General features: G+C 37.9%; 2 protein-coding genes and 1 long non-coding RNA gene across 6 annotated transcripts in view; 1 reads left to right on the top strand and 2 right to left on the bottom strand.

Moving 5' to 3' along the window:
- LOC127529811 (uncharacterized) overlaps nucleotides 1-4,266 on the top strand; it is a 15,487-nt gene extending 11,221 nt beyond the window's left edge. The window contains exon 5 of the long non-coding RNA XR_007936434.1: nucleotides 3,984-4,266. This is a non-coding gene — a long non-coding RNA (uncharacterized LOC127529811). The remainder of the gene's footprint in view (nucleotides 1-3,983) is intronic.
- Nucleotides 4,267-19,094: 14,828 nt separating this feature from the next.
- LOC114662221 (zinc finger protein 485-like) lies at nucleotides 19,095-41,948 on the bottom strand. 3 transcript variants are annotated; one of them, XM_051934688.1, is made up of 3 exons: nucleotides 41,333-41,948; nucleotides 30,400-30,954; nucleotides 19,095-20,943 (listed from the first exon to the last, which is right to left on the bottom strand). In XM_051934688.1, the coding sequence occupies exons 1-3, from the start codon at nucleotides 41,844-41,846 to the stop codon at nucleotides 19,982-19,984; spliced, it is 2,031 nt and encodes a 676-aa protein (XP_051790648.1). In that variant the 5' UTR covers nucleotides 41,847-41,948; the 3' UTR covers nucleotides 19,095-19,981. The 3 variants fall into 3 exon arrangements, with proteins under 3 accessions (XP_051790648.1, XP_028671444.2, XP_028671446.2); XM_028815611.2 differs by having other exon boundaries at nucleotides 41,345-41,948; XM_028815613.2 differs by having other exon boundaries at nucleotides 41,696-41,948.
- A 19,992-nt stretch (nucleotides 41,949-61,940) lies between these two features.
- The window catches only part of LOC114662219 (chondroitin proteoglycan 2-like), a 10,794-nt gene continuing 645 nt past the window's right edge, over nucleotides 61,941-72,089 (bottom strand). Inside the window, exons 3-12 of one of the 2 annotated variants that reach the window (XM_051934690.1) lie at nucleotides 70,584-70,745; nucleotides 70,161-70,313; nucleotides 69,538-69,693; nucleotides 67,874-68,035; nucleotides 67,454-67,624; nucleotides 65,378-65,548; nucleotides 65,083-65,259; nucleotides 62,943-63,107; nucleotides 62,621-62,825; nucleotides 61,941-62,473 (exon numbers count right to left, since the gene is read on the bottom strand). In XM_051934690.1, the coding sequence (XP_051790650.1) occupies nucleotides 62,623-62,825; nucleotides 62,943-63,107; nucleotides 65,083-65,259; nucleotides 65,378-65,548; nucleotides 67,454-67,624; nucleotides 67,874-68,035; nucleotides 69,538-69,693; nucleotides 70,161-70,313; nucleotides 70,584-70,745 (1,520 nt within the window). In that variant the 3' untranslated portion in view covers nucleotides 61,941-62,473; nucleotides 62,621-62,622. The remainder of the gene's footprint in view (nucleotides 62,474-62,620; nucleotides 62,826-62,942; nucleotides 63,108-65,082; nucleotides 65,260-65,377; nucleotides 65,549-67,453; nucleotides 67,625-67,873; nucleotides 68,036-69,537; nucleotides 69,694-70,160; nucleotides 70,314-70,583; nucleotides 70,746-72,089) is intronic. The other variant, XM_051934691.1, reaches the window with a different exon arrangement.

Genomic DNA, 72,089 nt, shown 5'->3' with positions numbered 1-72,089 from the left:
TAGCCAGCATGAGTACAATGAACTAGGTCATTGTGTTCCCAAGGGAATGCTCATCAAATCAAATGAAGGTAACAGACAGTTTAATAGATTCCTAAGTCTAGACATGCTGGATGAGCTGTCCCTCCCCATTTACCTGAGAGTGACTCTTTTAATAAAACCAGAGGCATGGCAAATGAACCAATCAATCAAGCAGGGTCAGTTCCCAGCTGACACAATGTATTGAATTGGCCTGGAACGGCCTGTCAGGCAAAAGTCTACCTCTTGTGGAGACCACAGAACTGTCAGTCTTCCATTCCCATCCCCTTTTTTATTCTCCTGCGCCATGTTATATCAAATACACATCAAGTCCAACCTAAAAAAGAGCAGAACAGGCTCTGAAGTGACCGGAGTTCCTAATTCCCCTTCAGAGGTTTTATCTGTGTTCTTTTTAATAACAGAATTGTGGTTTAATGATGATGGAAAAACAGTAAACATGAAAGAGAGAAATGAGAAAAAAATAGTAAAGGAATAGGAAAACAATACTTTGGGTTCAATTTTAGGTTATTGTGTAACAGGAACTAACTAGTCATCTCTTCTGTGAAAGGAGTTCAAGAACATAATGTCTCTTTGAACCACTCTACATACTTTCTAATCAGTAGGGGCATCACTGATCCCCAAACCCCAGACCCAATAATACTCAACACATTCATAAGTTCAAATGATAGACTTTTTAATCCTCCAAGCACCCTGTGCAATAAATCACAGCCAATTACCATACAAAATCAATGAAGTTCTTTCCTCTCCTTCCACCACAAGTCGAATGTCACCTACTGCTTCCTGACTCAGTTCCCCAAGGTAAGACAGCAATGTCCTTTTATACTGGACTTGGAATGGGTTCTGGTGATCTGATATGACTTGTGGGGAACACTTCTGGGTTATTTGAAAACCAGGGCAGTCCTCCCTCGACAAGCACCCTGACAGGGTTGCATTTTTGGGCTTCAGTCCACATGGGTTACCTCGAGTGGACCACTGCTAATATATGGGGGATGGAACTGCTTCTGGCCTCCAGGTCCCCTGACACCTTCCATCTTAGCAAAATGTTACAATGCCGTCATGCAGCTGGGATTCCTGTCTATCCTCCATTGCATTCACAGCTTTTTTGGACTATTTTATCACATCCCCTGAAGAGTGTTTAAAATTAGTTTATATTGTGGTCTAATGGTAGACAAACCTGGATTGAAAAGAAATATTGGGACACCAACCGGGTCATCTTGTTTAATTCTTTTAACAAAATGTATTCAAAATTAGATAGATAGATAGATAGATAGATAGATAGATAGATAGATAGATAGATAGATAGATAGATAGATAGATAGATAGATAGATAGATAGATAGATAGATAGATACACATTCACATTCTTCAGCAGCAGCATACTGATACAATAAATAATATTAAAGAATGATAATAATGCAGGTGAAAAACAGACAATAACTATGTATAATGTTAAATGTTAATGTTTACCCCCCCCGGATGGAATTAAACAGTCGCATAGTTTGGGGGAGGAACGATCTCCTCAATCTGTCAGTGGAGCAGGACAGTGACAGCAGTCTGTCGCTGAAGCTGCTCTTCTGTCTGGAGATGATACTATTAAGTGGATGCAGTGGATTTTCCATAATTGATAGGAGCCTGCTGAGCGCCCTTCGTTCTGCCACAGATGTTAAACTGTCCAGCTCCATGCCAACAATAGAGCTTGCCTTCCTCACCAGTTTGTCCAGACGTGAGGCGTCTTTCCTCTTAATGCTGCCTCCCCAGCACACCATTGCGTAGAAGAGGGCGCTCGCCACAACTGTTTGATAGAACATCTGCAGCATCTTATTGCAGATGTTGAAGGACGCCAGTCTTCTAAGGTAGTATAACCGGCTCTGTCCTTTCTTGCACAGCGCATCAGTATTGGCAGTCCAGTCTAATTTATCATCCAGCTGCACTCCCAGATATTTATAGGTCTGCACCATCTGCACACAGTCACCTTTGATGATCACTGGGTCTATGAGGGGTCTGGGCCTCCTAAAATCCACCACCAGCTCTTTGGTTTTGCTGGTGTTCAGGTGTAGGTGGTTTGAGTCGCACCATTTAACAAAGTCATTGATTAGGTCCCTATACTCCTCCTCCAGCCCATTCCTGATGCAGCCCACGATAGCAGTGTCATCAGCGAACTTTTGCACATGGCAGGACTCCGAGTTGTATTGGAAGTCCGATGTATATAGGCTGAACAGGACTGGAGAAAGTACAGTCCCCTGTGGCGCTCCTGTGTTGCTGACCACAATGTCCGATGTGCAGTTCCCAAGACGCACATACTGAGGTCTCCTTCCAGGTGTGCTTGGCTTTATAGGACTTGGCCCAGAAGGAGTGGAGTCAGTTGCCCTCACTGGGTGTCTTGTCCGAGCTATGTTAGTAGAAACAGGTGACAAATTAGTGACAGGGTTTCCTCTTGTTTTGGGGTGGTATTACACACCTCAGCTGAGCCTGGAAGGTTACCCTTTGATGTACATGCATGACAATATCTTTATAACCAACATTGATGCCACAGTTCTTCATCTAGAATATGTGGCCCAACGATTTCGAATAAGTTACATACTATTATTAAAAGATTTTTCTTCACACAGAAATCTAACCAGTTTCCATGTATTATAGGAACCTTAATATCTCAGCAAGATCCTAGTTTGCAGAAGTTGGGTGTGCTCTTCCAGGAAGAAATGTACCAGGAGATGTCAAGAAAAGAAGGCCAAAATGAGTAGATGTCTAAAGCCATAAAGTCAGAATCAAAATGCCAGTGCCCAAAATGACAACCAGTTAAATACAACACACAAAATTGTAATGCCCTAAATTGCCACATAAAAATGGCTAACATAGTCTAAAGAAATAATCAAATGCATTACTAATGAAGTACAGAAATGAAAAATACATGTGGAAATAATCATAATTTCATAACAGCATGAACAGTCATTGATGTGCTATAATGAGCAGAATGGCCTGTTCTTGTCAAAATTATTATGATGCCCTTATTCTTGAATTAACTGTCTGGCATGATGTTAATTCTATAAATAGTTCAGATGTTCCTATTCTTATACTGTTTGTCTGACATGATGGTAAAATAATAGTTCAGATGTTCTTATTCTTACTCTAATTGTCTGACAAGATAATAATTCCATAAATATTTCAGATGTTCTTAATCTTATACTAATTGTCTGACATGATGGTAAAACAATAGATAGTTGAGATGTTCTTATTCTCACTCTAATTGTCTGACAAGATGGTAATTCCAAAAATATTTCAGATGTTCTTATTCTTGTACTAATTGTCTGACAAGATGATAATTCCAAAAATATTTCAGATGTTCTTATTCTTGTACTAATTGTCTGACATGATGGTAATTCCATAAGTAGTTACTAGATTTACAGCTGTGTCAGGCAGCGGTGTAACAGGTTTTTACTTCTGCCTGGATTTGATTCCTATCATGGTCACTGTCAGCATGTTTTCTTAGTGTCTGTGTGTACTTCTTCTGGGTATTCCGGTTTGCTGACACATCCAAAAGATGTGCATGTTGAGTGAATTTGTGACTCTTTGTGGATATGTGTGTGAGTAGGCTGAACTCTCATTCAGGGCTGAAAGGTCTTTTACATTTTTTTCTGCCAAGATAGAGTGTGACCACCAGTGGCTCCATGATGGAAAAACATTTTCACAAAATGAAAGGGTGCATAAAGGCATATAATTAAATTTTTTTATTGTGCTTTGTTTCTAACTCAAAACATTATTAATTTAATTTTATTTTAATTTAATTAAGTCCTCTGCATTAAACAATTTTAAATAGACAGATATGTTTTTTTTTCATTCTGATTTTGACTAAATTAAATGTTCAGTAGTTAAACCCATGAAGAATTGGGTTGACTTACGCCTTGGTGGAACAAAGTCTTTCACATTTACTGTATGTTGTTTACTTTTCAGGAAAAGTGCCAAGCTCACTCACTCTAAGGATGATGAAGAGTAAAACTAGTCCCCATGTTTTAGTTGCTCTGGTTAACAACAGGTAAGCTTCAGGGATTATCATAACCATTAATAACAATTTGTAGCGTGTGCTTTACTTTTTCTGTTGGTATTATGTGTTATTTTTTGGGAAAATACGTCAGAACTAATTCATAATGAATTCCAGTTTAGGTGTAAATTCAGTGCATGCCAGCAAACACTGAAGATAGTATCAGAAAAAAAATCTGCCCATCAGCTACAGCAATGATAACCTCCTTCAAAACTGTCAAACTACCAGTTTATATAGAGTTAAGTTTCACATTTTGCAATTATAATAACTCACTAATGACAGCCGCATTCAAATTCTCATGTCACATTAGTCTTACTTTGTATGTGTCCTATCAGTCACCACATAATTCATTGGACAATCTCACAGATATTTTAAAGACAATTTATCACGAAGCACTCTACATCAGGAATGTAAGGTGAATTGTGGATTTCAAATTTAGATTCAAGTTTGGTATCATAAATGCACAGCACAATGAGAGCCTTGCTTGCATGTCTCCTGCTGCACTCCGATCTCATGCAAAAAGACAATTTCCCCTTGGGGATTAATACAGTGTACCAAAAAATACTAACAATATGTTAGATGCATAGAACATGACACAGTTGTTTATTTAACTAAGACAATACAAGACAAAAAAAAAACTAACTAATTATTAACTATAGACAAAGCAAACCTGTACATATCAAAGATGTTCATGGCAAAGGCCAGACTTCTATATACCTTATCTGCTTCTCATTTCTCAAATTCTTAAAGCAAAAAGAGAACTTTGTTCATATAGCACTATGCAGAAGTCTTAGGCACTTACGAAAAAATGCCATAAAGTGTGAATCCTTTCAAAAATAATAACATGAATAGTTTTGTTTACTCAATACAGATCCTGGACAGTATAGTAAATGGACAGAAATATAAATTAAATCAGTATTTGGTGTTACCACCACCATCACCAACTTCATTTGCAGAAATGCAGTCCCAAACAGGCAGAGAACCTCCAATGTGCTTCCCTGCTACCTGGGACACGCACACTCATCAGTCCAGAGCACCTGATGCCATTTTTCTGCACTCCAGTTTTTGTATTTTTCTTGCGCAGATGAGTTGTTTGGCTTTATTTTTACCTCAGAAGGACAGCTTTTTGGACTCTTCGATGAAGACTACTTCTAATAAAACCTGTCTGTTTCCAAGCATTTTCTGTCAGTTTTGAGCTTACGATTTAGAAGGGAGAAGCTTGATGTATTTCTCTTTTGATGCACTCAGTTTTCCTAGCTGACCACTGCCTTTCCAGTCCTCATCCTTGCCTATTTGTTTGTGCTTCTGCAGAGGAACTTAGAATGCAATATCTTTCTGCCGTGAAATTACTGCTTGGGAGAGACCCTGATGAAACGGGATGACCACTTTGTGTCTTGTTGCTGTGCTCACTTTTGGCAAGGTAGAAGATTTGCAGGTTAAATTTCCACATCTACCACAATCTCACTTTTTTACTTTCTCATACACAAAGTATAGGGAAAGTATTGTAATCGTCCAAAGATTTCATTTCAAGATTTTGATGAATCTTGACGTTTTAAACCTCCATGACTTTCTTGTATCTGAAGTATAGGGAAAGTATTGGAATCCTCCAAAAATTTCATTTTGAGATTTTGATGAATCTCGGTGTTTTAGACTTAACTTAGTCCAAAATTTTTGGAATTATGTCTATGTGTCTGTCTGTCTGTGTGTCCATGTATGTGTGTGTATGTGTGTGTATGTAAACATAACTTGAGTGCACTTTCACTTAAGTCTACCAAATTTTGCATACAAGTATTAGGTACAAAACATAGATTTCTATCAACTTTTGGGCTATTACCGTTAACCGGAAGTGGTACTTTACCTTTTATTCATGCAACTGCAAAGTCCGATATGTTCAACCTTACTTTTATAATAGTTGTTCAATATATTATTAATTTGATTTGCTTTGTTGTCTTGCAATTTACTCCTCAAATATCTATTCCCATATCTGAGTATACAAGAAAGTTGAGGGGAGACCATTCCCGATTTTGATTATGGATGTCTCTTCCCCAGTTTTATTCCCACTATTGAGCTTTTTCTGTTTTAGTTAATCAGTTTGGTTCAACCTGCATGTCATTAGCACCTTTTTGTTAGTCAAACACCGGGCTATATGCCTACAAAGATCTAATTTGTTTTTAAATGGAAAGTGATCTGTTACTATGTTTTTTATTTAAAGATATGCAAATATCTTCCTGTGTTGCTTCACTTTTTGACTTTTGCACAGTACAGTGTATTTTCTTTCCACCATCCATCCATTTACTTCAGGTATACCATAAGCCAGAGCCAATATTGGTGCTACTGTGAGGAAGCTATGACCCAGTCCTGGAGAAGATACCAATTCACCACAGAGCACATTTATATATATATATCTCCAAATTTAGTCACCAATGGGCAAAGATTAGAGTCACCAATAAACCTAATGCACATGTTCTTGGGATGTGGAAGGAATAATGGAGCACCCAGAAAAAAAACACCACATAGACTTTGAATTTACAGTAGTAGACAATACAAATAGAACAAATTAATTCATTTTCCCTACCAACGTTATCAAATCCAGACTCTTGGAAGCTGGAGCCTATCTTAGTTACAGGGTGCAAGGCAAGAAACAACCCTGGATGTGGCACCTATTCTTCAGGTAGCACTTGATCATTTAGAAGATTTTGAATTGCCAGTAAACCTGTGTTAATTGTGGGTGAAAAACCTGAGCACTCAAAGGAAAATCTACAAAAACCCAGGGAGAAATATGTAGGGTTCACACTGACAGTTTATGGTTCTCAGATTTAAAGCTGGTTTCCTGGGGGGGGGGGTCACATTTCTAAAGCTTGTGTACACACAAAAAGAGGCTTGAAATGTGTACGCAACTTCCCATGCAAATGACTGGATTTATGAAAGAAAACTTCATGGAGGAACAGGCAGGCAGGCAGGCAGGCAGGCTGGCAGGCAGCTAGCTAGCTAGCAGATAGATAGATAGATAGATAGATAGATAGATAGATAGATAGATAGATAGATAGATAGATAGATAGATAGATAGATAGATAGATAGATAGATAGATAGATAGATAGATAGATAGATAGATAGGGGGAAATTCACATACTCCAGCAGCAGCATACTGATACAAAAAACAATATTAAATTAAAGAATGATAACAATGCAGGTAAAAACAGACAATAACTTTGTATAATGTTAATGTTTACCCCCCCGGGTGGAATTGAAGAGTCGCATAGTTTGGGGGAGGAACGATCTTCTCAGTCTGTCAGTGGAGCAGGACAGTGACAGCAGTCTGTCGCTGAAGCTGCTCTTCTGTCTGGAGATGACACTGTTTAGTGGATGCAGTGGATTCTCCATGATTGACAGGAGCCTGCTGACCGCCCATCGCTCTGCCACAGATGTCAAGCTGTCCAGCTCCATGCCAACAATAGAACCTGCCTTCCTCACCAGTTTGTCCAGGCGTGAGGCGTCCTTCTTCTTAATGCTGTCTCCCCAGCACACCACCGTGTAGAAGAGGGCACTCGCCACAACCGTCTGGTAGAACATCTGCATCATCTTATTGCAGATGTTGAAGGACGCCAGCCTTCTAAGGAAGTATAACCGGCTCTGTCCTTTCTTACACAGAGCATCAGTATTGGCAGTCCAGTCTAATTTATCATCCAGCTGCACTCCTAGGTATTTATAGGTCTGCACCATCTGCACACAGTCACCTCTGATGATCACGGGGTCCATGATGGGTCTGGGCCTCCTAAAATCCACCACCAGCTCTTTGGTTTTGCTGGTGTTCAGGTGTAGGTGGTTTGAGTCGCACCATTTAACAAAGTCATTGATTAGGTCCCTATACTCCTCCTCCAGCCCATTCCTGATGCAGCCCACGATAGCAGTGTCGTCAGCGAACTTTTGCATGTGGCAGGACTCAGAGTTGTATAGGAAGTCCGATATATATAGGCTGAACAGGACCGGAGAAAGTACAGTCCCCTGTGGCGCTCCTGTGTTGCTGACCACAATGTCAGACTTGCAGTTCTAAAGACGCACATACTGAGGTCTGTCTTTAAGATAGTCCATGATCCATGCCACCAGGTATGAACCTACTCCCATCTCTGTCAGCTTGTCCCTAAGGAGCAGAGGAGGTTGGATGGTGTTGAAGGCTCTAGAGAAGTTTAGAAACATAATTCTTACAGCACCACTGCCTCTGTCCAAGTGGGAGAGGGATCGGTGTAGCATATAGATGATGGCATCCTCTGCTTCCACCTTCTCCTGATATGCAAACTGCAGAGGGTCGAGGGCGTGTTGAACCTGTGGCCTCAGGTGCTGAAGCAGCAGCCTCTCCATGGTCTTCATCACATGTGATGTCAGAGCAACAGGCCGGAAGTCATTCATCTCACTAAGACGTGATACCTTTGGGACTGGGGTGATGCAAGATGTTTTCCAAAGCCTCGGGACTCTCCCCTGTTCCAGGCTCAGGTTGAAGATGCGCTGTAGAGGACCCCCCAGCTCCGATGCACAGACCTTCAGCAGTCGTGGCGATACTCCATCTGGACCCGCTGCTTTGCTGGCACGAAGTCTCCTCAGCTCTCTGCTCATCTGCGAAGTTGTAATTGTGGGTGGGGATGTCTCTCTTATGCTGGTATCAGCAGAAGGATGTGTGGAGGGTGCAGTACTCTGAGGTGAGAGTGAGAGTGGGTTAGGGTGGTCAAACCTGTTTTAGAAGTTGTTCATTTGGTTTGCTCTCTTCACGTCTCTCTCAATGGTGGCACCCCGCTTCGAGCTGCAGCCAATGATGATCTTCATCCCATCCCACACTTCCTTCATGCTATTATCCTGCAACTTCTGCTCCAGCTTTCTCCTGTACTGCTCCTTCGCCGCCCTGAGCTGGACTCTAAGTTCCTTCTGCACGCGCTTGAGCTCATGCTGATCACCGCCTTTAAAAGCCCTTTTCTTCTGGTTCAAAAGGCCCTTGATGTCACTTGTAATCCATGGCTTGTTGTTAGCATAGCAGCGTACAGTTCTTACTGGAACTACAATGTCCATACAGAAGTTGATGTAGTCAGTAGTGCAGTCAACAACCTCCTCAATGTTCTCACTATGTGATCCCTGCAGGATATCCCAGTCCGTAGTTCCAAAGCATTCTCTCAGAGTCTTCTCTGCCTCAGGGGACCACTTCCTGAATGAGTGTGTGGTTGTAGGTAGGACCCTCACTCTTGGTTTGTAGTGAGGCTGAAGCAGAACCAGGTTATGATCTGCTTTCCCAAGCGCAGGCAGTGGGGTGGCGCTGTATGCGTCTTTAACATTTGCATACAGTAAATCAATAGTCTTATTTCCCTGGGTGTTACAGTCCACATACTGGGAGAAGGCAGGTAATGTTTTGTCCAGCGTCACATGGTTAAAGTCTCCGGCGATTAGCACAAGCGCCTCAGGGTGCTGCGTTTGTAACTTAGCAACAGCAGAATGGATGATGTCACTCGCTGTCTCCACATCTGCCCGAGGAGGGATGTACACAATAACAACAATGATGTGTCCAAACTCTCTGGGCAAGTAGTAGGGACGCAGACTTACGGCCAACAGTTCGATGTCCCTGCAGCAAGTGGAGATTTTGATGTTAACATGTCCAGAGTTACACCACCGTGTATTAACATAGAGAGCGAGTCCTCCTTCTTTGTGCTTCCCGCAGGTACTTGCATCTCTGTCCTCTCTAACTGTGCTAAACCCGGGTAGCTCCACGTTAGCATCTGGGATGGTGGTAGTTAGCCACGTTTCGCAAAAGCACAGCAAACTGCATTCTCTGTAGGTTCTGACATTTTTCACCAGCGCAGCCAGTTCGTCAATCTTATTTGAGACTGAGTTCACATTTCCCATGATCACAGAAGGCACTGAAGGCTTAAAACGCCACTTTCTCGCAAGCCGCTTCATTTTTAGCCTTCTTACCTCGTCGGGTAAATAGGGAACCACATCGGCACTGGCATTTGTTCTCAGCGCTCGAAGTTGAGTACTTGAATAGACGAGTCTCAGCGTGTAAAAATCCATGCCCACGTTGTAAAAGTAAGTGTGTCCAGGGAACGAATCCACATAAAATAAAGGGATAGGAGTGATCAATAAAAAAGAGAAAAATAAAAATAGAAAAATAAAATCGTACACAGAGCTGCTGAAAAGGCTGCCACTCTCGGCAGCGCCCGAGTCATACATATGTGTTGCCATACATTTATGGCAACTCTGATCCATGCGTACGCAACATTTTGGAGAAACTGGGAAATGACGACACCCTTGATCAAGTATAGAAATGCAGCCAAACCAGCTAAATAACAACTCGCATATAATAATTCAAATCACTTGAGATTGTTATTATAATGTGCGTTGATGTTTCAAACATATTACACCTCAAAGTGATGACTAAGATGCACAGACTGTATCTTAGTTTCCTTTTAAAATGGCCACTGCTGCATACTTGCACTGAAGAACGTTTTCAGTTATTCATCAATTTACATTGGCTGCCTGTTGTCACTTCTCAGGGAACTTGCCAACAGGTCAGGGATATTTCAGCCAAGCTTCACTCCATCAGGTCCGCTGTGCTAAAAGCCATTAACCAACCAACAAAAAACTACATTCAGTGTTTTTAATGGTGTGGGTGCACATGCATAAAACAATAACATGTTTTTTTCCAACATAAAAAGGCAATTTGCATCAATGTCTGGTTCTCCTAACATAATCTGTACATTTGAATGTACTCACACTGCGCAGAATTTTAGCTGTGAGCAGTGACATTCCATAAAAACACCAGTCATCTGTGATAGCAAGACGAGACTGACAAATGTTATTGGCCTATGTAGCCGTGGTCAATTATTTTGAGGCAAAGTAGCTTTGACAGACAGGACGGGACCTATGTGGTGGCTGGCTTGTTGATAAGGTGACTGGCTGAACCCTCAGTGTTTCATATGGTGTTAACTATTCATTGTAATAGTCACTAATGGCTTAGATGCTGGTGGCTTTCTCTGACTCCCAGAACGCAGAGGAGAGGCTTTAAATGCATGATCTTGTGCTGTTGGTTGCAGAGCACATCCAGATGCTCTTGAATGTAGGTCGTAATGTCCAGATGCACCAGGTAGGAGGCTGGTCTACTAGCCAATGAAGTTCTGCAGCATTGTGGCTGTATACGTGTAAGGCTGAATAGCATCCTCCAAATATGGATGTTTCAGGGTGCCGTTCATGGCGTGTTCACATATACATATCTACAAGGTGTTTGTGATTTATAATGGGTAAATTGCATTAAAATGTGCATATAACAGGTTTTATAAATCTGATTTTATTTATTTTGCCGTGTACATATTTTCACTTTAGAATCCACACAAAATTTTATAAATGGGGATCCTAGAGCTTTGCGGCTTAAGATCTAACAACTGTGCAAACATGTTGGACACCGGTAAAGCTCCTAAAATTTAACACAATAATCTCTCCATTATCATTTTCACTGGTGTTGTCACATATAGTACATGTTTGGAGACTGTAATGGAGATAAGTTACATCATCCTGGTTAATGTTTATATTCCTCCCACTGAAAATTGGGGGCAGAGGAACAGAAATGATTCACTGTTACCAACACTCTAATGAAGAATTATTCTGACTCTGCAGTTACAATATGTGTTGACTTCAACCACATGACTTTGAAAGAAGCAATGACAAACGTCATCAATATGTGTCATGTTCTACAGGTGGACACCACAACCTGGATTTCCTTTATTTAAATGTTAAATGCCTTTACATGTAAACCTGTGGTACAACTGGGAAGACCTGACCACAATCTGATCCATCTGACTTCCATCTACAAGCCTGTTATTAGATGGCAACAGCTGTTAAACATTAGCCTAGCCAGAAGTTGTTGTGTGTGTCTGGGTAGGTTGTTGTTAATTGGGACAAATGAGGTTCTATCTATCTATCTATCTATCTATCTATCTATCTAGACCTATTAGCCTAACATAGGGTTTTGGTCCTGGAGACCCACTGTTGCTGCACGTTTTTGTTCCAGCCGGCTTCTGTTTTTAATTGGACTTCTGGGCTAATTAAATGAACTGTTATTTCCCAGATTTTGTATTTTTGGGAACAATATATAGAAATTAGAAAACTAAGTTTGGTAAAAAGAAGAAAAAAATACTAAGCAGTTATATGGGAATAATGTTTTTTTAACAATATTTTCATCTGGATTTTCATTCTACTTTTCCAGGTGTTCTAATTGTTTATTTATTCCATTATTTACTAATTAGTTGGTCTGACGCTAAAGTAGTTGCACCCTTTGATTATTCAGTGTTGTTTGCCTGGGTGTCTCCTCTGTTCGTTTTTAACTGTCATTATTAGGATACACTGAAGGGAGCCAACTGTACAAAGAAAGGGCAAAATATAATGAAATCAACAAAAGAGAGTTAAGCATTTAAATCTATAGCAAAAACCGAAATATTTCTAAATGTCTTGTAAATGTAAAAATAATGCTGCTGTGCTTTTCTAAATGTAATATGTTGTGACAACAGTTGCTGATTTTGTGGCAGGACCATATCAATCTGTACTACTGGTTTGATAATCTATACTACAGACGTTTTAGAACACCTCAGTTTTTCTAGTTTCCAATTTGCACAGGTGTCTCAACGTCTGTTGATTACTTAACCCTCTGTCTGTCTTAAAGCAGAGTTGGAACAGCCTGTGTTACTACATCCTTTGAAGTACTACTTGGACAATATTACACTGCCTTAGAACAAATAAACAATGGCAAATAAAAAAGTCAAGGAAAAATTGCGTGTACAAAAGTTTATTCAGATGGTTGATTCATCAAAGTAGCCACTTTTTGTTGATATAACAGCCAAACTATGGTAAACCTTATGATTCAGAATTCCAGTTACTCTGTGCAAGTCACCAACTCTGCCTCCGACAAAAGAACCCCAGACCATTACACTTCCTCCTCCATGTCGGACGGCTATGGACAAGCTGATGTCACACACTTGTGGAACTATTATTCCATGAACTTGATGGCATACAAACACCCTGCATGATGAACCGAAGATTTCAAATTTTGATTTGTCAGTCCATAAGACTTTCTTACAGTCTGCAGTAGTCCACAGCAGGCATTTCAAGGCCCTGTTTTGTCCTTTGAGGAATGGCTTTCTTCCTGTCACTCGCCCCGTCAAACCTGCAGCACAAAGTCTCCTCTTCACAGTAGAAACTGAGATTTACTCTTTTTGACATGCACTGTTAAGCTGTGCTTGTTGTTGTGCTGTGAGGTGCCTGTGATCACGCAAACTGGTGACCCTCACAAACTTGTCTTCTGATTGGCTGGTGATTCTGGGTTTGGCAGAACTCTTCCTGTCACAGTTTCTTCCAGTTTCCAATTGCATTTGGATTGTGTAGGAAACCACAGTACTCAGTGGCAATTTCTCTACATGAAAGGCATACACTTCTAAGGGTAATGATGCTTAGTCACATTTCATTTGTTAATTGCAGTTTTCTTGCCATTATCACTAGAATATTGTTCAAATCACAGTTCAGTGGGTGTAGTAACACAGTAAGTAATCAACAGAAGTTGGGACACCTGCGCAAATTGTTGCTTCAACTTGCAAGGCTTAATTTACTTTAATTGGTACAGAACATCTGTAGGCTGTAACCTATTAGTTATTCCATGAAGAAGGCCCATTTGTAACATTGTGAACTCTCCTTTTTTAAGTTTTTGCTAACTTAAATTTTAAATTTAAACCTTGACAAGTTTACTGTTTACCATTTCAACACTTTAGGTCATTCATTGCATTTCAACTGATTATATTTGAAGAAAAAACTGGAAAAATGAAGATGATCTAAAAGTTTTGAACAGTAGTGTGTATACAATTAAAAATTGCTGGCCATAACACATGACTGAGTTCTGATCTTCCAGCGTAGTTGTGCTTGACCCTTTTTGTGGCAGCCAATAGTGTGCTGCATGATTGAACCAGAATTGTACAAAGGGTTAACAGCTATGCCACGTTTAGCCAAATCTCTGCCCTTTTTTATCTTTTTTCCATTCTGTTGAGGCATGTAATACACAAGAAAAATGACTGACAAGCTTCTATGCTGTTTGTCACGACATTCATTGGTTGTCTTCTCTCACACGTACACAGAACCCACCTCAGGACTAAAGACAAAATTAAATGTTTTTGACTGAATTGGAGTGAGTCACTGAGCTTGTCATATTAGGCGACCTGAACAATAGGAGTGTGCCTCTGACTACTTCCGACTTGCTAAGATAGTGAAGGATGGGCCATCAGTGTGCCCAGGGGCCCATAAAGGCAAGAAGCATTTTCACCAAATTCGCTCTTCCGACTCGATGAAACAATTAGTTGTCTGTGCACAGAAATTACCAAGGGAGACCAGGAGACCCCAGCGTCTATGAAACAATTGAATCCATGAGCGCCAAAAGCAAGACCAGGAATTACTGCATTGCACTAAACAACAGGGTGTCACATGTGCAGCAATGTTAAAAGTGTGATCAACATTCTGTTAAAGCGCTCTATTCATGAAGTCATCCAGGGGTCTGTGCGAGTCTCAATCTAGCATGTGCTAAGATTATGAAAATTAAGGCTACAATTGAAAATCATTGCACTGTCCAGGGCTGCTCCCCCTGGATATAGTGTGCAGGGGCGTCCCGACTGGGCATGGACCCCGGCCGCCTGCTACAGTATTGAAACACAGAATTCCTTGTATTTAATAGAAAATGCAAATAAAGTACATTAAATGGTAGGCATAACTCATTTTCTGAACACAATTTTTCCATTATGGAAGGCTTAAAACCATAGACATTTAAAAGGTAATAGTCAGTATTCGGCAAGGGAACGAAATGGTTTGCAATTAGATTGGAACTCATTGCTGTTTCATTTTAAATATTTTAATTCCCGATTTACCCTCTTGGTATGGCCATTGGATCGAAGATGGTAACCAAATGTTAACTTAAACTTACTGAACGTTCATAAATGCAAATATCCAGCTCCTTCAAATTTTCATTCATTAGGCTGCAGCTCAATGTACACAGTATGCTCACATTGAGAAAAGGGTTAGTTGTTGCTCAATGAAAACATTAAAATAGGCAAGCTATGCGATCTACAGTCAGTGACTTTGACCATACTTGGATTCATGGTGACAGACGTTGCGGTCTCTGATGTACTCTTTGCATTTTCACCCACTTGGTTCTATACAGTTTTCAGATATTGTGGCAAAAAAAAAAAAAAAAGTTACAGACAGATCAGTGGCAAAAAGCACCTTGTTGAGGAGAAAGGTCAGAGAAGAATGGCCAGACACTCCACGTCTATTCAATGTATATGTTGAGTTTGTGTTCTCTCCCTAAGTTTGTTTGGCTCTTGCTTGGGGGACTTCAGTTTCCTATCCACATTCCTAAAACATGAGTGCTAAGCTGACTGAGTATTGTTTGGGTACAAGTGTGGCTGGGCAAGCAAGTGATCTGTGAGATTGACTTTCATCATAACCCAAGTTGCTGATCCTGCCTGGCATCTGATGGTGCTGCAGAGGGTTGTCAAAAGTATCGAACTATCTGTATGTATCGATTTTAACATTTTAAAATGACTTCAATACTCATTCTCTATGGTATTGATTCTACAGCATACATTATGAATACACTTCCAGTTTGCTCTGGCTTCTGATAGTTGAGCTTTGTTATCTGCATGGTTGGAATTACAGCCTCATTTTAACCCTCTCACCAATGTTAATAAGATGGCCACTTCAGTGACATCAAAGATGGCAGCTGGAGTGGCATTTGGAAATTATTTGGCTTTATGGAAAATGGAGACGGAAAGACAAATGCAAATCTTTACGCAAGATTTGTTACAGTAATAACCCAACCAATTTAGCCAAAGACCTGAAAGATTGACACGAGTCAATACAAAGAATTTCAAGCGTATCTTAGTTCTAAATTATGGAAACCTATAAACTGCTATATTTGAAGTTGGGATGTGACATTTATTTTTTCTACAGGTTGAAACGTTATTTGTAGTCAATTCTGTGTTTAACACATCAAGACAGAGGACTGGAATTATTTTTACCTCTGGGGCAGTTTTATTCCGTGTTTTTCATTCAGCACTAGAGCTCTGTTGTGCCCTCGATTTTTAGCTGCTCGCCATGAAGTGTGTTGTCGTAGCAAGTTACATTTTATATCATTTTAATAACAGCAATTTTACAATTATATTTCATCGCATTTCCTATATAATGTAATGCAAGATGCTATAACTGTTCAGTGCTCAACTGCATAAAGAATGGTGCTTCAGTGCGTATATTTAGTAGGTCAGAGCTTACTTACAGCCCGACAAAAGCCTGCAGCGGCCTCATAGATGAGCACGCTGACATTCTAGATTTTCTTGAAAAAACTTGGAAATTACAAAGACATCTTAATTCATTTACACAAAAAGGCAATGTGCACTGTTTGCATTTATGCGAGGCCTTGAACTATGTTAGTGGTCTGTTTGTGTGTTGCTTTTATGAACAACTAGCAAAATACCCACGCTTCGCAGCGGAGAAGTAGTGTGTTAAAGAGGTTATGTAAACATATATATACATAAACATATGTACTTACATATACATATCTACATATACACATATCTACATATATATATATATATATATATATATATACACATCCACATATATATACATATATCAACATATATATACACATACATATACACACATAGATACATACACACACATATATATATATATATATATATATATATATATATATATATATATATATATATATATATACACACATACAGACACATATATATACATATACATATTTACATATCTACATATATATACACATATATACATATCTACATACATACACATATATCTATCTATATATATATATATATCTCTCTATCTATCTATCTATCTATCTATCTATCTATCTATCTATCTATCTATCTATCTATCTATCTATCTATCTATCTATCTATCTATCTATCTATCTATCTATCTATATATATATATATCTCTACATTTACATCATTTAGCAGACATTTACATTTACATCATTTAGCAGACGCTCTTATCCAGAGCGACTTACAACAGTGTTTGTTAGTTTTTTTCGCGTACCCCTTGGAGTCAGAGCGCAGGGTCAGCCATTGTACAGCGCCCCCTGGAGCAATTACAGGTTAAGGGCCTTGCTCAAGGGCCCAGCAGAGTAGGATCTCGAACCGGCAACCTTCGGGATACCAGCACAGATCCTTAGCCTCAGAGCCACCACTCTATCTATCTATCTATCTATCTATCTATCTATCTATCTATCTATCTATCTATCTACATCCCCGTGCTTTGCAGCGGCGAAGTACTGCTTTTAAATTTTTATTAAGAAGAAAACCTTTTTAAATTGAGTGAAAATATACTAATAACAATTTGTTAAGGATCTGTTTTTTTGTGAAGCTGACTTCACACAGCCTCTCCGCAGTTTTATAAACGAACGTCATATAAGGTCTTCCTTTTTCATTGCTTTGCCAACGGAAGCAGCCTTTTTATTTAATCCTGTTTTTACGATTGTTCTGTTTGTATATCACGTTGTCAATTCAGCACTCCGGTTGTAATATGACCAAGCCGTGCAAGCACACTCTTGAGAATGCAACGTATAGTTGTGCAGGAGAAAAGCAATCTTGCCTCAAATCAATGGCAACCTTTTGTAGGTCTATGAACTTAATTTAAACTTTAGGTTTACACGGCGCTTTCTTTCCGAAGTACCTGCACTCATGAATATGTCTGTATGCGTCAGTCGCTCAAATCCCCGCGGTTCGCACCGGCGAAGTTCTGCTTTTAAATTTTTATTAAGAAGAAAACCTTTTAAAATTGAGGGAAAATATAGCAATAACAGTTTGTTAAGGATCTGTTTTTTTGTGAAGCTGCCTTCACTCGAGTGATCACTTCGAGCTTTAAGCCTGAGAAATCACCCCGTAAATGCACATGTTTAATTGCGCATCTGTTAATATGTATGCTTACAAAGTATTAAAAGACACTCAACAATTACACAGTATTAAAAGACACTCAACAATTAATGTCATTTACCTTCGTTCCCGCGTTTGACTCGTGCTGTAAATCTCTTCCTTGTTTTCACTTCACGTGATTACGTAGGAGGCGTAATATGTGATGACGTGATACGTGACTCCGCCTCCTCCATTAGAGTATATGGACAAAAAACAGGTTCCAATTATGACCATTACGCGTAGAATTTCGAAATGAAACCTGCCTAACTTTTGTAAGTAAGCTGTAAGGAATGAGCCTGCCAAATTTCAGCCTTCTACCTACACGGGAAGTTGGAGAATTAGTGATGAGTGAGTCAGTCAGTCAGTCAGTGAGTCAGTGAGGGCTTTGCCTTTTATTAGTATAGATTGTTTACAAGACACCACATTAATGTTCTTTTTATTTGAATTTTTTTAATGTTTGTTTTAATATTTGTATTTTTGCTATTTACAAAAGATTGCAAAATCTATTCGATTAACATTTAAGGCCACTTGTAACAGCTCACTGTACTACCTCAGTTAACAATATTTCCTTCCATCCATCCATCAATCCCCCTATATCCTAACTACAGAGTCACGGGGGTCTGCTGGAGCCAATCCCAGCCAACACAGGGCGCAAGGCAGGAAACAAACCACGGGCAGGGCACCAGCCCACCGCAGGGCGTGCACACACACACACACACCAAGCACACACTAGGGACCATTTAGAATCACCAATGCACCTAACCTGCATGTCTTTGGACTGTTTGAGGAAACCGGAGTACCTGGAGGAAACCCACGCAGACACGGGGAGAACATGCAAACTCCACATAGGGAGGACCCGGGAAGCAAACCCAGGTCTCCTAACTGCGAGGCAGCAACGCTACCCACTGCGCCACCGTGCCACCATATTTCTTTCCATCAATGAAAAAAAAAAACAAACTGTTGACCAGATTTAAACTTAATTTTTTATTGTTTACAAATCCTTACCCATCTTTTACAAAAGATTACACATACTTTGTATTTGCATTTAAAGACTAAAATTTCTTGTATTTGCTTCCATCAATGTGAAGATTTGAATGCATACGGAACTGCAATTTATTTAAACAGTTTTGTATTGAGTTACAAAATGGTATTGAAATTCAACACTTTCCTTAGTATGATATTAAAATTTGAGATTTTGGTATCGTGATAACCATACTACTTGGGAAAGGCGTTCTACCCAAGGGACCCAAACTGACATTAAGTGGGTTTGAAAATATTGTTTTTGTAGAATGATGAAAAAATATTCTAATATTTCAACAGTTCAAATTTTGATGAAGATCTTTGTTTTTGAAGTTGCTCTGAAATCCTTACAGCTAGACAATTACATTTGGTTACAGCAGTCATTATTTTATATCAGCCAATTTATAAATCACTAAATTTTGGGAATAGCTGTTGGTTTTCCAGGATGTTTAAGGGAGATCAAATTATGGGCACAACCAGCTGGGAGGACGCCCCGGGGAAGACTCAGGGCTTGCTGGGAGGATTTTATCTCCCAAATGGCCTAGGAACACCTTAGGATCCCACAGTATGAACTGACAAGTGTGGCTGGGGAAAAGGTCTTCTGGGCCTCACTGCTAAGATTGTTCCCCCCTAACCCAGCTTCGAATAAGCATTGAAAATAAACAAATGAATTTAATAATGCTGAAAAACTGGAACTTTATTTCTTATTTTTTTAAACTGAGTGAGAAACAATGAAGTTTCACATTTTATTTGTACAAATAAAATGTTTTTTTTTTGCATTTTTTATAATGATGAACACACTTACAAAAAACTTTCAGGCTATTTAAACAGCTTTCAACTATCTAATGTTTATGCCACGGATAACACCACTCTTTACATCTCAAGGTGACTTTTCTGCTCTGCTATGGGCATCAAGTTTACTTTTCAGTGTAAAATTCTCTCCACAAACATTACATACATATAATTTTTCCATTGTTAGGAACTTCTTACTATAAATAGAACAGCTAAGGAGCTTGTCTTCACTGTGAAACCGTACATGTGTTTGGAGTAATTTCTTTTTACTGAACTTCTCTCCACACACAGCACAATCAACTGGGTTCTCTTCATTGTGAATAGCTTGATGTTTTTGAAGGCGTTTTTTTTTTCTGAATGTTTTGCCACAATCAGGACAATCAAATGACTTTTCCCCAGTGTGAAGAATCTGGTGTGTTAAAAGATTCTTCCTCTTTTTAAATGACTTCCCACATTTAGGGCAAGAGTATGGCTTTTCTCCAGAGTGAATGTTTAGGTGTTCTTGAATTGAACTCTTCAGCCTGAACTGCTTTCCACATTTTGAGCAAATATACTTTTTTTCTCCTGTATGAATTCGGTGGTGTTCCTGAAGTCTACTTTTTCTTCTGAAACGTTTTTTACATACATTACAACAATATGGTTTTTCTCCTTTGTGAGTCAAAGTATGGCGTTTAATTGAAATTAACTTTCTAAAACTCTTTCCACAATATATGCAAACATGTGGTTTCTCGCCTGTGTGGATTCTCTGATGTTCTTCAAATCTAATTTTCTTTGTGTAACTCTTTCCACATTCAGCACAGTTGTGCGTGTCTACATTGTTCACAGAGTCTTTGTGACATTTCTGCTGTGTCTTCCACAGTGCATCCACTCTAGTTAATTTTACTACTGGAAGAGCACTGCATTTGAAATCCAGCAGTGTTCCTGGATCAAACAGAGAGTTGACCATGCATTTACCATTGTCAATGTCTCCATTACACTCATTCTTGAAATCATCTTGAGAGCAAGGTTTATAAAGTCCATCTGTCATTAGACCCATCTGTTGAATTTCACCTAGGTTGGAAAAATAAAAAAACATTGAGCATCCAATATTTTAACAAAACCCTTATATTCCACACATTACAGTAACAGACAGACAGATTACCTTAAACAGACAAGCAAACTAAAACTATGTTATCATTATGATGAATCCTTCATATCATCCATTCATTAATAATACATTCAAGAAAGTTTTTCCAAATTTGTAAAAAGGAGCAAAATGGATTGTATAAAATAAGCAATATCGTATAATGAAACAAACGTTCTGCTTGAAGTTTGGGGAAACTACTACTTTTGTTCTAATAAAAGTTAATAAAAAAGAGGTTTTTTTGAGAACTGGTACTTTTCTCTATTATACAGAGATCAAAAATAACAGCGTCCATAAAGAAAGACATTTTCAAATAAAACTGAACAAAAATGGAAATTCTATGCTTTTGGTTGGTCTCAGTCTATTTCCCTGGTGTATAAATAAGGAGTTTGCACAATTATACTCAGAAAAATACAGAACCAAGAGCTTTCAGCTGAAAAAACAGATTGCTTTAAACCTACAAAGATCTGGTAATGGATTAAAAAATATATAAACAGCTAAAAATACCATTAAGCAGAGTCAGGGCAATAATCGAAATGTTCCATAAGTCTGTTCAAAAGTTATTAATGTTAAGATTAATTGTGATTGGATATGTCACTAGGAATGTATAAATGGATTTTAAACTTTTGCTATGTCATCACAAACCCAAACATCACCTTATCTCAACTGCCTTTCAGACAAGCTGCAAACTTTGAAGAAGTCACAGGGAAAGCAAACAGGATCTGAAGCCTACCTTATGCCTGCAACATTTGAGAATGTAAGAGACTCTGAGGAAGATAAAGTAGGATATATGAAATATTCCATAGTCAGTTAGTAGCACTGAAATCACTAGCATCTAAGAAGCTCTATGACACCATATCAGTAGAGAAGCTCACCAGAAGATGGAAAGAGTGAAGAACCAGAGTGAGGATAATAGTATGGTTGAATGGGTTTTAGAACTGGCCTGCCTGCATACACAGTTGGTTCATTTTATCTGTGGGTTTGGCATCTGTGGTTTTGACCAACTTTGTTCAGAAATAGTAAAAAAAAAAAAAAAAAAATCCACAATATTCTCGGTAAAGAATATTTGAAATTCCCATGGGCAGCACTGCACACTAAATACACACAAGAAACAACATTGCTGAGTCACAGCATACCCAAGTCTAGCCAGTCCTCAGTCCTACTGTCTACGACCTTGTGATTGCTTTGTACACACAATTGTCTTCATGCTTTTATATATCTATCTATCATCTATATAGGTCCTGTGCATCCACTTAGGGAGGGTTCCTAGACCCATATACCCATGGATAAGGTGGGTGGACCTGTAATGAGGAATGTTCAATTGCTTTACAATAATATGGATTAACTGTCACTTCTTGTGGCGAGTCACAGCACATTCAGGTACTGTGGCATTTTGTGAATGATGGATTAAACCTCTTATTCCAGGCACTACTTGAATGAATTTCATCTGATGCAAAGGAGATGGACTGGAAAAAGGCAAAAGGGGGACTGGATATCTAAGTGAATGAATAATGGTGTAAAAGTGAACATATCAGTATAGAACTAAAATGTGTAATCCAAAAATTGAAATACTGGTTACCAGAATTCCTCCATGTTACTGCCTAGTGAGACAAGTTATATCATCCTGATTAATGTTTATATTCTTCCTTTTGCAAACAGGGACTCAGCAGCAGAAAAGATTCCCCCTGTTACCAACATTGTAATGATGAATCATTCTGATCATGGAATTGTGGTGACTTCTGTAAGGGGAATTTTGAAAGGAACAAACTTCCATCAGCATGTATAATGTTCCATTCATGGACACAACAAGCTGGACCTGATATACTTAAATGTTCAAAGCTTTTAAATGCAAACATGTTGGGCAGATATGACCACAATCTGATCCACCAAACTTCCACCTACAAGTCTGTTATTAGATAGCAACAGCTCTCTTATGATTCACAACAGAGGTTCTTTTTTGTGTTTGTTGTTGTTTATTATGTTTATATTTTTTAAAATACTTTTTGTGTCTTCATTTCCTTTTGAAAACAAATAAAGTATTAACTATATCTGTATTAGGGTGAAAAAACAATTATTTTGACAGTTTGTTAAATAAGTAATAATAATAATAACTTGTACTATTGAATTTGTGCGAATGTTAGAATTATTATAGGATTATTTAGCTAAGATGCAGCTTTTAAGTTAATATAACTGTGTAACAGTATTGTAAAGCTCATAAGGGAAAGCTAGCTTTGTTTTGATTGTGTGTATTTAAACAGGAGTTTAACAAGTTAGTGCCTTTTTAGAAAGAAGACTTGGAGAAGCAAACACATGATCATGACTCAGGATGGTAACAGAGTGGAAATGCTGAGATGTATACAAATAAGGTTGAAGAATATTGGGAGATATGCAATGTGTTGTTGCTATTAGATTATAAACATTTAAACTTAGATAAACTAACAGTGTGTATATGCATGTAAGAAGATTAAGTATGGTGGCCTTGTTGCTCAAAATGCAAACAAAAAAAAGAACAAAAAAAGAAAGAAAAAAACTATGAAAATACAAACAAAACAATAACATTGCCAAAAAATATTAAAATGCAACAAAAAAGTGCAAACAAAGCAATGGCAGCAAGAAAGATGCAAGCACAAACCAAAAATGAAAGCAGAAACAAAAAATTGAAAACACAAAGTAAAGAAAATTTAAACAGAAATGACATCACTAGAAAAAGGGGAAGTGGGTGGATTCTTAGCGAGAAACATGAAAATCCCCGGAAGGTGTTTTATTGAACTTGAGTGGTCTTCTAAAAACATTTTTCCCACTTTTCAACTTTGTACCTTGAACTTTAAGTAGTAGTGCTCTTTGTTCAGAGGTAGACATTCTTATAAATCTGAGTGCAGCGGCGGTGCTGCTCACTTCACTGCTGTCTATCTCAGGTCTGCTTCAAAGCAGACATGCTAATCTGCTCATCCAAGTTTATGAGAATCTCTACTCAAGTTCAAGCTGCTATTACAATGTTTACAGTATGTGTTCTCGTTTTATCAGCAATAAATAAAAAAACAGCTACTAACAGAATATGACAACCAAGTCATTGTGGTTAGACATGGTTGATCGCTCCTAACTGACAAGGCAGCTTTAGTGTGCATATTGTATGGGGTTGGACTACTTTTACTTATCATTCAGCTACTCCTGCTTTTACTGTTTTTATTCAATTACTCCTCAGATTTTTCACCTGTGATTATCAAGACAATGCTTTGATCATCAAAGTCAAGTTTGAATGACAATAACAGAAATTAAAATGGGGTGATACTATATGTGCTGCTGCCTCAAAGATCCACAGTCCTATGTCCTAATTCAGTTGTGGATTCTGCCTGTGTGAATTTTAATATTATTTAACAAGGATATCACTCTGTGAAATGCTAAATTATGTATAAATAAGGCCAAAATTTAAATTTTTGACTATGCACACCATTAGCATGTTTGGCAACAAGTAACTGCATGCAAGGAAAAGCACCACATAACCACAGTAAACTATGATTGTTGGGACGTTTCCAGGTGCTGGTTCAGAAGTTCCTGTTATTACTGAAGGCATATTGACTTTCACTAAGTAACAGAATATGCAAAACCTAGTTTCTTCTGTCAAGAGACTGAGGAATGGACATTTTAACTGAATAATGACCCCAAAAATACAAATAAAAATACACAAAAATGGTTGTGGGACAAAACATACATTTTTTGCCATGGACAACTCCCTGGAGTGACAACTTGAATGTTATTGAAAATCTGTGGTCTGAATTGAGAGTAATTCTACAGGCACAAGACTATTAAGGATCTACATGAAGAGTGACATGTTCTTTGTAGAGCAGCAGAGAGGTTCAGTGCTCTGTTATTCTCCAAGACAGGGTTTACCAAGTATTAATTCCAATACTTCTAAAACGTATAATTTAGGGATTCTCTGATTAAGTTTTTTAGGGCCGATACCAATCACCACTTTCATGTAATTGAATTGGCTGATACAGTTCAGATTTTTTATTCAATTTTTTTCTTATCCCTTTTAAAACCGTTATGACCAATGCTTAGAAGCCTTACAGAATGTTCCATATTAAACTGTTAACTTTGATATTTATATAATTAAAACTATATACCACAGGCATTACCTTTTCTTTTTTTGTTAACAAAATGAAATTGTGTTGGCTTATTGCTAAATGACTATACAAACACTAAAATAAGTAAAATTACATTAAAATACATGCTTTTTATTTTTTTAAAAATATGTATAGAAGATATTTGTCCTAATACATATGGCATAAAATAAAATAAAATGCTTCTCATAACTAGATGCTGTTATATTGTTTAAGTTCTTCTATAATGTACTTATCTGAAACACAGCTTAACTGAAAGAAAGTATTTTTTATAAAGACATACTGCTGAACCCTTCATTATTTCTTGTCTCTTTTATTGTATATGTATATGCTCACACATTGCTTCAATGAATTGATATTGGCAGTTAAACACAGTTTAAATGTAAATATATATATATGCGTTTATATGTTTTAATCATTTTAATCATTAATTGCACTACAGCATTTTTGATGTTAAAATATACATTTACTACATTTATACAAATGTTTATTTATTTACTTATTTTACAGTGTACTGGATACACATTCCTAATTGTGTAATTAAAAGTATGGATTACTATTTTAATTATGCAGTACTTGTTTCTTACCAAAACTTGTACCATATAACGCACCAAATGAATAATAAACACTGTAAAAACATTTTTAAAAATCCACAAATCTATCAAATATTCATAAGATGTTTGTATAATGCGAACATGCTTAGCCATTCATAAGTAACTGACCGATTTTGCTATTAAGTTAAAAAGCCTATCCATATTACTAAACGAGAATGGTAAACCGGATGGACGCAGGGACATGGGCCGTGGACGCAAAAGACGAAGTGTGCAGGCGCCACACAAAGCCCCCCTCCAAGCACCGGAAAATGAGAAATGATGCGCCACGCCCATAGCAACAGACCCATGCAACAAAGCGCCACACAAACGCCATACCACACGAAACAGGACACACACAAAAAAGAGGATTCAGACCCACGACACACAAAGCACCCCTCCACTAACAGAAATAAGAAATGAGGCAACGCGCCCCTAGCACACCAAAAACAAAGGAGTCAGACGCAAGCGCCACATAGCACACGAAACGGTACACACACAAAAATGAGGATTCACACCCACGACACACAAAGACCCCCTCCACTAACAGAAATAAAAAATGAGGCAACGCGCCCCTCAAAGAAAACGCACGCCAACAAATGATGTCATACATAGACAACAAGAGACCGGACTACAATACATATACAGGCGCGACACCTGATGGGTAATAATACGAAGAAACCCTCCAAGCACCGGAAAATGAGAAATGATGCTCCACACCCATAGCAACAGACCCATGCAACAAAGCGCCAGACGAAGCCCATACCACACGAAACAGGACACACACAAAAAAGAGGATTCAGACCCATGACACACAAAGCCCCCCTCCACTAACAGAAATAAAAAATGAGGCAACGCGCCCCTCAAAAAAAACACACGATTACTTATCCATATTACTAACGATAAAGAACAAACAAGTCATGAATTCACGATCACGGGTACAAAACGATACGGCTCGAGTAACGGGACCACAAACACGAACCCGCATGAAAAAAAACAATACACGTCGGCGCCTACAACGCGCTTCTGAAACCGCGGAAGAAAAAATGTCTCGGCTCCAAAAACACATGTCACTCCTTATTCAAAATACCGGTCCCAATCACAGAAACATCGGTATCCACTATGAAAATGAACAGTAACAATGCACGTGACATCCGTCTTGCAAAACTATTAATTATAGATGAATGTACAATGGCATCCAGTCACTTACTCAACACCATTGATAAACTTCTACAAACGTTGATGAATAATAATATTCCCTTTGGAGGAAAGGTACTTTTATTAGGAGGAGATTTTAGACAGTGCTTACCTATTGCTCCACATGCAATGCGTTCAGCTATTGTTCAGTCCACCTTAAAATACGCGGACAATTGGCATTGCGTTGATGAATAATAATATTCCCTTTGGAGGAAAGGTACTTTTATTAGGAGGAGATTTTAGACAGTGCTTAGCTATTGCTCCACATGCCATGCGCTCAGCTATTGTTCAGTCCACCTTAAAATACGCAGACGACGTCATACATAAACAACAAGAGACCGGACTACAATACATATACAGGCGCGACACCTGATTGGTAATAATACAAAGAAACGAACAGTCTGCATATTAACAGTGAGTGCGATCCTCCTTATTACTTATCCATATTACTAACGATAAAGAACAAACAAGTCATGAATTCACGATCACGGGTACAGAACGAGACGGCTCGAGTAACGGGACCACAAACATGAACCCGCATCAAAAAAAACAATAAATGTCGGCGCCTACAACGCGCTTCTAAAACCGCGGAAGAAAAAATGTCACGCGGACAATTGGCATTGCTTTCAAAAGATACAGTTGGTATAAAACATGCGATGTCCAGATCCAGAATATAGCAATTGGTTATTACAACTGGGAGATGGTACACTCACCAATACAGATGAACTTCACCCAGATATTATTACAATTCCTCAAGCCTTTATCTGCGACGACTTATTACGGAGATATTTGGAACAGCAATCTCATTAGACCAAATACCCCTTTAAACACAACGGACTATATTATGTCCAAAAAATATTAATGTTGATCACATAAATAACCAAGTCATTGCATTACTTCCTGTAGAGGCACGGCTCTTTCTAAGCTCTGACAAAGTTGACTCTGATGACAACAATGACCATCTTAATTTCCCCTTACAATATTTGAACACTATTAACCCAGCCGGATTACCACAACACAATCTTAACCTTACAATCGGAACAATAATCATGCTATTAAGAAACCTTAACACTAAGCAAGGTTTATGCAATGGTACACGTTTAGTCGTCAACACCATGACACACAATGTTATTGAAGCAAAACTTCTTACAGGATCACATGCTAACAATACTGTTCTGATTCCTACACTTCACCTTACAAGTTCTGACCTAGAATTACCTTTTACACTTAAACGGCGACAGTTCCCCATTAAACCTGCATTTGCCATGACCATCAACAAATCACAAGGCCAAACCATGAACAAGGTTGGCATCTACCTCTCTGACCCCGTTTTTGGACATGGACAACTTTATGTGGCCTTCTCACGAGTTCGACGTTCATCTGACGTTAAAGTTAAGGTTATAAATGATCCATGCCAAGAGAAACTCATTCAAGAACAAGACACCATCTTTACTACTAATGTTGTGTACAAAGAAATTTTCCGATAAATCTTTACACTGTGCCTTGCAATTTATTCTTGGCTTCCTATATGCGTCATCTACACCTTCACACTATGCTATATCTCATACATACATCACGCTATTTATAATTACCCAACACCATGGGTTGGCGAGCGAAGCGAGCAGGGGGCAGAGCCCCCTAGTTGTTTACTAAGCAGCAAATTCAACTTCTTCTTTAGTTTTTTTTTTTTTTTTTTAATTGAAACATTAAGCTGCTGTACTTAACACAAGATGGCTCACTGTCCAAACTAATTTTTTTCTCTTTTAATTAAGGGAAGTAATAAACGATTGAATACATTAAGCTTTTTTTGCAGTTTTTGTAATTGTACAAGTCTGCACACTGATTCCTTTTTTCTCAGTTTATTACTCCATTTTCATTCATTTAAAAGCTAATATTCCAATTTTCTCTCTCTGGTAAAGTCTACCTTGCTTCTTTCTCTTTACAGGAAGTTTACAGAAAAAAAGACACTGTGCTACCATAATACCTCACATAAAGGCTAAATTACTATAAGGCTTAGAAAAGCAGGGGCTGAAAAATTCATTTTTTGTGATGTTAATTTAAATAGAGTCTTTTGCAGTAAAAATTGGACGATTTAATACTTCACTACTATATTTTGCAGAAAAACAGCAAAACAGATACTTTCTTTATGAAATTTAACAAATTCAATGAAAGATACATATTCTTAAAGGTATTCTTTTCTAAAACACAGTCATGCCATCTGCTTGAATGCACATTATACTATCAACAAAAACATGCACACATAATCCCAAAAAAAGAAAAAACAGGTGCAAGAAATTTAAAATTTATAATTCCAGATAGGCCTTACAATCAAACATTCCCTTAAAGAAAAATAGTAAACCCTTTTTATTGCAGTTTTTTGTCACAGTGATAAATTTAAATTTGTGATCTATGAACACATTTGTATTTACCACTCTGTTCATACTGTATACTTGCATCTGGCAGCTCATAAACCTCTAATTCCTTCTGTTTTAGTCAGGTTGAACAACATCATTTTCTGGTTTCAGTTGGAATAAGAGCAGATCAAAAGGCATCACAGGGTATAACACAGGGTGACACTAAATTCACACACTATTGATAAGCAAACATGTCTATTTTTTAAGCCAAGGCAGTTGTTAAGTATTGATCTGTGTCTTATGATTACACCCACATTGTTAAAATGGTTTGTATATGTTATTTGTGAACAATCAAATACCACTAAATTCAGCCATTTTAAAAGAAGACCAGCTCTGCACGATAGTTCAGCACTTAGTCTTCCTGCGCAACAACCTTTCACACTCGGGAACATGGTTTCCTCTCAAAAGACCAAATCCCAGTAAACTTTTTGTACCACGTAGTTGTTTCTGTTTTGATTTACTTTTGTATTAATGTGAATACTCACACAAGTGAAAAGAAAACATATTCTTACCATGAGAAAAAGAGTACCAGAAATATATGATAAAATGATTATTTTCAGATCCCTCTTCTCTTTACAAACAGGCATCAGAAACACTGAAAGCACGATCAATACTTGACAACTGTCTTAGCTTGAAAAATGTATGTATTTGTACGTTTTTAAGTTATCCCTCTGTGCCCCATACTCTCCACTGTAAAGCACCAGTGTTTACAAGGTATTTTTGTTTTTTTGTTAATTTATAGAAAGCACTTAACTTTTGAACACAATTCCGCATAGTAAATGCGTACAGTATATACCATGTTTGTGAAGATAAAACTTAACAAAATACCGAACTTATCCTTTTATGGCAATTAATATTATATTCTCTGTGTAAGGTTCATTGAGCTGCATTCAGTGTACGAAATGAGCAATATAAAAAAATTATAAAAATAAATTAATTAATTAATAAATTAATTAAAAATAATAGATATTATTGTGGCCTTAAAATAAAAAAGGTGTTTCTGGTACGTTTTTTCCTCAGGTCAGTTACACTCATTATGTGAACAGTTTAGTTAAACTTACTTGCTGTATGCTGACTGGTAACTGATATGTTTTCTTGTGGCATTGTGGTGACAAACTGAATAGATTTTTCCCCTTCCTGAAATTTCAAGTTGTCATTATCACTGAGTAAAGAATTTTCTTGAGAAAAGCAATGTCTCAGCTCAAGATTTTCTAGTTCAGTCGCTCCTGAATAGTCAGATGCAGTCAAATTCTGTTCTGTAGTCTGGTCAATATCTTGCGCAACATCTTCCTCTTTAACTTTCACAAATGCTTCCTCTGAAGCCTCGTCTTTAATATGCAATGGATCGTTTTCACCGGCTGATAACTGTTCTTGCTGAATGCAAAGTTTCAGATATCCAGATTCTTTTGCTGTTGCTTCCGTCTGTTTAGGGTCAGAAAAGTGTATGTCAGTATCTCCAATATGGAGGGCATCATGTTCTTTCACATTCTGTGTAACTGTAATGCCAAAATATCCACTATGAATATCTTCAATTGAAACAGTTTTTGACATCTTCTCATTCTGTTTATTAGAGGTATGGCGCTCATCTTTAGTCCTTTGAAATATTTTACCTTCATCTAGAACAAATAAAATAATAATATTAATACTGCTATAGTACATATCGGCCTACCATTAATGACTACTTATAAAGGATACCTAATACCTATATATACAAAAAATAAACACATATACATATATATAAATATACATTGCCATATATATCTACTCTATATATATATAAAATCCTAAGCCTAAAAGTGCAACAATTTTATGTGACTTTTTTGTGATGCTTTAAATCAGGCTTATTTTAAAACCTACATATATGTGTTTGGTATCATTCTTTTCAGAATTTATCGAACTTTAATGTGATGTTGTTAGATTTTCAGATTCTTATTCCGTTTTTAAATTATAAACTAAAAACTATCAAGAGCTCACGTCCCGTGAGATGAGACTTGAGCAAGAGTGCCAAGAGATTTAACCACGCCCAGGGCCGAAAAGTAGAGTAGGACAGCTGCTGTACAAGCTTTTAAATGTTCAAAGCACCGCATGAGATGCAGATCATGTGGCATGGCAGCAGCTGATCGAGCAAAAAGGAGGTAAAAAAAAAAAAACTATTTGTTTCCCATTATATCACTGTTTAAGAGGGGTTTCAGAGGATTGGGTTGCATTCAGCCCCCCTCTTCACAACGCAAGCACCAGACTGGCCACAACTGGGGTTTGGGCGCCAAAGGTGCCGGGGGGGCTTACCCCCCTAATATATATATATATATATATATAAATATATATATATATATATATTGCATAGTTTACTGTCAAATAATGCAAAGAGTACGCGACACATGTTTCGCCCTAATTCTGGGCTCATCAGGTGTACACACTCACTGCACCCCCTCTCGGGGATCGAACCTCGGATGTCAGCGTTAGAGGTGAAGCCGCTTTACGTTGTGCCATGGCGTGTGGTTCGTTTATTTGACAGCATGTAGATCGGGGTAATTATATTCATGACATTCGTAGTCTGAATCACAATCTGATTGTATGGGTGGTTACCTACCAGGTAACGCCTGTGGTTGGTCTGCAAGTCGACAAACATCCTCCACGGTGCCCTCTTCAGTTATGAGAAGCAGATCATAGAAAGTTGCACGCCGTGGCGCAACGTAAAGAGGCTTTGCCTCTGACGCTGACGTCTGAGGTTCGATCGCCGAGATATATATACATATATATATATATATATATATATATATATATATATATATATATATATATATATATATATATATATACATATACATATATATACATACATATATACATATATATACATATATATATATACACATATATATATATATATACATATATACATATATATATATACACATATATACATATATATATATACACATATATATATACATATATACATATATATATATATACATATATACATATATATATACACATATATATATATACATATATACATATATATATTATATATATACACATATATATATATACATATATATACACATATATATATACATATATATACACATATATATATACATATATATACACATATATATATACATATATATACACATATATATATATATATATATATATATATATATATATATATATATATATATATATATATATATACATACAGTAATCCCTCCTCCATCGCGGGGGTTGTGTTCCAGAGCCACCCGCGAAATAAGAAAATCCGCGAAGTAGAAACCATATGTTTATATGGTTATTTTTATATTGTCATGCTTGGGTCACAGATTTGCGCAGAAACACAGGAGATTGTAGAGAGACAGGAACGTTATTCAAACACTGCAAACAAACATTTGTCTCTTTTTCAAAAGTTTAAACTGTGCTCCATGACAAGACAGAGATGACAGTTCTGTCTCACAATTAAAAGAATGCAAACATATCTTCCTCTTCAAAGGAGTGCGTGTCAGGAGCACAGGCTGTCAGAAACAGAGAGCAAAGCAAACAAATCAATAGGGCTGTTTGGCTTTTAAGTATGCGAAGCACCGCGGCACAAAGCTGTTGAAGACGGCAACTCACACCCCCTCCGTCAGGAGCAGAGAGAGAGAGAGAGAGAGAGAGACAGAGAAAAACAAACAAGCAAAAATCAATACGTGCCCTTCGAGCTTTTAAGTATGCGAAGCACCGCTTCAGGAAGCAGCTGCACAGAAGGTAGCAACGTGAAGATAATCTTTCAGCATTTTTAGACGAGCGTCCGTATCGTCTAGGTGTGCGAACAGCCCCCCTGCTCAATCCCCCTACGTCAGGATCAGAAAAAAGTCAGCGCAAGAGAGAGAGAGAGAAAAGTAAGTTGGGTAGCTTCTCAGCCATCTGCCAATAGCGTCCCTTGTATGAAATCAACTGGGCAAACCAACTGAGGAAGCATGTACCAGAAATTAAAAGACCCATTGTCCGCAGAAATCCGCGAACCAGCAAAAAATCCGCGATATATATTTAAATATGCTTACATATAAAATCCGCGATGGAGTGAAGCCGCGAAAGGCGAAGCGTGATATAGCGAGGGATTACTGTATACATATATATACATATATATATATATATATATATACATACATATATATACATATATACACACATATATACATATATCTATATACATATATATATGTACATATATATATACACATATACCATCCATCCATCCATTTTCCAACCCGCTGAATCCGAACACAGGGTCACGGGGTTCTGCTGGAGCCAATCCCAGCCAACACAGGGCACAAGGCAGGAACCAATCCCGGGCAGGGTGCCAACCCACCGCAGATACACATATACATATATACATATATATATGTACATATATATATATATATATACACATATACATACAGTGGGTACGGAAAGTATTCAGACCCCCTTCAGTTTTTCACTCTTTGTTATATTGCAGCCATTTGCTAAAATCATTTAAATTAATTTTTTTCCTCATTAATGTACACACAGCACCCCATATTGACAGACAAAAAAAAGAATTTTTGAAATTGTTGCAGATTTATTAAAAAAGAAAAACTGAAATATCACATGGTCCTAAGTATTCAGACCCTTTGCTGTGCCACTCATATATTTAACTCAGGTGCTTTCCATTTCTTCTGATCATCCTTGAGATCACCTTCATTTGAGTCCAGCTGTGTTTGATTATACTGATTGGACTTGATTAGGAAAGCCACACACCTGTCTATATAAGACCTTACAGCTCACAATGCATATCAGAGCAAATGAGAATCATGAGGTCAAAGGAACTGCCTGAAGAGCTCAGAGACAGAATTGTGGCAAGGCACAGATCTGGCCAAGGTTACAAAAAAATTTCTGCTGCACTTAAGGTTCCCAAGAGCACAGTGGCCTCCATAATACTTAAATGGAAGACGTTTGGGACGACCAGAACCCTTCCTAGAGCTGGCCGTCCGGCCAAGCTGAGCTACCGGGGGAGAAGAGCCTTGGTGAGAGAGGTAAAGAAGAACCCAAAGATCACTTTGGCTGGGGAGAAAGCGTTTTTTTTCTTTCTTTTTAACCTCAAACGAACACAAAATTTATAAATTGGTATGCACTCTCAGTTAATGAGATCATTATATTTTCATGTGGGATGCTCCTTTTAAAATATATTTTAACAATTGAGACTGCAATTAACATGAACAAGTGTCCTTTTAACTGTTATTTTTAAGATCCATAACACACAGACAGGCACAGAAGTCACTAGATATATAAATAAACAGGGAAGGCATATGTACTGAAAGAAAAAAAAAGATCAACATGTGTGTTGTTCCAGCTGCACTGAATAAGCTCACCTCCCCTGCGATCTGACTCTAAGTAACAGCACAAGTGTAATCAGAAGTCTCTGGTTCAATCCCCACTCACTCCTATATTTGCCGTTTTCAGTAGTAAGCTGCTCTTTTTGATAATACAGTATTATACAGCACACACATAAACTTGGTTTGCGTCTGTACTTGCGCTGTTACTTAGAGTCAGATGAAGGGGGGTTGGGTGGGTTAGAGCGCGTGAGCTTATTCAGTGCAGCAGGAACAACGCACATGTTGATCTTTTTTTTCTTTCAGTACATGTGCCTTCCCTGTTTATTTATATATCTAGTGACTTCTGTGCCTGTCTGTGTGTTATGGATCTTAAAAATAACAGTTAAAAAGGCACTTGTTCATGTTAATTGCAGTCTCAATTGTTAAAAAATATTTTAAAAGGAGCATCCCACATGAAAATATAATGATCTCATTAACTGACAGTGCATACCAATTTATAAATTTTATGTCCGTTTGAGATTAAAAAGAAAAAAAAAATACTGCTTTCTCCCCAGCGGGGAATCGAACTGGGGTCTCTGAGACACAGCAAACCTGAAGCGCTGTGAGCTAGCAAATCTTACTGCTACGCCACAGAAACTGTCATATTATGCTTGAACTTTTTGTGAAAGTGTTTATTTGATATTTGGACTTCATGCTTCACACATTCTATAGTTTATGCCTACATTTTTTAACATTACTAAAATATGAAAAAGTTTCTGTTTTAACAATCTGTTTACACAGATTGCTGTGGAAACGGAACACACATGAACTGCGTGTGTTCTAAATAACAATCTATTTCCATTCTAAAACTCCACTTCACTCCCAGATAGTCAATCAAGGCATGAGCTGGGAGAAGTTCGTGCACGTTCTAAGTCGGTGGGGGGATGGAATAGCCGGCTGCTTGCAGCTTGTCTTTATCAGTACATTTAGAGGACAAAGGATGCTGGCAGAGAGGTGAGAACGGTTTTAAGAAGCGATTTAAGGTGGGCCGGATTGACGAGTTTTTTCATAGGCTCTGGTAATTCTAGTGTTAAGCAAAGGATTTACTTCTCACTGATAATGGAGTCTGCAACATTTCAGAATGGACAGCTTTAGTGGTGTTATTTATTTAATTTTTCAGCTTCAATTTACTAGTTATTTAAGTTGAGCCCATGGTGTAAAGTTATTGCAATTTACATCAAATGCATAATGTGCTACCCTTACTTACCACCTTCTGAGGTTTTCAAGTAAGGAGGACAAAGATTTTAAGGTAAGGATGATATATTCACTAATCAAATTGTATTAATGGTGTGTAAATAAGTGTGCCATAGACTGGCCAAACTACCAGTTACCTCGACTGCATATCCTTCAAGCTATTAAAGGAAAAGTCAATGTATACAATACTAAGTAGGACATGCAGATTCAGTGCAGCTTGCCGCCAAACATAAAAACGAGCTGTTGCCAAAGACGTGTCGATCTTGTACCCTTTAATTAAATAAATTCCTACACTATCTGTGAAAAATTTGAACAAACGCAGAAATTGTCATGTGTTTTTGATTGAAATGAATATCTTTTTATCAAGATAACATTAATTTGATTTGAAGTCAAGACAGGAAGTTTTGCTGATGGCTTGATATGACTGATCTTTAATTATTCACATATGACTGCAAAGCTGCATTTTCAGCAGCCATTCCTTCAGTATTTTAATCTATTTAAATCAATGTAATGGTCTCGTAGCTCTTTTAGGGCGGATGTCGACTTTTGTCGACAGGAGGGGTTGAAGGCGAATGTCGACAAAAGTCGACATCCAGGGATAAAGGGCGACAATCAGCTGTTAATGGCGACAAATCTCACTGTCACGTCACAGGCATTCCCTCTGTGCTTGGAGGAATGCTAGACTCGTTGACTCGGCAAATAAACATTGCGTGTGCGTGAGTTGCGAAATGTAAACAATGGCAAGATGGCACCGACATGTGAAAAGGCAGCGAAGCAAGTGCAGAAAAGAAAACACTTGGCAGACGTTGTTTTGCGCATTACCGCGGAGTCGGACTCTTGATTTTTCAGAATCGGACTTTATTGGCAGTGATCAGGAGATCGAGCAAGAGAGTTAGAAGCAGGCATCAGCTGATCAGACACCAGCCGATGCCGCGCGAGCGGATCTGCTGCCAGTTGAGTGCCTTCGCGCAGCCGATGCATGTACGGCAAGGTTCGCATGGGATAAATACACATACATTGATCCGTTGAGAGCCGATATGGCTACCGGAGTTTACAAGACGGCATCGCTTGTTTTTGGACACGACAGATCACCAGCTGCTGTACTTCAGGCTGCTCTTTCCTGATGCTGCTTTTCAGCTACTGTCAGACGAGACAAACAGGTAGGCAGAGATTTTTTTTGAATCGCGGGCTGCCTTTGCATCGCATTCTCGTTATTCAAAGTGGAAACCCACAACGAAAGACGAGATGAAGCGCGCTGTGGCATTACAAATAGAGATGGGACAGAACTGGTGAGATAACTTCAGGGAGCATTGGTCCAAACGTGTTTTGTCCCCGGGTGGCTTAGGTACGTGCTGCTGCAAAGTTTTATTCACTTCTGTAATAAACAGAAGCAAATCCCATGGGGTGAGCCAGGCTATAATGCCATACATAAAGTTCATAAAGTTTCAGAAGATGAAAAGAGGTGACAATACGGTTTTCATGCAGGCAGAAAACTTGGTGGCAGTGGCATGGCACGATGGCAAATGGGTGACTTGTCTCTCTACAGTACACACTAACAATATATGTGAGAAAATGCAGCAACAGACAATTGAAAAATAGGCATCAAAACAACACATAGAGAATTCAGGCTCATACAACATGCAAGACAGTAACATTTGTCAAAAGTAAATATTGTTGATTTGATATGTTAAACAATTGCTTTGTGTTCTTTTTTAAAAAATGTTAGTTTTTGGAAAAATATTCAGCCCTGGGAGAAAAGAAACAAAAAAAAAAATTAGCCCTAAAAGAGTTAATAAACGAAAGTATCAGTTTCTCTAAAAAGCATGAAACTATGTCTCCAAACATTTGACTTGTAGTGTAGATGCACTAGTAGTAGTTTACTAAAGCTGTGGTGATAATTTTTGATTCAAAGCCCTTTGTGTGCAGTACTGTGAATCAACCAGTTATTTACACTGAGGCATCCATTTTCCAAACATGCCTACCATTTCCTAGCAGCTTCATATGCAAGACACTTGAGATGCTTGTCCATTGCAGGTCACATTAGCTTAAATGAGTGTTGTCACTAAATAAAACTGAAGGTTATAGGGTGGTAACGACAGAAGTAGTTGAAACTTAAGTGAATTAGTGCAGGTTCATTGTTTACCTATTTGGCTGATGGTTACATTTCTTTTGTTTTCTTCCCAAGTGGAGCACAAGCAGGTCAAGTGACTTACTCATGGCCACACAGTGTCAGTAGCAGGATTTGAATCCACAACCTCTGGTGAAGTTCAGCACCTTAACCACTACACCAGGCCTACACCTCCAAGTGGCCCAGCCTGTCTTCAAGCCAGGGCTCCAGACTGCAACTAAAACAGACTCAAATGCAACCAAAAATAGGTTTTGGCGATTATCACTTCTACTAAGTTCACCAGTGGCAAATGAAATGATTGAAACTTTAATATTGTACCAGATGCAAAAGGACATTTTTTTATTTTTAAGGAGATGTGCCATTAATATGTGTCGGTACGGGCTCCTCCCTGCATATTCCTGAGCCGCATAAAGGCTGCTTTATATCCCGTGCTGGGTGCAAGGGAATCGCGTCAAAAATTACATCACACTTGGAGACACGCGCGGGAAAATATTTCTAAGTACACAGCATTGCTGTTGGGATGGCTGTATATTCCAAATGGTGAATTTCAATGAGAGGCTAGTTACATTTGTGCCAGAATAGTGAACGAAGGGATGAATATGACGCAACTGCTCATCAAAACAAAAGGTAGGCATGCAAAACATTTGAAATTCATCTGCCTGTCATACAGTGGAAGAAATAATTATTTGATCCCATGCTTAATTTGTAAGTTTACTCACTTACAAAGAAATGAACAGTCTCTAATTTTTACGGTAGTTTCACTTTAATGGACAGAGACAGAATATCAACCAAAAATCCAGAAAAAACACAATACATAAACTGAGGGAGATTGATGGTCATTTTATATTTCTTCCATTTCTGAATAATCGCACCAACAGTTGTCATCTCACCAAGCTTCTTGCTGATGGTCTTGTAGCCCATTCCAGCCTTGTGCAGGTCTACAATCTTGTCCCTGACATCCTTTGACAGCTCTTTGGTCTTGCCCATGGTGGTGGAGAGGTTAGAATGGAAGAAATAGATTCTGTGGACAGGTGTGCTTTATAAAAATAATAAGCTGAGATCAGGAGTACCTGTACTTATTGATTGATTGTAATCTGTGTAACCCATTGGGAACACAGCCAATATGTGGGAGCCAGAATTCTGGCTGGATTGTAGGGGATCAAATACTTATTTCACTCAATGACATGCAAATCACTTTAATAACGTTTAAGTAATGTGTTTTTTCTAGATTATTGGTTGATATTCTGCCTCTCTTCATTAAAATGAAACTACCATAAAATTAGAGACTGTTCATTTCTTTGTAAGTGAGCAAACTTACAAATTCAGCAGAGGATCAAATAATTATTTCTCCCACTGCATAGGTCCCCTGTTATGAATATATCTGTGCCCTGTGGAATTCAGTTGTCCCTTCAGGTTTGATTGTCACTGATCTCCTTGTGTTCACACATCTTTGCATGCCGTTTCTCTTTTGATTTAACGCATACTCCATGCAAAATGCTGGCCTGTCCGTCAGAAAACATGTACAAGCAGTCGCCTGCCTGCTGTTTTGTTACACAGATCGATGTGATGAAGTCTGCGCTTTAAGGCTGAAGGTGTATTACAGTCATTTTACCGGGGTACTGTGATTGATGGCGAACAGTAAACTTTATTAAAATGATATCAAAAAATGCCAGTTTGTTAGTTATTTCTGGCATTTTGGCATGCACACTATATATTCTGTTACCAATAAATTCTTCAACAGGAGCTCATCAACAAAGAAACATGGAAAGTAAGATTTAGTAAAAAAAAAAATAACAGTTATAATTAATAATTCATTACTTGACACCCAAGAACTCTTTACAAAGAAATTTTAAAGCCAAATCATTAAAATAAATGTACCAATCCACTTTAACGCCATATGTGGTGCCTTGCTCTTAACATTTACTCAGGTAGTTTGTTTCTGGGGGGCGGTGAAACAATTTCAACAGGAAAGGCTTTGTTGTTGAACTAAAATTTAACCTCTGTCTTATGAGTGAGTAAAACCATGTGAATGAAATCGCTTAAGTTCTATGAAAAAAATCATTTGCCTGTCATGAGCACCCATTTAAATTGGGGGAGGATCTCCTATTTCAAAAGGGAAACAAATGATACTGCTAATACTGTGCACTTTTCTGATTTTATGCACTTTGAGATGTGCCTGGATCAGATGTGAGCAAAATGTTTACTTTTTTTATTTCAAAAGTGGACAAAAAGTATTGCTACTACCCCAGATTCTGTTCAGTTATAGCTTTTTGTTGTTGCTTTATTTATACATTTTTAATGTGCCTGTGTCAGATGTGACCAAATGTTAAGGGGAAACAATGAATAAACATTACTTGTTTTTCAATACATTCATTTGTGTTGATTTAAAATTTGTCATTACCTGCTACTTTACTGGCTGCTGAAAATATCTGGCCCAGGCAAATTTATTGGTTTGAAAATCTGACCCAGCTGTAAGTGTAATTGAATAGCCCTGCACTGCACCACACTACACTGCCAGCCTTTATCACAGAGGCCTGTCTCCTTGAAAAAAAAGCCCAAATTCAGGCCCCAAACTTACCAACTCTGCTAAAATGAAGTTTACATTCTCACCAAAAAAATGCTAATTTGTAATGTAGTACTTTAAAAGTGTGATGAAACTGCGATGGGCTAAGACATTGTTCAGGGTTGATGACTACATGCTCCATACACTTCTAAACGGTATTTGGTACCTAACCTTTCATTTTGTATGCTGCAATTTGGAATAACCTATTACGATGGGCACTACTGCATATACAAAACAAATTAAACTTACAAAACTGTAAGTCTATCAATAAATGTTTTTAAATTACTGTTATGATAAAATAGTAATACAGTAATTCAAAAATGAAAATCAATAGCCTCAAAAAAACTTATCAAACAAATGCATCATACCCTGTGGACGTAATTGTCCATATACTGTACATGCATACGATTTGGGGACTTATGTAAAGTAGGAATTAATTAGCATATACCAAAATATATAGGGAAACAGCAACAATACACAAACACATTTCAGTTTTATTGTGTAAGTCCAGTAAGTACAACATTTCCACGTAGCCACATAATAACCGAACTACAAATTATTCACATTTACTTTTTTCTGCAAAAAATATTTTTAAAGCAAGTTTTCTTTGTTTTTAGTTATTCGGATGTATATATGAGAGGGGTTAGTAGTTTGTCATAATAGTTATTTAATTCTCCCCCAGGGACATCTATCTATCTCGTCCCTATTAACCAATCCGATCGCCGTCCTACGTGTGACCATACCTATTGACTGGTTTCCTCCAAACTGCATACCTGAGCAGCGATTTTCTAGCCAACCGGCGTCCCTCTCCTCTTTGGCCGCGTCGCTTCGCGTGTCACACGTACTTCTGTTCAAGCACTGAACGAAAATGCTGTCCGCCTGTCTAATGTGTTGTAATGCCGTTCTCATTTCATCCTGGAAGATTCTTCCTTGAAGTTTTAGTTTTGTGATCTCTTTGTCTTTCTTGGACATTTCAAGTAAGTAATCAGAGCAGTGATCGTCAACAAAATAGGCAAATCGAGACAGGAGTGCATCGACAATCGATTTTACTGCTTCCTCGACTAGGAGGGTCAAAGAGATTTGAATTACTTTACCTCTTTCTCTACCACATTCCTCTGCTTGTGCTCCAGAAACAACTTCATCAACTGAATGCAAGAGTTTATTGAGTATAACCTGTGCAGTAACCTTCAATTCTGTTTCAATCTTGGCGGCGAACTGTTCCTTAAATGCAGACAAATAATACATTTTATATGGAGTACGGAACCAGCAACAATGAGGTTTGAAGAACAGAAAAGCGGTGCTTCCGGCCGCGACAGCAAAGGAAATGTATCAAAATAAAAGTTCCACTACATTACTGTAGTTCTTCTATTGAAATGAATAAATTCAAAGACGAATAGCCCAGAAACTAATCATTTCTTTTCACTTTTATGTAAAAAATATGGAATACAGGGAAAGAATTGCTTACTTTATAAGATTGTGGTATTTTAGATTAGTATTGTTATGTATGGTGTATGCATGCATAAATTGAAGAGATCTACCATGTGTGGTAGAACAAAAATCAGGGTGAGTTGTGCAGACCAGCAACTCATCTAATGGGAACTGACCTCAGTCATTTAGGATTTACTGGGCTCAGTAACACTAACCAATGCCAGCAGCCGTACCACCTGCACTTCAGAAGAGGTAATCCACTTGAAGCTAATCCAGTACTTGGATGGAAAATCATCTAGGAAAAGCTTGGCTTGCTAATGGAAGAGATGTTAGTGAGGAGAGCAGGGGACACTTGCCCTGTGGTCTGTATAAGGATCCCAATGCCCTAGTGCAGTGATGGAGACACGCTACTGCAAATATTCGCACAGTCCTTTGAATGAGACATAAAACAGAGGTCTTGTGATCATAAAAGATCCCTCGGAATCTTTCAAAAAAAGTAGGGTATTTTGCGATGTCCTGGCTAAATTGCCCAACAAAACCTCATTCATTCTGGCCCACTAACCATGTCCTGTCCCCAGTGGGCTAACTGTCTCTCTCTCTCTCTCTCTCCCCTTTACCACCAAATAGCCAATGTGTGGTGAGTGTACTGATGACCAAATCATATTATGTAATATTATCTACTGTTGAATTCTGCTCTGTACTTGTAATATTTCTGTTGCATTATTGATGCGATCATGTGCTTTGAGCAGGTTAAAATAATGCTATATTATTATTATTATTAACACCATCATACCATTCTACACATAGACATAAGGGCCAGAACAGACATTCCTTAAATTTGAACATTTCAGACTTTAAGGATTGTTACTGGATCAAACTAAAATGGGTTGTAATCCATTGGCACTCATTTATAATGAAATGTGGTCAGACATACCTGTATATGCTCTAGGTTGCTGCCTCAGCAACGGTAACACCAATGTGCCTTTTCTCCCCTTGTTCATTAGATTTGATAGTCATCTTTCAATTTTTAATATCTCAAAAGTAAAACATAGTGTGTGCATTAACTTATGGTTGATTAGTATCTATGGGCACACCTCTGATATAAACCAGGGTGAAATATTTGTGATTTATATCATACTGTAAAGGCACTGACAAGCTGCAACAGCCAGGATGACTCACCCATAGTATACACTAGCATTTCATCATGCAAGTGAGCAGCTTCAGAGCCAGCAGCTGGGGTGCCTTATAAAAATGGCAAGCCTGCAATAGAAAAATGGATGGATGGATGGATGGATGGATTGATGGATGGATGAGTGATACACAGCTTTACTTTCTAGTGAATCACCTTTCAGCTGTTACACCAGGCAAAAATGACTGGTAAAGTAACAGTTTTACTGAAGCTAGCCACAGCTATTCTTGCACTGCTTCTCAAGTCACGTTCACTCTTCAGTGTTCCGATCGCCTTCTACTGTGTAGTGTCTGTTTCCATAATCAGGGCTGGATTAACCATTGAGCAATATAAGCATGTGCTTAGGGCATCAAGGGAATCGGGGGTTACCACAGAAATTTTCCATTGTTGGATTTACCATGGACCATATGGTGCAAAACTGCAAATGGACCAGCTTAGATTAACTTAATCATTGTTGTTAAGCATGGTGAATATATGCGCAAGTGGAAGAGTGCTACCTGTGGTAGCATAAAACCAGGTTCACACAAAAGGGGACTTTCATGTTAAGTGAAATAAATTGCATACATATATATACAATAATAAAAGTAAAAATAAAATAGTAGTAATAGAGGTTAATGATATATATTAATCTTAGGAATAAAAACAACATTAAAATCTGATAACTGCCACATGGTTCACTGAGGTTCCTGTGATTGTTCTTATCTTGGTCATGTCAGATGTCCACTGTTAAGTCGTCCGCTGAAAGTGAGTGCAGCTTGTATATAAGGGGCACCAAAATCTTTTAAGTGCTCTGGGCCTCAAAAGGTCTTGATCTGGCTCTGCCCATAATCCCCCCCTTATTTTTGTGAGGCACTATTTATCCAATGCCCTGGGAGTCTCTGTCTGCCATTCTTTTTTCTGTCTCCACTTATCTTCATTATAATATGCTGGCTACTACAGTACAGTTTGCACCCATAACCACCTGTGTGTCTGTACAGTGGTATTACTTTTGATTCATACATGTATGCTTATTCTATGGAGGGGGGAAACAGGCCATGAACCATATATTTTTGTGTGCAGTCTATTGGTTTACATGTGAACACTATTGGTTTATGAATATTTACTATCGGTTTGCATTCAAACTCAATTTGTTTGTTTACGCACAGTACTGGTTTCACTCATAGGAACTACTGGTTCATATTCGTATATTATTGGTTTGTGCATGAACTGTATGTTTGTATATGCATACTACTGGTTTGTATATGAATTATATTGATTTGTATGTGTATATCACTGGTTCCAGTATGTTTGTTATTGCTTTTTGAGTGAACTACATAGTTTACACTTGCATAGTATCAGTTTGCGTATGAGCTATATTGGCTTGTGTTCATATACTACTGGTGTGCTGGTCTAGCAATGGATTTGTGTATGTACTATATCAGTTTCATGCATGCCTTATGTAAGAGCCAATCTTAGAAGGTTAAAGTTTTGAGTTAAACTCATATTAATGTTTGCTTAATTTGAATAGAATATAAACTCTTCCATAGTCATAGTCAATGGTATAGTCTTTTCCCCCTATAAGTTAGTAAGAGATAGAACCTTCTTGCTATAACTGAGAAACAGTATCATATTAGACTCTGTTGTGTTTAGAACAGGTCCCTGTAAACAGGGACTTGAAAGACCCATTTTCAACTTAGAAATGGGATAAGCATACAGTTTTCTGACCGCTTTGAAATGGTTCAGAAATTATAAGTGATTAGTAACGATTTAAGATGTAACAAGATTAAGCTTAGAACTGAACTTTTCTTATTATAACTTTTTCCATTTTTTTTTTTGCTATTTTAATTTTCTTGTTTGTGTGAACTGTTTTACTTTGAAACTTAACTAAACTTTTAAAAACGAAGATATTTGTCTGTGGAATCATTTCTGCATGTCAGGCTTTTGTTGAATCCCATTTTTTAAGTTAGAGCTGTTGAACTTTGAAAACTTTGGGAAAACGCAGCTACATTTTCATCAGAAAACTTGCCATCGAAGGCCTCAAACTGGAATCTACCATCTGAGGACCGAGGACGCTTCTGCACAAGAACTTGTCAACGAAAGAAAAAGAACTGAGGCATTCCGAGGTACTGTGCTCTTATCTTCTACCTCTGCATTATCGTAAATGAAAGCAAGGTCTCCGTACCTGAACTTGATAAGATTTTAAGAGACTGTGATATTATAAAGACACAAGGGGGCTCCGCCCCCTGCTCGCTTCGCTCGCCTACCCCCGGCGTTGGGTATCCTGAAATACATTAGTCGAGCTCGTTCGTTTTGGAGCCGTGCCCGCTTTGCCTGCGGCATTTCAGACGTGTGTTGTAGGCGCCTGCGTTCATTGATCTTATCCAGGTGGGCTCGTGTTTGTATCGTTGAGCTGTATTGTGTTTGAATTTGGTGTAAAGCGTTCAGCGGTTTGTACAATCCCAAGCAGCACATTGTTCCTAACTTCACTCCGCAGTAGTGCCACTCACAATATGGTGGTGACGCCTGCACCTTCATTCCACAGTAGTGCCACACACAATATGGCGGTGACGTCTGCGGCTTCCGTACTATCTTTGTGGACCTGTGGGGCCTCCGTAGCCTCTTACGTGTGACTCTGCGGGGGGGGGGGGGGGGGTGCAGCGCAGAATCCTCTTTTTTGTGTGGTTGTGTCATTAGTGGTAGCTATGGGCGCGTTGTTGCTTCATTTCTCATTCACGTTAGTTGAGCTCTTTCGTTCTTGGTCCGTGACTCCTTCGTTCGCGGTGGATACGACTTCGCTTGCGGGTCTATGAGACGCGCGCCTGCGCAGTACATCTCATGGTCCCATCGCTGTGTCCCTGTGTCCATATCCGGTTTATTCTCGGTTAGTAATATGGATGTGGATTATCGCTTGTGTTTTTGCCTGAGTCTTTGAAGCCTCACTATAAGGAAGTATCTGTTTTGTTGGAACGTTCCGATTGTGACGTTTGTTGCTGTCAAGAAAAACAGCTGCTTGTCTTTCGAACTGCTGTCATGGCAGCGTCTAAGCATAGTTCAAGTGAAATTGGGAGTGATTTGAGTACAGATTCAAAGCCAGAGAATGTAATCGGAGATCTTAAAAGTCACATAAGTCAGAGGAAAGATAAACTTTCTGTGCTTGTAGCTGAAATAGAAAGTCTTAAAGATACTCCAGAAAATCATTTAGAAGTAGCAGAAAGACTTGAAAATTTTTGTGAGACACACAGTGAGATAGAAGAGTTGCATCAAAGGCTGATATCAGCACTGAGTAAAGAAGGCGCGATTAAGAAACAGAAAACGACATTCGCCAAAAGCTCTAAGAATTAGAACGAATTTATCAATGTTACAGCGCTATGGCTGAAAGATGCAAGTAGACTGTTAACACACACATCCGACGAACAGTTAGTTAATCAATTCGAAGAGATACAATTACAAGAACGGAATCGCTCAAAGTCAAAGGTGCGAAAGGCTTCTCCGCAGTTAAAGCGCGCTTTGGATATTAAATGCGACTCTTTAGTCCAGAAAAGCGCTGCAGCATCATCATCACCCTCTTCGACAGTCACACTTGAACGCACAGAAATTGATAGAATCCTACAAAGGTTAGATGAACTCGAGTCGGAAAGGCAGGAACGACCAGTAATTACCTCAGGGGCCCTATCGCAGACTTACAAACAAGATCTTGTTAGCGTGCTCATACAGAATCAAGCTGAATATCAGAAAGCAATTATTGAAATGGCTAAATCGTTAACTCAACAAAACATAGCTACTACTCCACCACCTCCAGCTCTGCGTGTTGAAGTACCACACAGACAGGTCCCTTTATTTTCAGGTGACTGTGGTGTTATGGGTCCACAGCTCTCTCAGCAAAGGCCAGCAGTTTTATTTAAATAAATAATCACTGTGCTCGCAGCTTAGGAGGGGGCGTGGTGATTGTAGCGAGCCGCAGGGTGATCTGTGGTGTGGGCGTTTCTCACCTAAGTGCACAGGTGAGAGACTGCCCACATCCGTGATTGTTCCTGTGGCTAATGGGCTGCAGCTGCCATGTTCTCTCTGCATATATAGAGAAGCCCGAGACAGTTAGAGAAGAAGTACAAGAGAAAGGAAAAAGAACGGGAGGTTGTAGAAGAAAGCAGGAAGCAAGAGAGAGTGAGTGAGTGAGTGAGTGAGTGAGTGAGTGAGTGAGTGAGTGAGTGAGTGAGTGAGTGAGTGTGAGTGAGTGAGTGAGTGAGTGAGTGAGCGAGCGAGAGCAGGCTCGCAGCAGCTGAATAGGCAACCTGGGTGTTAGGCCGACACCCCAGGCGTAGTAGTTGTTGTCGCTCCCGCAGAGTTTTATGAAGGACGGGAGTGACTGGAAAGTGGATGATTCTCCACGGATGACCGTGGGAATCAGGACTTGGGAACGTGGTGTCCACCACGTGAGAGCCTTGGCCGTTGGTGGGATTTCCCAGGTCACTGTCGGGGGGAGCCGACCGAAGCCAAGGATCGGAAAGGTGACTGACAGTAGTAGCAGGAGTAGGTAGAAGGCCAGCTGCAGAAAGAGCAACTCTCCTGTTGAGCAGCCCAGATGGGAGTAGCAGGGGAGCCGCCAGGGTAACTGAAGAAGCACCGGGCTTGTCATTTGTTTTTAAAGACTGCTTCCTGTTGAACGTTTTAACGTTTTTAAAGGATTGTTTTGTATATTTTAACCTCCACACGTTTCATTTTATGGATTATTTATTTATTGAACATTGCACTACTGAACTTGATTTGCACAGTTGCACTTTGTTTGAACATTTGATTGTCTTTTAATAAAAGCACTTTGCACTTTTGAACCATCCCCTTGCTCAATTGTTCTTGCCTCACTGTCTAGCTCATCGGTGACATTACCGACAGTGTTGGGTTCAAGGGCTCCCTAACAGCCGTTGGGAGCATGAAGCCGAACCCGCATCGTCACAGTGACCCAATGACTTATGCAAAATTTATCAGAACCTTCGATCACGCTATAGGTGACGTACTAGCAGACCCACAAGATAAATTAGATTATTTAATTCAATATACAAGAGGATCAGCTCAAGAAATGATTAATGGTTGTACACTATTGCCACCAGATGAAGGTTATAAAAAGGCTAGAAGGCAGCTTGAAAGTTACTATGGCAACCAAGCATTTGTAGTAGACGCATACATAAGTAAAGCATTGAAGTGGCCTCAAATAAAACAAAAGAATGGGGAGGCCTTGAGAGACTGCAACCTTTCTCGATAACTGTATGGACTCCATGACTAAAACTAAAAATCGAGCAGCATTTAATAGCAATGAAAATATCCGTACTATACTTTCAAAGCTCCCATATTCTCTACAAAATAAGTGGGAGGACATAGCTTATGAAATTGAAGAAGAAAAAAGAGATAGAAATTCACGATTTAACTATCTTTTTACATAAACAGGCTAAGATATTTATGCATCATATTTACGGCAGCAAAGAGAAAAAGGAAAAAACTGACAATGTTAGGTCCCCTCTTAAGTATGGTCAGAAATCAGGAAGTATCTACACTACAAGTATAACTGATACTGCCGAAAAGGGAACTCAAGAAATCTCTGTCAAAAAGTCTGCTAATGATACATGTGCATTTAAAAAGCCTTGTGTGTTCTGCAATGGCCAGCATACTCTTGCTGAATGTAGTAAATTCAAAGAACTGCCACATAAAGAAAGAATTGACTTTTTCAAATCTAAAGGTTTATGTTTTCACTGTCTCAAACAGGGGCACCTTGGTAAGAACTGTAAAGAAAGAATGAAATGTCAGACATGTTCTTTTCAGCACCCAGACATCCTGCACATCAAAAAAGACAGTGGAGCAAAATCTAAAGTTGCAGCCAATGTGGCAACACCTACTTAAAAGGAAACAGAGACTGGAACTTGTGCCTTTACTGGGGCCGGAGAAGAATGTGCAATACACGTAGTTCCCGTTAAGGTAAAATCTAAGAAAGGCGAAAGGTATGTAGAAACATATGCCTTTATAGACCACGGCAGTATAGTAACAATTTGCACTGAAACGCTCCAGAGACAATTAAACCTTCAAGGGAGAAGAACACAAGTATTCCTCAAAACTATGAATAACTATGATGATGATTCAAAAATACTAACCCAATGTTCTTACTTATCAGATTTACAAGTCTGTGGTCTCAATGATGTTGAATATATTGATTTGCCAAAGGTCTTTACACAGGTCTCCATTCCAGTAGACAGAGAAAATATTCCACTACAAGAAGATATCGATAAGTGGACATATCTTAAAGAGGTACGTCTAACTCATATTGACTCTGAAGTTGATCTTTTAATAGGAATCAACTACCCAGAAATCTTCAAGGAGTTACGAACCATACCTAGCCAAGGAGGTGGACCCTATGCTATGAAGACTGCACTTGGATGGGTAGTTGGTGGACCATACAAAGAGATTGATGACCTCACAAAACAAAGTGGTAAGATACCCAAACATTCATTCAATCGTGTGTCAATAACAGAGATTGAGGATATGTTGCTGCAACAGTATAACACAGATTTTCCAGAGCGCAGCTGTGAAGAAAAGGAAGAGATGTCACAGGAGGACATCCAGTTCATGCACATAGCCTCAGAATCTGCGAGACTAGTAGGTGGCCACTATTGTTTCAATTTGCCTTTGAAGGATGAAACACTGAAAATTCCAAACAATCGCTGTATTGCTAAACAGCGTGCTATTGGACTCAAAAGAAAACTGAGCAAAAATTGAGGTTTCCATGGAGACTATAAAGCCTTCATGAAAAACATTATAGACAATGGTTACGCTATCAAGGTACCCAAAGAAAGCCTAAATTGTAAAGAAGGCAGAGTGTGGTACATTCCACATCACGGTGTGTATCATCCAAAGAAAAATAAAATTCGAGTGGTTTTTGACCGCACTGCCACCTACCAGAGGATTTCACTTAATGAACAATTATTAAAAGGCCCCGACCTAACTAACACGCTCATTGGTGTCCTTACAAGATTCAGAAAGGAGCCAATAGCCCTAATGGCAGACATTAAGTCAATGTTCTACCAAGTTAAAGTACCAGATAAAGACACTGATCTTTTACGTTTCTTATGGTGGCCTGAAGGTAATCTAAGTAAAGACCTTGAGGAGTTCAAAATGACAGTACATCTTTTTAGTGCTACTTCTTCACCCAGTTGTGCTTCTTATGCTTTGCGTAGAACAGCCGAAGATGCCAGAAATACATTTCCTGAGGAAGCTGTTAACACCGTTCTCAATAACTTCTACGTGGATGACTGCTTAAGGTCAGTGACAACAGAAGAACAAGCTATAAAGCTGGTAAAGGACCTCCAAGCTCTATGCCTAAAAGGAGGATTTCAGTTGACTAAGTGGGTGAGTAACAACAGAGAAGTTTTATTGTCTATTCCTGAAGAAGACAGAGCTCACGAACAAAAGGACCTAGACTTGAGCCACAGTCTCCTTCCCACAGAGCGTGCCCTCGGTGTCCAGTGGTGCACAGAAACGGACAGTTTCAAATTTCAGATTAAGTTACAAAACAAGCCCGCAACAAGGTGTGGTATTCTGTCTGTTGTTAGCTCAGTTTATGATCCACTTGGTTTTTTAGCACCTGCCTTACTGCCAGCAAAACTTATTCTAAGAGACTTATGCAAGGACAAATTTGGGTGGGATGAAGAAGTAGAAGTCAAACACATTCAGAAATGGAAAAAATGGATGGATGATTTGCAGTTACTTATAGACTATAAAGTGAACAGACGCTTCAAACCTACTGGGTTTGGAACCATAAAGACAGCACAAATGCACCATTTTGCAGATGCTAGTGAAGATGGATATGGCACTGTCACTTACCTTGTCTTAACCAACGAAGAGGGCAAAAGGCATTGTTCATTCCTGATGGGCAAGTCAAGAGTTGCACCATTGAAACAGGTCACAATTCCAGGATTGGAACTGACAGCAGCCGTTGTGGCAGTTAAAATGGACAAAATGCTTAAAGGTGAGCTTCAAATGCCCTTAGAAGAATCTACATTTTGGACTGACAGCACCACGGTGCTAAAATACATTTCAAATGAAAGCACTCGGTTCAAGACCTTTGTTGCCAACAGAATCACCGTGATCAGAGATCATTCACAGCCTTCACAGTGGAGGTATGTCACATCTGCCCTTAACCCAGCTGATCAAGCATCCAGAGGGCTAAGCATAGAAAACTTTCTCAAAAGCACCACATACATGGTCACAAGGTTCAAGTTTCTTATTGAAGCATGAATGAGAGTGGCCAAAAAGACCAGATCAACCGAACGATTTACTCGTTGAAGATGATCCAGAAGTTAAAACTTGTGCAGTTAACATGACAAGAATAGAGGAAGCAACCGAGCCCATTCACAAACTAATCACCTACTTTTCAGATTGGCATCGCTTGAAGAAAGCAGTCCTTGGTTCCTCAAGTTTAAAGACTTAATGCTGAATTTAAAAAATGAAAGAAAAACATTCCAACTAGAAGCCAGTCAGACTAAAAGTAATCCAGAAGAACAAAAATCACTCATCGCAAAGCACATGAAAAGGTATAAACTGACTTTAAAAGCAAGTCCAATTTCTCTAGATGACTTAGCTAAAGCTAAAACAGAGCTTATCTGCCTCAGTCAACAGCAAGAATTTCTGGAAGAATTAAAGGCTTTAAAGAAAAAGACTTGTGTTAAAAAGAACAGTCAAATCTATCAACTTGACCCGATCATACAAGATGGAATACTGAGAGTTGGAGGAAGACTCTGTAAAGCTGCAATGCCTGAAGAAGCTAAGCATCCTGCAATTCTTCACAAGCATTCTCATGTTGCTTCTCTCATATTGCAGCACATTCATAAACAAATTGGACATTGTGGGCGCAACTACGTGCTCGCACAGTTACGCCAGAAATACTGGATACCGCAAGTAAGTTCAGCTATCAGAAAAAATCTCAAAGTGCACAACGTGCAGGAGATACAATGCGAAAGTAGGTGAGCAAAAAATGGCAGATTTGCCGGAAGATCACCTAGCACCCAATCAACCACCGTTCACTAATGTAGAAGTCGATTATTTTGGCCCCTTTCTAGTCAAAAGAGGACGAAGTCTAGTCAAGAGGTATGGAGTAATCTTCACTTGTTTAACAACCAGAGCTGTGCACATAGAAATTGCACAAAGCCTAGACACTGATTCTTATATCCAAGCCATATTCCGATTTACGAGTAGAAGAGGACAAGTTAAAATCATGCACTCAGACAATGCAACAAATTTCGTTGGAGCAGAAAGAGAGTTACGAGAATCTATTAAATACTTGGAACACAAAAAAATCGGCAACGCTATGATGCAGGAAGAAATCGAATGGATTTTCAATCCACCATCAGCCTCTCATCAAGGTGGAGTATGGGAAACACAAATCAGAAGCATAGGAAAGATCCTAAATTCAACACTAAATCAACAAACACTCGATGATGACAATCTTCATACAATGATGTGTAGAGTGGAATCAATACTCAATAACAGACCCCTTACAAAGACATCAGATGATCCCAATGATTTAGAACCACTCACACCCAATTATTTGCTCTTAATGAAGACACGACTAAAATGCCACCTGAACTCGTTTCAGAAAATGAACCATACCCAAGAAGATGCTGGAAACAAATTAAATACATGTCTGATCTGTTTTGGAAAAGATGGACTAAAGAATATTTGCCAATACTTCAAGAACGTCAAAAATGGCTTGCACCAAGAAGAAATTTTGAACCAGGGGACATTGTTTTAATTGTAGACAAAGCTACACCTCACAATTCCTGAGTAATGGGTCGAGTCATCAAGACAATGCCGGATGCCAAAGGTGCAGTCAGAAGAGTTTGTGTGCAGACCAAAAACAGCACACTGGACAGACCCATGAATAAACTGTGCCTGCTTCAAGAAACAGCCAATGTTTGAAATAAGAACTTTTTAAAATGTTTGTTTGCAGTATTATTGCTAGTGATTTGAAAACAATAGTTAATATAAAGTTAACTGGCTCGTATTGAAGTAAAGTATAGTAATTGTCTCTGCTCCTGCATAGCCAATTAGGGGCCGGAAATGTAAGAGCCAATCTTAGAAGGTTAAAGTTTTGAGTTAAACTCATATTAATGTTTGCTTAATTTGAATAGAATATAATCTTTTCCATAGTCATAGTCAATGGTATAGTCTTTTCCCCCTATAAGTTAGTAAGAGATAGAACCTTCTTGCTATAACTGAGAAACAGTGTGATATTAGACTCTGTTGTGTTTTAGAACAGGTCCCTGTAAACAGGGACTTGAAAGACCCATTTTCAACTTAGAAATGGGATAAGCATACAGTTTTCTGACCGCTTTGAAATGGTTCAGAAATTATAAGTGATTAGTAACGATTTAAGATGTAACAAGATTAAGCTTAGAACTGAACTTTTCTTATTATAACTTTTTCCATTTTTTTTTGCTATTTTAATTTTCTTTTTTGTGTGAACTGGTTTACTTTGAAACTTAACTAAACTTTTAAAAATGAAGATATTTGTCTGTGGAATCATTTCTGTGCGTCAGGCTTTTGTTGAATCCCATTTTTTAAGTTAGAGCTGCTGAACTTTGAAAACTTTGGGAAAACGCAGTATGGTGGGTGGCCGGCTAAATATTCCGGCCCTCACCCCCAAGCTGCCAGGTGGAGCTCTCCCAACAGCGTGGATGTTCCCCGAATTCCAGCAGGGCCTCATGGACTTTGTAGTTTATATGCACAGCCCTGCTGGATACCATGGGGACCACCAGGAGTCACTGTGGGGAGGCTGTCGGACTCTTACTTGCCCTATAACCCGGAGGTGCGTCATGATCACATGACAAGAGGCAACGACGTGCTTCCTGGTTGAAGAAAGGAGCTTTTTATCCGACCCGGAAGTGTTCATGATCACATGGACAGAAGGGAGAAACACTTCCGGGTCAGGGACTATATAAAGGACTCTGGGAAACCAGTACACTGAGCTGAGCTGGGAGGAAGGGTGGCAAAGTGTCTGGGAGTGTGAAGGATTGAGTATTGTAGTGTTTATTGATTTATGAATATTGTGGAGTGGAGGGTGCTTTGTGCACATTATTGTTCAAATAAAGGTAGTATTTGGACTTTTACCTGGTGTCTGGAGTCGAGTCAGAGGGTTCAAGAGGACGATAAGGGCCTCAAACTGTTACAGCAGCTACACCTTATATTGGTTTCATGTGGGTAACATGTCTGTTTTGTGCTTGAACTCTATTGGTTTTATGTTGTAATATGTCGGTTTCATGTACAAAACATACTGGTTGTGCATATGCACCCAATCACAACTCTGTGCATGAACTATATGTGTTCTGCATGCAGATTATATTGGTTGTTCACGTGATCTTCAGCGGAAATGGGAGGGGCAAGAAAGAGGAACTCATGGGCCGGTAGAGTCATGGAGCGTGAGGAGAAGCGTGTGGGAAATAGATCTGTGTTAAAGCAGTGCAATATGTTCTGTTTTGCACAATACATTTGCGAAAGGACTTGATGGTAGTTATTACTGTTTAGCAGTATCTACCCTTGAGTCTAAAATGAACACTAGGATGAAGTTAAGTACATATTCGGCCATCTTCTTATTCGCTCCTAGCTACATGTTTGCTTGCAACCCGCGACTGTACTTTTTCACACAGCTTTTGCAAACCAGTTACTTATTCTTTAACCAGCATGCCACATTTACTGTAGATACTATTGGTTACATTTCTTATGCCCAGCACCCCCGCACTGCACCGCACAGACAGGTGAAGTGACTTGCTCACGGTCACAGAATGTTAGTATCAGGACTTGAACCCATAAACGCAGGGTTTAAAGTGTAAAGCCTTAACCACTGCACCATAATGCTTGCACATCTATAATATGTATATTAAATGAAACAAAATAAACGTGTCCATTCTTTGGAAAGCAAAATATTCCACATTTAGGATCTGCATGGGTGAGTTACAGTATATTCTACCACCTTACCTTTCACAGTTTTGTGACAAGACAGATGCCATGTTAAGATGCAGCCAAGTTTTGACGTGCCAAATGTGGGTAACTGACAAAGTATTCCCACTCCAATATTTGATAAATGGAGTTTGCTGTGCTGTTTAATGGAAACTGTAAACAGTTAAATCATGTTGGCCCATTTTCATTTTCAATATTTTGTGATAAGACAGATTCCTTTGTTAAATTCAAGTTGAATTTAACATTTTTGACCCGTGCAGTTCCAAAATGTGGCATATTTATTTTTTCAGGTAATGGATTAGTTTGTAATGATGCTGATTAATATAATAATAACAATAATTCTTTTCTCACAACTCAAAGCACTCACACTGTAGAATATATCGCCTTGTTGTTAAAATAGAATAAGAAGCTGGTTTGCAAAAACTGTGTGAATAAGTAGCTGACTGCAAGTATAGTATATGTAGCTAGGAGTGAATAAAAAGCTAGCTGAATGCGTACCTAACTTCAGCCCTGTGGTCATTTCAGAATTAAGGGAAAATACTATTAAAAATAATTACCACCAAGCCCTTTCACAAACATACAGTGGCATGCAAAAGTATTCAATTCCCTTAAAAGTCATCCTAATGTTTTTGCATGACCCACATTTTTATCCATTCAGTATTTTAAATGTGAACTCCAGCTGTAGCAATACATTTGTGTCTTTGTTGTAAGTTAGATAAGTAGCACCTGGCAAAGTTGGACCAAATATTATCAGCCAAAACTTGTCTGTATTTCCAATGATGATGTCCTAACAAATCATTAGCTACGTAGACTACTTGTAGTAAGGAAGTGTGCCACCACTCCATGAGATTTGGAGTAACTGCATCTGGATTGGCTATATCAGAAGAAACATATCCAAATATATCAGAACTTGTGAGTTCCTTAGTCTCTGCAATACATGTTCCCGCAAATACTTTGTAGTGGCAGGATTCAGAGTTAAGACAATTCAATACCATGGCTGAGTCAGTCCACAGAACTGTGCTTCTAATAAAAATGGAGAGTTCTGTGTGCCATAGGTTTGCAAACTGCACACTTGTTAAGGCAGCACAGAGCTCCAAACATGGCACCAACAGATGTTTCTTAGGTGCTACCCATGATCTTGCCATTGAAAAGGACACCTGTATGTTACCTTGAGTACCTTCAATCAAGAGGTTTGTAGCAGAGCTATATGCTTGCTAGCAAGCATCACAGAATACATGCAAGTCCACGACAGCTTTAGCTAAGGTCATTTCTGATGTATAAGAGCGTGGGCTGGCAATCTTGGCCATGTGCAGCAATTCATTCTCCCGTTCATTCCATGCCTGGAGAATGTCATTGGCAATAGGTTCATTCCAATCTCATTCCTTATTCCAAAAGGATCTGAACCAGAATTTTAGCTTGGGTGGTGAAGAGAATGAGATGTCCTATTGTGTCATACTGACTGGCAAGAACCTTGTAGATATTCTTCATAGTGGGCTGATCATAAGGAATAGGCTTGAATTTGTATGCACTTATGTAGCAAAAATATTGTGTGAGTGTTGTTTAAAAATAAAATAAATGTATTGTTTGAGTCTGAACAAAGCCTTGCACTTTCTCATTATTACAAAATGTACGATTACTTTTGAAAGTAGGTACTTTTTGCTTTTACTCAAATATTTTTTTTAACCAAATACTTCTTATTCTTACAAGATATTTTGAATTTCTTGCACAGAAGTGCAGGGTTGAACACCTCTTCTGCATTATATAACAGTGCAGAACTCAACATCCATGCTGTGCAAACTAAGAGCATTGCACTCAAGACCTCTGTTGATGTGCTTTTATCACTGGCTGCAAGACTGCAGAAGAAACAATGACCACCCCACCAGCCAGAGATGAATTTGCCATAGTATGAGCGGGCATTACAACATGCAAAAGAAAAGGTTTCAAAGCCAGCGGCAGCAGCTGCTGTAAAAACAGCAAGCCTGCAAACTGAACTCCATCTAGTGCAGCAACTCTGCACCCTGACCCCAAATGTCATGGAAAAGGAACCTTTCTGCTCAGGGATTAACAAAGTTCATGCAAAAAATATAAATAAACAGCGTGGAGTCCCTTTAAGGACAGCAAGCCAGCTGAATGAGCCACGAAGAGAGTAAAGAATCCATATCGGCACTTGGCACCGGTACTACAACACTGTTGGCAACACTAACCTTAACATGTCCCCATGGCTTGTGGAATTATGTGACTATGTCAGAAACTGAGTATATGTTAATAATTTCTGTAACTTTGTGTTTTTAAAATTACAGAACATCCACAAATTTGTTGGGTTTTAAACAATTGATGGGAGTGGAAATGTGTTGTTACCTAACCAGTGTAACAAGCAGAATATGAGAAGAGTATCAAATAAGAATGGGCATTAAATAATGATTTTGATTCAACTAAAAAGAAGAAGGGAGCATAACATAAATTTTGAAAAAAGGAATACATGCAGAATCCTTTGAAAATTCTAGCATGAAACAGTACAGAATGCTTTCTGTAAATTATAAATTAAAAGATAAATATATGCCAAAAAGCATGTAAAATATGGCTATATATGGTACAGAATTCTCATTAAATATCCTCTCCAGTTTCAAGCAAACAAGTGTATGGGTCATCTTGAATTTTAAAATCAAAACTTAAAGTACAAGAACTATTTTACAGTGGCTAAGCAGCCAATTTATTATGTAAACCTCCCACCTTCACACAAATTCTATATTCCAACATGTCTTACATCACATGATTGTGGTGTGTGTGGTATTAATCAAGGAGACAGTATTGCTGTTGAACTTAGCACTGGAATGGGCACAATGAATGACCCTAATGACTTTGAACCTGGCTTCCAAACTGCTGTTGTTAGGTGCTTTTTACTCTCAACTGTTTAAAGCATTTATGGAGAATGCTGTTTAAAGCAAAAAACTACCAGTAATAGTTGATCATGTGGATGAAAACAGCTTATGGATCAGGGTGTCAAAGGAGCATACTAAGAATCATGCAAGAAAACCATGACAATAATATCTTACCAAAAAGACACTTTCACACACAAAAAATGTATACATAGCAGGCAGCATATTTATATGTACAATTATATACAGATAAGAAGTAGGGTCTGCTGGATTATTGAGTGTGACTGAAAAGATCAGGAGATAATGTTAACCAGAATCACACTTTGTGTCATTAAAAGTTTCAAAAGAAATTGAGCAAACAAAACACTGGAGTAAAAAAAGAAATCAAAGTCAAAAAGAGAATCAGAAAATCTGAAATGAACTCCGTACTTGGCCTTCTTGAAAAGCAAATTAACTGGCACCAAGTGATTTGTGTGTTTTATCCAACTGAAGGATACTTTCTACTCATGCTATGGCCATACTGTATTTGTACTTGGGCATCTGGTGATGCCAAATAAATAAACAAAATGAAATAAAATACACTAAAAATAATGTGTCTTATAACATACACAATACAAACAATATATATTTACAATTATTTGTCTATTTTGTACTGTATATGTTACAATATTTGTTACAACGTTTGTTATTGTGATTGGCTTCTTGGTAATCTTATGACCTCTGGATAGAAACTGTCCAAGTCTACTGGTACTAGTGCCAAAAAACCTGCACTCTATGCCAAAAGAGAGAAGTGAGAAAAGGGATTGCACAAAATGGCTCAGGATTCCAGTCATCATGTGTGCCTTTCTAAGACAGAGAGTGTTGTTTATATCCTGAAGAGAGAAGGCAGCTGGATGTTGGTAATATTATCTGCCACCTTCACTACATTTTGCTGTGCTTTGCGGCCTTAAGCAGAGCATATCCCATACCAGGATATGATGTAGCCACTGATGATGGACTTCACTGTACACCTGTAGAAATCAGTGATAGCAAATGGAGAAACCCGAGCTTTCCTCAGGCATCTGAAGGAATAAAGATGTTGGTGTTGACCTGTTGACTATAGCTGAAACTCATTGTGCCCACTTTAGTTCATCACAGTTGGTAACTCCAAAAAATTCAAAGAGAAAGGAAAAGGGAGATATTCTAGACAGAGATATTGATCTACCACCTTGTAACATTAAGATATGGAAAAAGTAATTGAAAATTGATTATGAAATGCAGTGGATGTTGAAGAAAATTGGTTCGGTTTCAGCTTTGGAACAGGAACCATGAATGCAATCTATTTTGTCTTGGTAGAGTTCTATATTACTCTACATTCCCCTTTTGTATTTTTTAAATGTGTGGCCTATGTCAGAATGCCTCAAATCCCCTTAACTTGACACTGTTGATGATTCCCTTCTACATCTATAACCTCAGCCAATTACATAGACAAGCAGGAGTTAAGTTACAACTTTAAATAATGTATTATTGGTAATATTCATAAAATAATAACAATAAGCAAAATACAAGTGAATAATGGCAACCATACAACCTGATAAATGCTGATATGTAGTTTCAGGTGGCCCACAGACTTGTTACTTAAATGTCTTTAGTTAAGTCAGTGGTTCTCAAACTGTGGGGCGGGCCCCCCTAGGGAAGTAACAAAAAGGGGGGTGCGAAGATGTGAAAAAAAGAAAACAAAAATCTAAAATATGAAAAATACATCTATTAAAACCAAAACAAATTAACTTAAACTATATTCTGATACTAGAACAATAAATATAGAGTTAGATAAATGTCGATAAAAGTTAAGTAGGTATAATAAAATATGCAACTATGATATATCATTAATTAAAAAAGAACAAATTGGTATTATTGGGCTCCTTTCAAAAAAACGTTAGGGGGGCACAATTAAAACTGTTATGAATACTTGGGTTGCAAATACTTAAAGGTTGAGAAACGCTGAGTTAAGTCATCATTTCTAGCTTTCTTCAGGACAAGACAAGAGTTATGCTCTTCAGTGTGTTATCCTTTTCATGGAAATGGTATGTGAGAGAGAGGAAAGGGTAAAGCGAGCTAATTTATACATTCTCAGTCCAAACCCTTACACCAATAGGGCATTGTGGTACAGAATGGCCTCTGATTCAAAACCAATCCCAAACAGCCATACTTCAGACCAATGGAGATACATAATAATACCTCTCACACCTGTCCCCGAAAGCATTTGTTTAGGTGATGCTTGCCAGCTAGGTAGTTTGGCCTCCACGTGGGGGTTGGTAGTTGCTTTGTTCATGGCTTTTAGACTCTCAGTCCAAACACAGTCACCGTTGCCAAAGTTGGTCTGATGCTCCATCCCACACACTGCCTTTTCACACCCACACCCAAGACCATTTGATAAGTTGAAGCTTTCCAGCTAGCTGTCTATACTGTCCTGCAGAGAATCACTGGCCATACTGGTTGGAGGCACTCCCTCCAACCCTGCAATAAATTCCCAAGTCAGTCCTAAAGACCTTGGGGATTTAAACATCCAAGCATTGCTGTTCTCATGAATAAAACATTAATATTACATTTACTTTGTCTAAATGACAAATAAAGACATACCTGTACAAAATATGTATCATCTTATACACAAAATTTCGCACAACACAATATTTGCAATGTGTATCGTAATAGTAAAAAATAGTGATGAAAGAGAACATTTAGCAATGGCTTTGGTGGACTTGGAGAATTCCAATGATATAGTGCCCAGAGAAGAAATTTGTTAGAGATGGAGAAGGAAAGGGGTACCTGAGAAATATATTAGACTGATCCAAAATATGTATGCTGAAGTGAGAATGCAGTCCATGTTTGAAGCTAGAATAGAAGAAGAGATCGAAATGTGAGTGGATTTACATTAAGGGTATTACTGTTTATACTAAGAATAGATGAGATCACTAAGAAGTGAAGAAGGAGCATTTGTGGTCAATGCTTTTTACAAAAGATCTTCAATTGTGTGAAAAATTTGTGATGGAATTACAGAGTTCTGGAGATGTTCCAGATGGGCCTGGGATGAACATAAATAAATCAAATATTTCATATTTGTTATGTAAGTATACTGGAGATGGTACGAATGAAAATGCTGAATTGGGAACAAATGACGTAGAAGAGTTTGAGCTCTTTCAGTGAGTTTGAGTTCTTTCAGTGTCTGTGTTCAATGACTCGAAGAGAAAGAAGGCTAAAGGTAGAAATTACCAAAGAATTGGAGCAGAATGAGAAACATCAGAGGAAGTGTAGTGGACAAAAGGTTAACTGAAAATAAAAAAGAAAAATAAACAAGGTGGAAGTGAAAGCAGCAAGGTTGTATAGTGGAATGGAGACACTTGAGGAACAACTTAAAGAAACACTGAGAGAATTGAAGCTCAGGAGATGAATGCACTGTAAAAGATGTGCAGGATGAACCAAATGGACTGAGAAGAAAATAAGTATATTAGGTGAAACGTAGAGGTGAATGCAATTCCCTTTACGATAAATGGAATTTTTCTACTTCTTTGCAAAGTGAATATAATGCATAACTCAAAAGGATTGAATGTATTTTGGAAAAGAGAACCCAGTTAGACCAATGCAGATCACCTTATACCTTAGTGTCTTGCTCCAAAATCAGTGCAATTTGTAATTTTTTATAATCACTTTAATATTAAGCAGTGATTAATTTCTACTTTGAAAATCATGATTTTTTTTTTTACATGTGTCTGTTTACAACAGTTCATACTGTGATTTGTTGTTCAATTTTAAAATAAAATGAGAAAGTTTGGAATATATATTTTTTGACACAAAAACAAAAGTAAAAATAATTCAATGACAAAGACTACTTTCAATTAATATTGAATCATAAGCATTTATTTGTTCTTTTGAAAACAAAAAATAAATCTGCAGTAGATGTCAAATGCAAGAAATAATCACAATAATAATAAATGATATGCATTTCAAGAAAAACACTTAATTGGAATTTATTCTGCGGTGATTCTCATTTAAAATTAACAGATAGGTTATTGCACTTAATTAACATATTTCTAAGTATTCGAAGACAGCAGAATCCAATGACTTGTTTTTAAACATTTTGAGCCAGTAGAATGAAATGACCTTTCCTGCATTGCTTTTGCTTAGCATCATTAGAATAACTGAATTCAGGATATTTTGGATTTTGCAGGAATTCAGAAATTTCTTAATTAAAGAATGATACTCAGAGAACAAGGTGTAATTGCTTATTATATTAAGTGGACTTTCTAAACCATGTAAAACTATAAATCCCAGCAGGCTGTGGCAGAAAACGTTCTGGCTTTAGTATCATTTTCATCCATTTGATGCTGTTTATGGACATGTTTGTTACTTTGCTGTCTCTGGAAAAGTAAGGCCTGTAACAAAAACAAAAAAAAAAAAATATATATATATATATATATATTATATATAGATGATGGTGTATGTTAGTTATATACAGTATAGTCTGTTCTGTTTTGCCTATGTGAATTATCAGTTTCCTGTTGTGCTTTTAAGGCACTTACCTTTAAGGAGAACCCGGAGGAAAAACACACACTTTGTAGATATCATTGAAGATCAGGTTTGATGGACAAGGCATTATGTAAGTGAGTCCATTTGAGCACATGATGAAACTTCTGGAGCAGGATGGATTAGCATAGTTGCCATTTACATTTGTCCTGCAGAAGCTGGTAGAAATCTGGCAGCCACATGAAGAAGACACACTAGTTGCTGAAAAGAAAAAGTCACACAGAATCAGTAGATCAAATAACAAGACGAGATTGTCAGTCTTTGACTGTCAGTCAGAAAAACAATGGGAACTGAAAAAGTAGAGTATTTCATACAAACCTGAGGCTGAAGGCCAGTCACACCAGTCCTTTGCTGCATTATAGACCAGTCCAGGGTAGCACGGCATCACATATGTGTACTGATTAGAACAGGCAATGTATGTGGAACTGTTACTGGGATTTGCATAATTCCCATCTTGTTTTCCAACACAGAAAGTTGCAGAGCCTGTACAGGAAGAATAAGAGAAATAATAGCTTTGAATTATCCCCCAATAATTAGAAATTGCATTTGTTTACTATGATGAAGAAACTGGCTTTCTTGGAGATGAGTAGAGGCTATGGAGCCCTAGAGAGCAGGCAACTCAGCTCATGCCAAGGGCTTCTGTACTTCTACTTTGAGAGAAACAGAGAAGCCATGGAGTGCTGAGAAGATGCAGTAAGACTCTCTAACTAGTTGGTTTAAGAAAACAGCCCATAGCCAAGAGAGCTGAGACCATGTTGCCTGTTATTTAGGGTAGGAATGACTGGAAAGAGGGGAGTACTTTACTTTTTGGATACAAGGTGGCAATGCATATACCCTGATAAGGAGCAGTACAACTATGTATTAAGTCTTTAGCTGTCTAGATTAATGCAATGCACTCCTATTAAGATTATCTAAAAGAGATATAACTCAGCTGTAATTAGTTCAAAATTCAGTAGCAAGAACTTTAACTAAAAAGAAAAAATCTGAGCATATCTCATAAGTCTTATCATCATTGCACTGGCTGTCTGTAACCTATATGGATTGATTTTCAAAATACTTTTAATTGTATATTAGGCAGTAAACAATTTAGCACCTTCTTATATTTTGAACTGCTTGTCTTTCCACATTCCCAACTGTAATATTAGATCCTCTAACAATGGCTTGCTTAGTATTGCGAAAGCAAAGCATAAAATAACTGGTGAAGCATCTTTCTGTTTCTAGGCGCAAACAATTTGGAATTCTTTACCATTAGATATACACTGGGTCAGTAGAGCTGAACACTTCAAAAAAACTAGTAAGAAACCACATCTTTATTCTGGCTTTCTTGATCACTTAAGAAATAACTAGTCCTGCCGGAATTCCTTCATATTGAGGAGGGGAAGAAATTAGTTCTTTTTATAAAATGATCTTTTTTGTTGTTTTATAGACCCGTCACTAATTACAACTTTTGTGTGTTTGTCTCACCTTTTTCCGGTACTCTAATGCCCCCTGGCCTAAGTATGCTGGGACCACCTTAAATACTGGGAAGACGAAGAGAGCTCGATAAGAGTATCCTGTTAATAGTGACACATTCATGGTCTGTAGAATGTCTGGAGTGCTGTGCTTTCTTTTACCTTTGAAACTCCACAGGTTTATATTCTCCATCATCCCGCCAACTGGTGTTTTTTGACAGTAATTTGTCAATAAGACAAACATTATGATTCTCTGCTGTTACAAATGACTGTTCACCAATTGTTACTTTCTTTTGTGACTCTGTTTAACTATTATTATTACAAAGCATTTTGAGCTAATTCATGTATAAAGATGTGTTATATAAAGAACATTTTTTGTTGCTGTTGTTGTCCCTTTAAAATATCAGCTATTTAATGAATGCACAGGACACTGGGAGTCCTTTTGTTCCTGTAGTCGAATAGAATGCTTTCTCTGACCTTGCAAGTTCCAGTCCTTGACCGAGTAATGACCCCAGCAGAGGATTTAGAGTTATTTTGGACTAAATTTTAGTGTTGGGTGGAGAGGAAAAAGTTGCTAGAGACCAGAAGTGAAAATGGATAAGGCTTTAGTAAAACATTTGGAAAGGACAAGCCAGCTCACCTAACAGACAGAATGAAAAGAACCAAGAGAGCTAGGCCCAAGGAGGCAGATGTATAGTTTTGTATATGTTTTATTATCTCTTTGTTACGTATATATTTTGATATGCCCCACTATTATTCTTATTGTGCATAGACACCAGGAGGGCACTGGCCTATTTCAATACATTCAAAATATACTGTATGCAGTAGATTCCAGACATTACTGCAACAATGTATTCCTGTTATATCTAGCCTTATCCGCATATTGATAATCTTATGGCAACATGTTTAATTGGGAAGTATGCTATGTCCTATGCTACAGTTTTGCATCTGTATTTGTAGAATAAAAATTTAATAATGTTATTAAAACAATAGCATATCTGTCTTACCTGATCTGCCTTGAGGTGCACACCACTGTGTGTTACTATCATAGGTTACGCCATTTGGACAGGAAATTACATATGAATTTTGATTAATGCATGAGAAATAGCTGTCTTCTCTAATGGGATGTATGTAGCGTCCATTACTTTTGTCACTGCAGTAACTACAACCAGTGTAAAAAGGTCCTTAAAGAAAAACACAAAAAAGAACTCAATATGACAGTATTATTAAACAAAGCTAAGGTAATTAAAGCCTTTTATAGTGACATTAAGAGCAATTTTGAAAGATATCTGTTAACCCTACCTGTCCAGTCACATTGGTCCTTTACAGGATTATAGATCAGGCCAGCGGGGCATGGCATTATATAAGTGAGTTCATTGGAGCAGGAGATATAGGAGGAGTAGTCAGCGGAATTGGCATAGTTACCATTTGCTCTGGCAGAGCAGAAACTGTAGATGGAACTTACTGGTCTTGCTGTTGACAGAAAAAGTTAAAAATACATAAAAAACATTCATTAAATTTTAGTAAAGACTCTTTAAAACCAAACTTATGCAGTCCTTTCCATCCTAAGAAAAAGAAAGCATAAATTTAAAAATATTTTAATAATTCTTTTTAATTTTGGGAAGTGGTCATCATCCAAAACCTTAACATGTTTTCCTGGAACTACCTGAGTGTTGCTACAGCTGATGGTGTCTATACATTTTATTATGTCACATAAGGTGACATTAAATAAGGTTATACAATATTTAAGTTTGAGTTTATTGCCATGTGTACTTACTACAGTGAAATTCTAAATTGCATGTCTTCTCAGAATAGGGATAGTGATACAATGGCAACAAAAAGAGACACCAAAAAAACGCATGCATGCATAGAATGAAGCATATATATGCAATAATAAACAATACGTACAATTTACTTACCATTTCATGATCTTGACACAATTGATATTGTACACTTAAGTTAAATTAAATTGATTTATAAATACAGCCAAGTCATTATTAGTGTTGCTAATGTCTATTTCTCCTTGGAATGAGAAATTTTTAATTTATTATTCACATATGAATGTAAAGCCTGATTTTTCAGCTGCCATTGCCTCAGTGCTCTAATGGTCAACTCCTTTAGCTTATCCTTAATTAGTCAGGTGTTAATAGTAATTGGTTATTAGAGAAATCTTTATAATTGCACTGCCACAGATGAAACCTGTTATTCTGTTCACTTTGGTTGTAAAGTATTGGCACTCCTAAAGTTCAGCTCCAGACTTAAAAATGGCCAAAATGAAAAAATCTTTTTCAAGAAACAAGTAAGTCTGTTTTTTTTTTTTTTTTGCAGATAAATAAACTAAAGATTTTAAACAGAGGTGTCTATTACTATACATATAAGTATAAGCGAGAGAGAGAGAGTCAACTTTGTGAGTATGCTGAGTCTCTTGAAGGGATCAATTCAAAGGCACAGCAAATTGTGAATTGATCTCTAGACAAGATGTGAAAAAATTCCAGCATGAAGTACCCTGACACCACTTACAAGGTTACCAGAACCAACCCTTCTTCTTCCCTTTGCCTTAAAAGGACCACAGGGCAGAAAATCATTGTCACTTTAACTGCAGCTATCAAAGAAGCAACATATAGCTACTGAGAGTGACCTATTACAAGTTATTCATGCCTTAAAACAAAGCACTAAATACTCCACCATAAAATGAGGTATCCAGGCTGGAACCCAAACCTTTTTTTTATTTCTTCCCTGCTTTATTCAAATTATATACACAAGAAGTTGTGCAATTTTTAATTCAGTTCAGGGTTGTCAGGAGTTTCAGCCTATCCAAGCATAATTTTTGGCCACCTAACTAACCAGTTGTCAAGTAGGGTTCAGCTTTAAAGCTGCTCTAATGACAATTGCAGTCTTTATTTTTACAGGGTGTATTATGTTGTAGCATACAGTATCCAGCACTAAACAACACATTAATGTTTTCACAATGCTTTATCTGTCCTTCAGTCAGAGAGAGACCTGTACCTGCTGATCCCAAAATCAGACAAGCAGTGTGGTCTAGTGGCTAAGAGTTGCACTTTAAATCTGTTCCTGTTTCCAGCTTGCTCAAATGGCCTACATTCCAGAATGTATGCAAGCAAATGTAATTGATCCTGATCTTTTTAGATAACCCAGGATAACTTTGTCTGCAGAATTACAATGTAGATGTAGGTGTAAGCAATCAGTAGTAAACAGCCCAGAAGAGGTTCCACTCCCAGAAGAAGTAACAAAATATCACTGAACTACAGTATAGCTATGGACTGGTTTATCATATTATGGGATAAAGACTATAAAACATGCCAAACACTTACATTTAGAACAGGTGGTAATAATTGTGATTAAAAAAATTGTCATTACCTGGCCAATTGCACTGATTAGAAGTTGCATCATATACTAGGCCTGCATTGCAACTCTGAACATAGGTTAACCCATCATAGCACACAACATAACCTGTAGGGTTATAAAGATTACTATAGTGTCCATTAGGTCTGCCGTGGCAGTATCCATTGCAGGGGTTTGTGGATGAAACTGAAAAAATAAATAAATAAGAATCATTAACAAGATTAACTTATTCATATTCAAATTACAAACCCTTGCTGTCAGCATTGACAGATTATAAACTCATTTACTTAAATGAAAATGTAATAAATATGTGAACATCATCATAACCTTATTATTATTATTATAACAAATATTTGATCCAAAAATTAGCGATGCTCTTAAGACTCATACAATCTGTGTTGCATTGTAAGAGGCATTTTATAGAATGAAGCTTACCTGACCAGTCACATTGATCTTTATAAGCGTTATAAATGAGGTTGGATGGGCAAGGCATCACGTATGCATTTTGATTGGAGCAGGCAATATAGGTGGTATCACTTAAAGCATTTGCATAGTTGCCGTCTTTTCTGCTGCTGCAGAAATTATTGGTGACTGTGTCTATGTTAAAAATTAGAGCAAACATATTATTTCAGTTAATAACAAGAAATGTTTCGCTTTGAATAAAAAATGTAAAAACAGAAATAGAATGTATGCTCATCCATCCATTAACTTTGAACTCAGATTCAAGGGAGCTAGAGCCTATGCTGGTGACAACTGGTGCTTGGTATGAACTTGCTCTAAAAGTAACATCAGTATACCTCTGGGGGGTACACAAAAGCAGCCACTTAGCAACACACTGAATCACACCAAGGCAAGTGACAATCACAACTCAACCTCATATCATAAGGCTAGACTGTAGAATAAAACGAAAGGCAACTAAAATGAGCAAAGCTGAAAAGCACCGATTTCACTGGCAAGCTGGATGTGGTACAGATGAGATACTTTGAGATAGTGTGACATATGAAAGTGAAAGGTAATATATTAAAAGGTAATATAAATTGCATTTTAATAGATCCAAGCTTGTGGCAGTGAACTTCATTCATTCACGTTTTAATTTATTGAACCTGATTTTCCTGTTACAGGAATTGAGTACGGAAGAATTGTTTCTATTTCCCCATTAATTTTATGAACAAGCTTTGTTCATTATAAGACTCCAGGCAACTGCACATTAACAAAGTTGCTGATGGCTCATGTTAATACTACAATATGTCATTCTGGTTTATTTATCATAATAAATAAAATCAATTAGCAATTGAACAGTTTTCAGTGCAACACAGTACATAAAATGGTGGACTCAGCCATGACTGTAGTACAGTGCACATAGCAGCTAGGTATAATAGCCAGTTTATGTAGTTATTAAACACAGGAGATTTTGGAAAGGTGAAGTGATACTGATTGATCTAAAGGATGTCTTTTGTTAGCCAGCTAAAGGAGTCAAAGTTGAGATTGAACCAAGATATCTTTCACAAGTGCTTAACATTTTAACCAAAGAATATAATCTCCCATTGTAGATTGCCCCTTTAAGCACACTAGGCCAATGGTAGATTGCTTATCCCCAATGGAGAGAGCTCCTTACTGGTCAACAATGCCAAAGCATTTCATTCCACTGCATTCTTTCCAGGCTCAGCTCCACCTAACATCTTTATGGGGATTTACCTTACATCAGCTCTAATAATGGTTGTAGAGTATAGCACACTAACTCCTTTCCTGCAGATAGTGTTTCCTTCAGTAAGTTTTTCTTTGGGTGTCACTCAGTCCAAAGTTTTGAAGTTAGGCTAATTAGAATCAGCCTAACTTTAAAAGTGTTTCATCTCTGTGTGTGCTCTATAATGGAAATTGTGTTTCAAAAATGCAGGCTTACAAAATAAATGGATTATTAAATGTTACATAGGTCCTTCAGAGCACACTCCTAAAGCAACATGAAACAATAGATTTGCTGTTAACAGACTGAAGAGAAGAGAATTACCCATTGACAGTTAAAGATGTATTATCAGAATTTGTTTTTTATATTAAAACATATTTAATCTTTCAAAGATTTTTTCTTTCTCAATGAACCTTACCTGGCCAATCACAATATCCTTTATCATTAAAGACAAGATTAGCGGGGCATTTCATCACATTCGGAATTCCATTACTGCAGCTGATGTAGGAGCTGGCATCAGCTAAATTGCGATAATTTCCATCGCCATTCTTGGTGCAGATGTTCTCTCTTGATGCTGTACAAATTTAGAAAAAGGCATCATTATTTAGGCATCTGTACACACAAATACTATATAAATTCAAACATTTTCAGACTTTTTGTAATCTGATGTTTAAATATGTTCTAAAAACAGTTTAAAAGCTGGGCTTTCAAAAGAACTATACAGAAAATCAACCTTTTCAATATACCAGTTACTATGAGCGAATAATTGTTTAAGTTTTGAAACAGAAGAATTCTGTGACTAAGACTATGCAAGGAATACTTGGATGCCATAATGGGATAGGTTGAACAAATTAAGAGCTCTAAATAATTTGGTTTTACCAAACTAAACCTGAACAGCATATGTGGACAACCCAAATATTACAGGTGTACAGCTGTGTCAGATACATTTTGAGTACAGAAACATACTGCTAGAAGAAATGCTGAAAGACAAAAGAAAAAAAAAACTTTTCTTGTGGTGATTATTTGCATAATTAACCCTACCTGGCCAATCACACATATTCAAGGCAAAATTGTAGACCAGACCAGCAGGACATGACATCACATACGGAATTTGATTGGAGCAAGTGATGAAGGAGTAAATGTTGCTGGGATTGACATAGTTTCCATTGGGTTTGCCAGTACAGAGAGTAGAACCTGAAGGTAAAAAATAATAATGAAACACACCAATAAGTAGATTAAGATGAATGTAGTTGTTGTTTTAAAACTGCTAATGCTGTTCACCCTACTTAACAGAAGTCAAAGATCAATCGGCTACATGTTGTACTTTACTCCAGGAGTCTGCTGCAGATTCATTTATTGCCATTGCTTACAGTCTGACTGCACTGAACAGAAACTTGGTCAACACATAACTTTCAGTTAAATGTGTTCTGTTTTATTTTTTGGATTTTATCAGCTTTTCCTTACCTGGATTTTGACATGTGTTTGTATAGTAGTAATAGACGTATCCTGTTTGGCAACTAAACCCATAATCCCACTGGTTGTAGCAACAGATAAAGCTATCCTGCTTGGTTCTGTGTGGCACGATCCCATTAGCCTGACCAGCACAGTATGTATTGCCTGATACACCTGAAATGCAGTATAAAAACAGATTATTTTTCAGAAACATGCATCGAACAAAGAGTGTGATGAGATTTATTTTTTTCAAATGTCATTTCTCACACTGGTCATACAAATTTCCAATGACTTGTAAATATAGAATAACAGGAAATCAGAAATAGGCAGCTAATGAACAGATATGAATTCCCATTTAGATCCTCATTTGTCCAGCTTCGTTGTGATATTACTAATGCATGTTACCATCAAGTAATTATATTAACCATATTAGCCTTGCACCAGGAAAGGGTGCCAAGAGATGACCAGGAGAGAGAATGTAAAATGAGCAGAGAGTCAAAACCCACTGTCTGTCTTATTATTCAAATATACACAAATGAAAACCCAAAAATTGTAATGAAGGATTCAAAAAACAAAGGTCATGAACCAGGAAATCTAAAAAGCAATAACTAATATATGAGCTAAGGTTGATTTCTTTGAATATGCTCAAACTCGGATAGTATCACATCTGATTTGCTGATTCTTAGAGCTTCTAGGACTGTGCTCTGATGATGGTGACACAAAATGGAGCTGTCCCAAAAAAGCAAAAAGGCAACAAAAAAGATGCAAAATAGTTTCTAATAACTGAAAATAATTTCTCTTATAAAAATTAAAGCAAAAAATTAGATTTTGTGCCAGAAGAACATGAATGGACATTACTATTTAAAAAAAGGCTTGAAGGAAGTTTATAAAAAAAGTGTCAATCATTCATAATAATAACAACCCAAGTCACTGAATGACTTAAGAGGAGAGAACAGCCAACCAGCTCATTTTGTGTGACACTTTTAAAAAGCTCTACGTTAGTTTCATACTTTTCTTTTGTAAACACTGCTATTATGTGGGGCTCCTCAAATTATTGATGCTTTTTGATTAATCACCCCTTTGTACCCCCTTGAATCTTTTGTTTGGCAGCAGCAGCCGTTGCACCAGAGGCCTGTCACTACATCATTTAGTACTCATTCTCGCATTCATTGACACCTGGCAAGGGACAGTAAATTTGCAGGCATCAGCTGACTCCTACTGTCTGATTTGTATGGGATAGAAGGACACTGATAGCAAACCAGTTGGGTTCTGGACTATATGTAGAAAACAGAGTCCATGGAGAAATCAATATTACTTGGAGAACATCCATACTGAATAAAGAAAGTACTGCAGTCAGGAATTTGGAAAATCATTACCTTACTGCTCTCCATTGGTTTTTATTTATCTATTGTTTCATTTTGGTCATGTATTCATATAGCATTATCTGGACTTCATGGGTATTGATTATTTAAAGTTCTCTGAAGACTTCGTGTCTACATGATATTCATAATATCAGTT

This window comes from Erpetoichthys calabaricus, chromosome 12, assembly GCF_900747795.2.
Source record: "Erpetoichthys calabaricus chromosome 12, fErpCal1.3, whole genome shotgun sequence".
NCBI lineage: Eukaryota > Metazoa > Chordata > Cladistia > Polypteriformes > Polypteridae > Erpetoichthys > Erpetoichthys calabaricus.
The sequence above is the reverse complement of the archived record's forward strand: the minus strand, read 5'-3'. Positions and strand labels throughout refer to the sequence as shown.

What these genes read in the sequence shown, in the direction of transcription:
- LOC114662221 (XM_051934688.1), bottom strand. Translation starts at nt 41,846, where the DNA reads ATGTATTATTTGTCTGCATTTAAGGAACAGTTCGCCGCCAAGATTGAA. An exon ending in GTCAATAGGTATGGTCACAC is followed by an intron (nt 30,955 to 41,332) that starts GTAGGACGGCGA and finishes TATTTGTTCTAG; the next exon opens with ATGAAGGTAAAATATTTCAA. An exon ending in TACCAGTCAGCATACAGCAA is followed by an intron (nt 20,944 to 30,399) that starts GTAAGTTTAACT and finishes TTTCCAACCTAG; the next exon opens with GTGAAATTCAACAGATGGGT.